At 36.8% G+C, this 72,089-nt stretch overlaps 1 protein-coding gene, 2 long non-coding RNA genes and 2 pseudogenes across 3 annotated transcripts; 2 read left to right on the forward strand and 3 right to left on the reverse strand.

Moving 5' to 3' along the window:
- Positions 1–12,021: 12,021 nt before the first annotated feature.
- LOC132178137 (putative clathrin assembly protein At4g32285) lies at positions 12,022–13,302 on the reverse strand (annotated as a pseudogene).
- A 1,415-nt stretch (positions 13,303–14,717) lies between these two features.
- On the forward strand, positions 14,718–17,115 carry LOC148586380 (uncharacterized). The gene is made up of 3 exons (XR_015911976.1): positions 14,718–14,740; positions 14,869–15,004; positions 17,026–17,115. It is a non-coding gene; the product is annotated as an uncharacterized LOC148586380 (long non-coding RNA).
- Positions 17,116–18,001: 886 nt separating this feature from the next.
- LOC148586381 (uncharacterized) lies at positions 18,002–20,321 on the reverse strand. The gene is made up of 3 exons (XR_015911996.1): positions 20,004–20,321; positions 18,524–18,642; positions 18,002–18,438 (listed from the first exon to the last, which is right to left on the reverse strand). It is a non-coding gene; the product is annotated as an uncharacterized LOC148586381 (long non-coding RNA).
- Positions 20,322–33,761: 13,440 nt separating this feature from the next.
- Positions 33,762–51,832, forward strand: POD1 (POLLEN DEFECTIVE IN GUIDANCE-like protein). The gene is made up of 11 exons (XM_059591042.2): positions 33,762–34,670; positions 34,768–34,919; positions 35,160–35,263; positions 43,887–43,975; positions 44,086–44,159; positions 44,680–44,830; positions 44,934–45,101; positions 46,916–47,013; positions 47,123–47,245; positions 49,729–49,797; positions 51,125–51,832. Exons 1-11 carry the CDS (start codon positions 33,977–33,979, stop codon positions 51,329–51,331), a joined length of 1,929 nt encoding a protein of 642 aa, XP_059447025.2. The 5' UTR covers positions 33,762–33,976; the 3' UTR covers positions 51,332–51,832.
- Positions 51,833–55,276: 3,444 nt separating this feature from the next.
- LOC132178139 (putative disease resistance RPP13-like protein 1) lies at positions 55,277–58,517 on the reverse strand (annotated as a pseudogene).
- Between the last annotated feature and the right edge of the window lie 13,572 nt (positions 58,518–72,089).

A 72,089-nucleotide genomic window follows, 5' to 3' on the forward strand; every position in this document is an offset into this window, starting at 1 on the left:
ATCCCAAGTAATTTTCCAAAGGAATAATTTCTGCCTAATAGTAAGCTTAAGCTCCACAAAGACTTCCATTGGATGGGGGACAAAAGAGTGGAAGCAGAGGAAGTTCTAGGATTGCTAATGAGTTTGTAAGCGCACTTGGTTGTGAAAAGGCCATTAGCGGAGGGAGTCCAGATGAATTCTTTAGATGAAGAAAGAGTGATTCTGATTTTCTATATTTCCCTAACACTAATAGAATCAAAAAGATGGTTTAATAGAGGGATATTCCAGGAGGGAGCAGAAGAGGGATGGTCAAAAGAAAAGAGTTCAGAGACTAGGAGATTGGGGAGAGGGAATGAAAGAAGGAAGGGTGGGAATCCATGGGGAGCTCCAGATAGGGAGAGAGGATGAGCTATGGATGAGCTTGAGTCTACATTGCAAAGGAGTTTCCAACCAAGCTTGGAAATGAGGGCTAAGTTGACTTCTCTCATCTTTTTGATGCCTAAACCTCCCAAATCCTTAGGGAGACAGATGGAGTCCAAAGCCTTGAGGGAGAGGTTTTTGGATTTGTTTGGAGGGAAACCGCACCAAAAGTTTTTGAAGCAGAAAGTGCTCATGGCATATGAGGGAAGGGCAGTAGCCACTGATTTGAAGATAACTAATCTTCTAGCTTGGGAAAGGGTTTTGGCTCTCTAGCCATCAATCCTGCTAAGCACCTTATCATGGATAAATTGTAAATCACCACTCTTTGAGTTTCCCATCAGAATATAGAGGCCAAGGTAAAGGGATTTAGAAGGATTGATAATGTAGGGGAGGATGTTTGAGATGGAAGAGATAGTAGAGGGGTTAGTGTTTTTGTTGGAACGAATAGAGGATTTAGAGACATTAATGGACTAGCCAGACCATCTGCAATACTTCTCTAAACAGGAGTTGATGCAGCAAGCTTTAGAGAAATTAGCTTTACCAAAAATGAGCAAATCATCAGCAAACAACAGATGATGGATAACAGAGCTATTTCTGGAAATTTGGAGGCCTTTGATAGAACCAACTCTTTCCTCTCCGTACATAAGTCTAGATAAGACCTCTGAACCAAGAATAAAGAGGAAAGTGGAGAGAGGGTCACCTTGTCTCAAACCTCTCTAAGGGGAGAAACATCCATACATGCTTCCATTCAAGAGAATAAAGAAGGAAGTAAAAGAGATACAAACTCTAATTTAGTTTATCCAAACAGAGCTGAAGCCTAGTTTTTCCATGATAGCAAGAAGATAACTCCATTCCATTCTATCATAGGCCTTCTCCATAGTCTGGATCATCCGTTGACACTCCCTCGTTAGCATTTTACCACATTTTTGGCTTATGTGTTAAAGTAAACAATTGGTGGCCCAAAACTGTGTGAGCATATAGCATGTTTTATGAATGTAAGTGTCATGTTTATTTACCAAACGTAAAAAAAAAAATAAAAAAAAAAAAAAATAAAGAGTAACTCTTTTACTAACAAATGAGTACTAACATGATGTGGAGCTTATTCATTGGTATCCGTAACATTTTTCTTTATTTATTGTTTTGATTCTCTCCAATGAATAAGCTCCACATCATGTTAGTACCCATATATTAGTAAAAGAGTTAGCACTCCAACATTTCTCTAATTTATTAAATCAACATTTCTCTACAGAAGCACAAAGATAAAATAAAAAATAAAAGAAAAAAAGGATACCTTCAGCCCTCCAAAGCAATGCCAACCCACCACTTCTGCCTACAGGATCAACAACAAACAATCCTGGGAATCCAACCTTCCCGCGTAACTATTCCATTTTATTCAGTTTATTTTTTGTCTCCATAAGAAACAAAAAGTTGGGTTTCTTATCTTTTACCAGTTGGGAAAGGTCACGAACTGCACAAGGGTTCCCAAGCCCCTCATAATGCCAACTTAAGAGCCTCATGAATTCTAGTGGGGTTGCATAGCAGCCTCCACCAAAGTATTGACCTCCAGATCTTGGTCCTTCTAATCCTGGCGTCCTTTCTTGGACTTGTCCACTACCATATCCTCATCCTCCTCTGAAGTTCGCTTCCACTTACTCAGTTCAAAGGTCCATTTCATCTGCAAAGGGTCCATCCCTTTCTTTACCCGAGCTTGCATTTTTCATGTTCTCTTGTTGGTTCCTGCATATGTCCCCTCCTTGGCAGTAAGGTTATTTCCTGTGGTTGTTTTTCCTAGAGGAGTCTGGTGTTGGCTATTTCCCTTGGGTCCATTATTAGCGCCTTCAACCCCATCAAGATTGGGCCCATTATCCTCTGCTCTAGTTCCCGGGTCATCCATTTTAGTAACCCAAATAATTAACTAAGCTTAGGTAGCTTAGTTAGAGGGTTAATTTGGATTTTGGGTCACTAGGAACAGTTGGAGGGGCATTTTGGGAATTTCAAAATTTTTAACCGAACGTATGCCTAGGGACCACCGGACGTATGCTGCCAATAGTACAAGGACATACGCTTGGCGACCAATGTACGCTGCCAGTAGTATGAGGACGTACGCTTGGGGACCAACAGACGTACACTGCCAATAGTACGAGGACGTACACATGGGGACCACCAGACGTATGCTGACTTTTGGTTTGACCATTGGTTAATGCCCGAACGTATGATGCAACCTATGGACCGCTGGGTAAACAGTACTGTAAGTGTGCCCCTATTGTACCGTACATACGCTACTTTTCAGAACAACCTTGCAACGCTCACAACTTTTCTCACCTATAAATACCCCACCCCTACATGCCCATTACTCCTCATTCTCACCCCTAAACACTCTAGGATCCTTGTGTAAGTCTCTTTGTGATTTTTGTGAGTCTTGAAGAAGGAAAGGTGATTCTTGGAAGTTTTGGCTTCAAGGAGAAAACCTTCTATGCTTAGCTTGTTCCTTAGTTGTTATGCTCTTTAAGTGCTTTTCATGGTTAGCTTAGTTGGTAGTTTTGAGCTCCCAGTTATGTTGTTGCCCTTAATTTGGTTTCAGCATGGGTTAGCGTTTAATTCTTGTTAGGCATATTTCATTTTTCTTGGAGATTGTTTTGAGATAGGAGGTCCTAGGAATCCTTTTGTAGCTTTAGAACCAGTTTGGGAGGATAGGAGGACGGTTGAACCAAATGAGGTTCTACTTGAAACTTTTTGGTGGATGTACGACCAGAAGTGTTCCAGGGAACGCCACTTTGGCCAATCGTCCGATAGTCTCTATTTTCATGTTCTAAGTTCATTTTAGTTAGATTTAGAACTAATGATGGGTCTTTTCTCAATATTCGAGGTTATGGAGCCTCAAAGAAATTTTATGAAGGAGCCTTACGACCTGGGTGAGTACAAACTCACATGGATACTTGTTGTTACTTTTCCCGCATTACATGATTATTTTATATATATCAAACATGCATATTTTGCAACTCTCATGAAATACATTTTTGAACTATTGTAAATTCTCTTTTGTGAAAACGTATGTTGATTAATAAGATAATGATGTGGCTTGTAAAACTATGCATGTAAAAGACGAATAAGATTAAATGCATCATATGACAAGGTACACTGGTATGTGCGGGATAACGGCCATGGGCTTAGTATACAAGTTAACTTTGTGGTCAAGTGTGTGTGTGTGTAGGCCTTGGATCCAGTGGTATTCGTGACTAGTGCAACCATTGCCAAATGGTTGGTCATTATAGGACGTACATCACTAGTAGCGTGGGCCACCAGAGGTCGGACTCGGTCGGGCTGGTAGTGGTGGACTGTAGCGTACAATAGTAAGGCACCGACATTGTATTACAGGTCCCTCAAGACAGTGCCAACCCTGCTAAGAAGGGGTAATATCTCGGGCAGACCATACTGTTGAACTATGACATGATTCTCATATTACAGCATATATTGTGTCTATATGGCATTCTTGATAAACTGTGATTTCATACTGTTGCATGTGCTTTAAAAACAACTGAGTTCACCATTTAATGATGGGTACGTCATGTGCATTTATACTCACTAAGTTGTCGGACTTACTATTGTGAGTTTTAAATGTTGCTCGCAAGTGCACGAGTCGTTTGCAATATAGCTTTTGCAAGTGCAAGGTGTTGTGCAAATTTATTTAACTCGCAAGTGCACGAATCGATTGTAGTTTAATGGATTGTAAGTACGAGGTCGATCCCATAGAGAATTGGATTTTTTGAAAAGCAACTTAAATTTAAACTAATTAAATCCTAATCTAGTTCCAAAAGGGTTTTGAATTTTGGTTTTAAAAATTAAAAGACAAACATAAACTAATTAAAATAAAATAAGAGATAAAATACTAAGGTTTGGGAATTCACGCTCATCGAATCACAACAACATACTTCCATGTTTATCAATATTAATCTAAAGTTCTCACAATTAAAATCTTAGATATGTTTTACTATGCTTCAACAGTTAATTAAAATCATCTCATGTATCCATTCATTGCACAAATTACAAGAGGAATCCAATATCAATTAAATCATCAGATGTATCCGTAAATCACAAAAAATATCAAATCTTAATTGAAATACCAAATGTATCTGTAGAACAAATCACAAGGGATATCCAATTATTTAGGCAAATAAAATCAAGCAATCAATTATGGGAAATTATTTTAAATCATCAAGTGTATCCTTGAATTACAAAAGATATCCAAGAATCACTCCACACATTGAAAAGAAGTAAAACAATTAAAATATTAAACCTAATAAAATCAGATATATAAAGACTTACATGAAAGTATTGATGTTCTTCATCGGAGAGGCTTCATCCCCAACCTTAGTTGAAAATTTAGCTCCACTAAACCTAGATAATTCGGAGGTCTGTCTCCTAGTCAAAATAGAAGTTTGAAATCGGAATAGGATTCGTCCAGATTTGTGTCCTTTAATTTCGGGGCGGTTTTGGCATAGTAACCTTCCAAATTAATAAAATCCTATTTCACAACGAATTGTAGTATTTTGAGTTAGCTTTCCAATGCTGTTTGAATCACTTCAATCTGATATTTGAGCTGAAAGTTATGGTCAAAAGACTGAGACATGTACATAATCTGAATTTGAATCTAATCCGAAATCTTATCCAATCTAAACTTTAATCCAATGTGATCTTTAATCCGATTTAACCTTTTCTTGGATTTGGTTAGACTTAACCACATCATCTAGGTCTTCTCAAAGTACGTTTTTTTGTTTTTTTTCAAACTATGCATTTTTTCCTTTAAAGTTGTAGTTTTTCTTTATTGACCTACAAAACATTAAAAACACAAAACTAACACAAAATATTAAATAACGACACAGCTAAATGATTAAGTAATGTAAATAAAGGGGGTACAAATATGCAATATTTGGTACTAATCAAACACCCTCAAACTTACATTGTGCTAGTCTCTTAGCAAAACAAAATGAAAAATAAAATGAATGCAAGAAACATAAATCCTCTTTCGTGGGAGAGACGATTGCATTTAGCATATGCAACAAGCCTTTTAAACCCCTAGGCATCCCTAGTGGACGAGTGAAGCCTCGTGAGGGCTTAATAGGAATGATACCCACAAACATTGTAGCACTATGTTGTTAACAAGAAAAAAGTTTCACATAAACCATGGTTCTTATTCATGAGCAAACTTAAAAAAAAAACAAACATCATCATCACAGTCAAAAGAAAATCCAAAATCAAATAACTCATAATTGGACAATTGAGATCTCGTATGTTCTGAAAAGTGTAAAGTGTAATTAGCATACAATCAAGAAGCTTTCAGTTTAAACTCAAGACAAGTTCCATAAAATTTGCAAGAATCCCCGATAAATGAAACAACCAAGGCAAGATATGCAATTTTTTTTTTCTCTTTTTTTTTTTTTTTTTTACAGGCTCTTCAATGTCTAACTCCCTTAAGCTTTCTAATTGACCCATGTAACAAGTGTTAGGCCAATGACTCCCAAGCCATGTGGCTTAAGGGCACTAGATGTAGAACATCCCTAAGGGCTTATTAACTGAAGTAAAAAAGGCTACGAAGTCAGATTAGCCATATCATAAATCAACACTGAACTTCACACCTTTTGACACAAACACTCAATGCTTAATGAGGCAAGATGTCCAGATACTCAGCGAAAAATTCAACATGATCTTTCTTTTCTTTTTCCTTATCTTTTTATTTATTTTTTTCTTCTTTTTTTTTTTTAGACCTTGCAAGCCAATGGTTATTCATCAATAGGTCATCTAACAAATCTCAAAGAGAACAAGCTTAAGCTCAAATATCTTACCTCACAGAAAACATGCTAATGTGCTCATAAAAATTTATCTCAAAACAAGTGAAATATCTTTTACCCAAAAATAAGTCAAGGGACTCAGACTTCAAATGACATAACGATGTGTTCAACCCTTTAAACAAGCTAATGCAATGCAAATCACAGTTACAGTTTAACTCAAACTTCACAACAACATAGCACAATTTTTTTTTCAATTTTTTTAACACAAAATGACAAATATAAATAAACAAATAAGAACAAAAATAAACTATAAGAACAAAAATAAACAGACAAAGTATTTTTCTATACCCCCAAACTTGAATTACACATTGCCCTCAATGTGTAGAATAGAAATACATTACCAGAAGTAAGGAAATCTGAGTGTGAATAAGGCCAGGGCATCCCCCAAACTTAAACAACAAAACACCTGTCAACAAAACTAACAACAATATTTTTTTTTCACTGAAACAAAACATCAAAAGATCAATTGCTATTAGAAACAAAAACAAATAAAAAGAAATGCAATATAATGAAAAATGAAAGAAAGAATTTGTGAAATGAAGTGCAGAAAATAAACTGGAGGAGAAAACTTTATAGCGCTTCCCCCTTTCATGTGGATGTCCAACCAATTCCTTCCACCCCTTCTTCTTCAAAACTTAATACCCCTCTCCAAGGATATTTCGTCATCTTATGTAGAATTTCTTACTTCGAAGGATCTTCTTAGGAAAGTGGTTCCTAGATTTGCGTGCTTGTGTGCACAAGTCCTTGAGTATCTTGACATTAGATGGCTCTTTGAGACATTCAGGCGATGAAGCTTTGGGCTCTTGATGTGTCTCAAGAGGGACAATGATGCAGGCAGGAGCTTCAGTACTCACTTCAATGTCAGTGGGCAGATTAGTATCCATTGGGGGCTCACTATTCTCATGATGCTCAACTTGCTCAAGGTGCTCAACTTGCTCCTCTTTCTCTTGCTCCTCTTTGTTATCCACAATTTCCTCACTCTCTAGTGTGATGGTGACTTGGGCATGTTCATGATAAGAATTTCCAGATCATCCTCATCAATCATGTAGTGCCTTTCAGCCATCAGCTGACTTTGAAGCTCTTCTTCCTCTATTATGTTGAAGTCAGCAACTAGATGACCGATCTGTCCTTCTATCTTGGTCATGGCCTGCTTAAGTTCTTGTATGTCTTGTATGGCTTGGGAGTTGGAATTCCTGAGCTCTCGTATAGCTTGATTATTGCTCTTTATGGCGAAGTTGGTCCTCCAGCAACTTATTCTTTGTCTTCAGCTCAGATATCATCATGCGGGTATGATCATTGACAGGGTCATCAACCCAGTCAAAAAACGAGCAATGTGTTCCAGTTCCATCTTTAAATTTAGGGCACCCAAAGTAGCGCCGACCTGGGTTATCTTTACTCGATGAGGTTCGAACCGGACATGGCACTCCGCAGAATCATACACGCGTCTCCTGGTGACTATGGCCAGAGGCAGTTGATGAATGGTCTGACATCTGCAACAACAGAACCACAAGTATGACAAAATGTATGGGTTTTCAATTAAATGTCGTCTATTATGTATGGTTCAATTAAATGTTATCTATTGAAATTAGCTAGTGGGACTTTTATAGTTAATTTCAGTATTAACAACAAATGAAGAGGTTGTTTTATATTAAATACTCTTCATCTGTAAGCCTGTGTATTTGATATATAGATGAAGTATTTGCCCATCATTAATACATAAACAAAGACATGAGAAAGAGACGAAGAGGACTTTCCCAGAATTTTGTTCCTATATGATCACTTCTTTTTAAAACGGATTCCTGCTTCCAATGCAGCTTGTGCAAAAATTAACATTTTGTCTCAGCTTTAGCCCACATTTCAACAATCTTTAACGAGTGGATAAGCAGTCCTTAATAGCCAACCATAAGAAAATGAGTTCTTAAGGATAGTCATAGAAAACCAAATCAGTTTATCCCAATCCACCTTAGGTAACTTCACTCTAATAGTCTGTAAAAAAGACTTTGGAAAGTACCCAATGCAAGTGGTAAAAGTTAGTTCTACCAGAAGCTATATCAGAAATTTGGCAGAATTAACCACACAGTTCATGATTCAATACCATGCTTTGCAAATAAAATATATATATATATATCACCATGCCTAATTCTTTAAATTCTCTAAACCCCTCCAGCTGCCCCATTTTTTGTCCGATGGTTAATACATATGTTCCACAAAATACAGACAATTACAAAAATTTGGGATAAATTGAAGAGAAGAAAGCAAGTGAAATCTGAGGCTGCAAGTGAAATTTGAAATGTGATGGAGGGGATGCCCCTCATTGTGAAAAGACAATAATTCCTTTAACCCAGCCTAGCCTGCACTATGAGCAAAGAGTAATCATGGCTTTCCCTTGCCACCAACCGGTTTACCCCATTTAAGAAAAGACAAGCCTATTTTATCACATGAAAGGATCCAACACATTCAGTAACAACACATCATCTACCACTCAGAAATCCTCATGTGCAAAGGTATGGTTCAGAAACAAATCATCTAGCAGAAAGCTTATCAATAAAATGTAAAAAAAGAAATGCCCAAATACCAAACAAACAAACATATACGCTCATGTGCAGAGGCATAAAACAGAGTTAAAAAAGACACAAGTAAGGAAAAAACAAACGCTCATGGGTCTGGATCTAAAATATGTTATATCTCAAGAAAATCACCTGAGTTCGGACTCTAGTGAGTGGAGCCGTGGTGGAGGGCCTTCGCCGTTGCTAGGTCACGGAGGAAGAAGCAGCTGGAGCGGACGTTGGTCACTGAAGAAGAAAGACGGAGTTGAGGGACAATTGAAATAAAGAAAAAATCAAGAAATATGCCTTTGAGTCCTTGCAAGGGCATTTTTGAAAAAGGGGAGGAAGAGTGTTTTGGCACTGGTTTTCAAGTTATGTTACTGAATGACCATCAATACTTGCAAGACTTTTGGCAAAGATGTCACATAATATGAACAGTATAATGCCAACTCCGTTTGCCAAAGAACCGTTTGTCAAACGGAGCCTGGGTCTTTGACCACAACTTGGAAATTAATTCAAAAGAAAATATTTTCATATAGGCTATATGCGGGAAAGAAATATAGGATATATTTATCAAATTATAACATACTACACCACTAAGCCAACCAAGTCACTTGAGATAAAACCTTTAAATACATAGATTTTATACTTTAAAGTTGTTTTTATATATTGAACTAAGATAAATCAATCGTACCAATGGCCCTTCACAACTGTGAACTTGTTTATCAAGGCTAGACCTAAGAATTACTCTAGCCAAAAATCAAGTTCGTTACAGTATGTTTATTCGGATCTGTTATTTTGTATGATCTTTGTGATGCCTAATTTGTTTTTTAGCCTTATTTGTTATTATATATTGCGTATGATGTTTAATTTGTTATCATGATCATTTTATCAAATATATTTTTGCTCCCGTAAAATAATTTTTTTTTTTCAGAAAAATAAATTTGATCTTCTTAGCGCATGAGTCATTCTTCCTAGCACATAGGTCTATCTTCTTGGCACAAAATTTATACGCGAGGAGAGCCCATATGCGCCAGAAAATAAGTGCCATAAAAAATTGCAGGAGGACGCTAAAGTAGGTGGGATTTATTTTTATTTATTTATGTAGTGCCACCTCAGTACCTCTATTCATCGAAGGTTTGGGGAGTGGGTCTCTACTTCCCACCTCCCCTATTAACAAGGTGTATAAATTATGTGCCTGGATATTAACTTTCTGGACACTCTGTTCGTGGCAATTAGTAATCACTAGGAATTAAAATCCCAGATTGTATTTTCTGGCATTAGCTACCACCTGACATTTATTTTATGCTAGAATGATTAATCTTTTGGTAGTGAAAGTTGCACAGATTTTGGAAATGGTGTATTCCACCTAAACTAATGTTAGCTTAAAATTATTGAACAGCTTAGAGAGTACTATATAAAATATGTTTTGTCTTTTAATTTCTTGCAGATTGGCTAGTAGCTAGGACGGCAAAAAGAATTAGTGAGTTGGTTGGTTTTTAACGATGGAAGAGGTTAGAAGATGAAAAACGCTATGTCAACTCCAAAAACTTGTTTATCATAATTATGCGAAATTAATATTATAAAGTAATAAACAATTCAATCACCCAAAATATATAAAGCAATAAAGAGGCAGACACAGATATTTTGGTTACGAAGAATAAACCTTTTAGAAACCGATCTAGAAGTAAAACATCTCCGGAACAGCCAAACTAGGAAATCACTATTAATAGATTATCCAGAGATTACAGATACTATGAACACTTACAACCCTTTGCATGACCTTGGCTCTATAAGATCAACAAGCCTACAACTCGTCTCCTTACTCACAATCTTCTTCAATGTGATTTTCCTTTACCGGACTCTTCCGATAGACTTTTCAACTGTAGATTTATCAAAGGAATAACTAAAACTCTAAGAGATTCAATTTAACGCTCACCATATATGATCTCTCTTAGCACAGCCTCTGACGAACTCTCTGGGGTGAAAATTCGTGCATCTTTCTTCTATAATGATGTATATATACCCCCGACAAAACCCTAGACCTAACTCACTTAAAATCACGTTTTTTGGCCTAAAACTTACGGGGTGTTCGGACAGGTTAATGGGTTGTCCGAGCAGGGCTTTACGGAGCAGAAGCAGAGTTTCTGGAAATGCGGTCCGGACCCGGGGAAGGCCTGTCTGGACAGGGCATGCAATGGCTGAAACAGCATTTTGGAAATGCTGTCTAGCCTTGATCAACAGCTCCAATCGATGGGCGTTTATGGTCCGATTGAGCTGAAATTTTGCGGGGACGTTCATAACACATGAATATACATTATGAACGGTAGAGATTGGATTCTAAACATTCTATATCAGTGTTTGAGCCTATAAATAGTAACCTCTGCATTTTGGAACTGAATTAATTAAACCAACATAAGAACTAACAGAAAATTTCAAAGTAATGCCCAATAGAACTATGTCACAGCCTAGTATGGTAAATTAACACTAACTCAAAAGCTTAAGATTCTTCAAGGTTTTTAAGAAAAATACCTAATGCTTTGTGATAACTGTTTAGGGTTGGTTTCGTAATTGGTGATCATCTCATCATCCAATGTACTTTTGCCTGAAGCCCTAAGGTTGCGATTGACCGGGTGAATGATCAATTTGGGTATATAAGCAGGAGGTAATTAGTAGACACTTTCTGAACGTAACATAAAAAGTTTATTTCATGAAATTACAAATGAAATGAAACAGAAATTTTCTCACAACGATGTATTTTCCCTTACATGACAATAGCCCAAATTGCATTGCATTGTATATATACCATGCTTTATGAATGTAATTGTCATGTTTATACTATATACTAAAGGAAGAAAAAAAAAATGATAATAAATAAATAAATAAAATAAAATAAAAAGGTCAGGGGATCGAGGCGCTAAATCTCTTCATGGCAGTCTTGAAGGAAAAATTTGCTGAAAGTTTAACATTCAGTAGTTGAAAATAAAGTAACATTCCACGGCCTGTTTTCTATCAATTTGATGGCAAATTCATCACATACGTACATCAATAAATCATTCTCAATCACCTCCAATGACATTCGTCCAACTATAAACTTTTGGCAATTAACTTCATGCATGATGCGTCCATGGGCATGGATGGACATAGATATTCATATTCGCAAATGATCCATGATAACTTGCCATGGCCATGTTATTAGGCTGATAGAAAGGATTGTATATCTGTAACTTCTACGCATTCGTCTCGTCTCCTTGTCCATTGTTCCTACTACAATCAACATGCAAGCGATTCTCTCGCTCAGAGAAGTTTCCTGATGGAGGGAATGGCGGTAGGCTAACAGAAGCTTCTAAAAGAGCCTCCCAGTCGTCCCAGCAGCCAACATTTTCATCGTCTTCAAACTTAATCAATGGCTCCATCTCATCACAAGGTCTAACCAAAGCAGCGCCTTCAGAGTTTCCCATATCCATTGGCACCAGCTGTCTCTCACCGTCGTCGTCTACCATTAAAGTTGACTCCGACGATGGCGACCGAGACCGAGCCGCGGCGGGGGACGACAACGACGGACTCATCTGCCACATTCCGCTGAGGAAAGTCTCGAGAGCTCGGATTTGTATGTTCGGAATCCGGTCAACAAAGGGGTACTCGTAAGACCCACAAAGCCCCATTCCTTTGCACCATTCGTAAAACTCGCTCAGCAGGCTTGCCTGGACGGCAGCTTTCTTGTACACGCCAAATGCCGATATACAACTCCCGTACGGCATTTGGAGAAGATTGTCTAAAACAACAACAATCTCTTTTCGGAACATTGTGTAACACATGAAACTGTCTCGGATAACATGTTTCATAGTCGAGCGAACAATGAAGCTTCGTTCTGCCAACCCAGTCGGCCGGCAATCCATTACGCAATCGATGAGGCTCTGGAGCTGCGGCAAAACTTCAAGCATCCGTCCAACTTCCTTCATCTTATCGCGTAGAGTAGTACTTCGAGGCAGTTGATCTTCTTCTTCGCATGATTCTTGTCCCAGCTTGGTGTCTAAAACGAAGCAATTGAGAGCTTGGTCGAGGAGTTGAGCGTAGGATCAAATAAAAGCGGTGTAGTCTCCAGAGGCCGCCGAGGACGAAGAATCGTCGGTGAATTGACATGGGTGGAGAGTGAGCAAGCCGTTGGATCGAGTCCAAAGGAGCTCCGATCTAAACGGGCTGTCGTCGGGGACGGACCTGAGCAGCCTGTGCAGGAGAAGTAAACACTCGAGGGCAACACGCCAGCAGCGAGTCTTGCCGAAACGGCGAGTGAAGCTGAGTGAAAAGGCTTGCAGGGAAGATGGAGAAAGGGAGAAGATCTTCAAGAGCTCATGGATGTACTTTTCGGGCAAAGGTAAGTCGTTCGGAGCCGTTGCTTTTATTGTGATGAGATCAACGTCGCAGAAGCCACTCACTGTAGCAATCTTAGCGTAACTCACGGAGATGTGCTCTCTTATAGAAGTGAGGAATCGCCGGACTCGCCTCTGCATGTTGCGTGAGCGCGAGAGAGAGAAAGACAGCACAGATATATATATATAGAGAGAGAGAGAGAGATTGGTGCTCTCTTATAGCAGTGAGGAATCGCCGGACTCGCCTCTGCATGTTGCGTGAGCGCGAGAGAGAGAAAGACAGAACAGATATATATATATATATATATATATATAGAGAGAGAGAGAGAGAGAGAGAGAGAGAGATTGGTGCTCTCTTATAGCAGTGAGGAATCGCCGGACTCGCCTCTGCATGTTGCGTGAGCGCGAGAGAGAGAAAGACAGCACAGATATATATATATATATAGAGAGAGAGAGAGAGAGATTGGTGCTCTCTTATAGCAGTGAGGAATCGCCGGACTCGCCTCTGCATGTTGCGTGAGCGCGAGAGAGAGAAAGACAGCACAGATATATATATATAGAGAGAGAGAGAGATTGGTTCGCAAATGGAGGGACGGCTAGTAGTTCTTGTTTAAGAATGGGAAGCCTAGAAAATATCGATTTGTACTTGCAATTGATGGAAACTGACAACCTACGGCTCTTTGGTAGCATCAAACCTTCGAGGAGAAAATTTGTTTGTATTAACCAAAAGGATGCTGGATAACTCTTTTGCCTAGGGGTTAGGGAAGGACTTATGTGCTACTATTTAGTGCAAGAAAAATGTTAAAGGCACAACACAAACCCAACTCAAAACCAACTTCTCTCCTACATGGCATTTTTTTTAATAAAAAATAAAAGTTTGAATTTTTAAAAAATTCACATCCTCTTTTCCCCTTTCAGATCCAAAAATCCTCTCAGTTTTTCGCTCCCCTCCCGCGCTCAGTTTCTCGCAAGGTCCCGTCTCTATCTCTCTCACTCCGGCGACGTCTTCGGCCACCGAGTACTGCAAGAAGCACGTCGAGGCCCCCAAAGCAGCCGCCGCATCCGAAGAACGCTCCACCTCCTCCTCCGATGACCTCAAGGCCTAGGACGCCGAGTTCGTCAAGGTCGACCAGGCCACCCTCTTCGATCTCATCCTGGTGTGTCTTCTTCCTTATAAACTCAAATCCCCCTGTTAGATCTTTTTATTATTGATTTTTTTTTCTTCTGATTAGGGTTTTGGTTTTTTTTTCTCTACTTCCGTGTCTTTGATGTGTTTTTGTTTGGTTGGATGCCGAGAAAGCTGGCAGTTTTGGGTTTTGGTGGTTTTATTGTTTTTTAGTTATATGTTTGATTGGGTAGTGAATATTTGTTTTTGGTGGTATTCAGGGTCAATTATTCCTACTGATGCAACACCTAGAAAGCACCACACCTCATTTCATACGTTGTATCAAGCCCAATAACCTTCAGTCTCCCAAATTGTATGAGCAAGGACTTGTGCTGCCGCAGTTAAGATGTTGTGGAGTCCTAGAAGTAGTACGAATATCAAGATCTGGCTTTCCCACCAGAAGTTTGCCAGAAGGTAAAGAAAGATAATATTTTATCTTCAGTAACAGCTTTAAAAATTCTTATATATTTCCTAATTGATTACGATTTTTTTTTTTTTTTTCCTTTGGCTTGGTGGATATCTGATGTTAAATCTCACATCAGATATGGTTTTCTTCTGCTGGAGAATGTCGCATATCAGGATCCACTTAGTGTTTTAGTTGCAATTCTTCATCAGTTCAATATCTTGCCTGAAATGTATCAAGTTGGCTACACAAAGTTGTTCTTCCGAACTGGACAGGTACTTTATATATTTGGTATTGGTTTTTGGCTAAATTATTAGTTGGTGCATGGCATTTATCCATGAGGTAGTTCATGGAAGATACATGGACATGGATTCTTAATACTATTCAAGAAGTCCTCCCTCCCATTGGAATGGGAAAATGAATTTGGACAAGAAGTTGCACATGTACTATAAGTGAATGTAATTGATCAACCACATTTCTTGTCGTTGCTCTGTAGGGCTGTGATTGAGCCAATCCGAGATACAATTTGGGTCAAGTACTAGAATTTGTTGTTGGTGAGTAGCTTTGTCACCATGTTGAGTAGGAGTTCACAAGAAGATACCACATTGTTAAGTAGATTAAAAATGAGGCATGACAGTCTCTGTATAAGGGTTATGTGCAGCCCATAGTGCACCATAATTGTGGAGACAAGCTTGTCTAATGTGTGAGTACTCCATAATTGGGTGTATTGGTGTTTGCGCTTGCGCTTGCGCTTGTGATTTTATTTTATTTCTTTCTTCAGTAAGACTTAAAAGAACATGAGTAGAAGTAGCGAATAAAAATGTGTTAAATAGGGAGGTAACAGAAAGTGTGATTTTAGATAGATTAGAATGGCTGCAAAGAGTACTTCTAGCCTACCTTGCTTAATTTGAGGATATAGATAGTCAACCCCAATTTAATTAGGGCTTAGTTGAGTTGAGTTAAGGGGTTGAGAGTTTAGTCCTTATTGGTGGTAATGGCTTCTCTCCTTGTTTGTGTATGTAGATAAGCTTGTAATTTGCATGCTCGCTTTATTTTAATATTGTTTGATATCTAGGGTGTGCAAACAAATATGTGTTTTAGTTCAACTCAAAACATGTTGGAAAAGCTTGGGTGCTTGTGCTTGCATCAGCTTGATGATATCTGAGTCTGAGCTCTAGTTCATTTTGAGCTTGATCTTGGACTTGGGCTTGAAGCGCATCCTCATTGGCCTCACCCACCTTGTCAACTTCCTTCCATTTCTTCACCAGTACAAATATCAACTTCAATTCTGTCATTACCTCCTGTTGTTAGATCATTTAAGACAAATTTACTAAAGTGGAGGGTAGAAAATGGAGATTAGGAACACATATAGATAGATAAGAGACATCAATCTTGATGAACTTCACAGCTGTAGTGTGGATCACCATTTCTATGAACTAGCTAGGTCCAAATTAAAGGAGACACCAAAGTGTTACAAATTCTATCATCATCTCCTCAATCAAGAAAGGAAAATTATAATCCAAAAAAACCCTTAATGATAAGGTGTGGTATTTGCATAAAAGAGAGAAGCTTCTTTCGTGGGTTGAGATCTGGAGATGATGGGGAAAGCATACAGACCCTTGCCTTTTTTTTTTTTCCCTTAAATCAAAAATGTTTAGAAGGGTAATTAAATTCTTCATAATCTATATACTCTTGTTCATGATCCAAATTCAGCTCACTGCCAAACCTATATGAGCGTGTTTATGAGGGCCTTTTCCATGAGGCTAAAGGAGCTGACGTTTCCTTACTTGGACTTGGCTTTTCTATTATACAACTTAGGGTAAATGACATTTTTCTCCCACAAGCTACGATCCTTGTATCACTTTTCTGAACTTGAGACACTTTCTCCCATAAAAGAAGGGACATCCAAGACATAAATGGAAAACTATGTTAGGAAGATAGTTGAAGATCCCTGATTACTGTAGATCACGTTTAGCCAAAATTACAGTGCAATAGCCCTATTAATTGTGTGATGTTTTCCTGTTCTCATCCAAAGATAATATCCCTGTCTTTTAAATGTCTTTTGAAATATCAATCACATAGAATTTATCTATGATTTTGTAAGTTGAATTGAATGGACATGATAGAGCAGTAAATCCAGAGCTTGCTACTGTTCATTTAGATTTGAAACTTGCTTCCTACCACATTTCTGGTTTCTGCTTCATATGCCCAATCAAATTCAGTAACTAGGTTAGTTTTGATTCACGTGCCAATACTGTCTGTCCTCATTGGTAATAAATTTACTTACTTTTTGCAGAACCTGCGAGATTTGTGGTGGCACTGCACTCAATGTTGCTGGTGAGCAGAGAAATGAGGCAAGCAATGCTACTGCTGCAGCCTCGTCAGCAGTAGCAGCTCCTGTGATACTAGTGGAGACTCGAACCGTCTGGCATTGCCGCCGCATAATGCATTTTCTTCTGGCCTGCATGGTCCTTGGCTTTGTCATCTCTTGGCTTTTTCACTTTAAAATACTCTCATGAGTCACTGAGATTATACAAGAAAATGTTGTAATATATCTTGATATGAGCTTCCTTCCTCACGCGTGTGGGTACCTTCATTTATGAGCCAGATGTAGAATTTTGTAGGTGCTTCATTTATATTGCTATGTATATGCTCCTTATCTCAATTATAACATACACAGCAGACTTGTTATTACACGAATCTTGCTGGAATGCATTGTACCTACTCATCGCTGCTTTTACTGCTTAATACAAAAGGACTGCTTAATGTAAAATACGCCATTTTGTTACAACCTAATTCTCAAGGACATACACACTGTTTTTCAGCAAGATAAAATTTTAAGTTAATACTTGAGACAACTCTAACCTTTCCCGCATATGCAAAACAAACATAAAACAGAGAACTAGAAATAATAGATACATTAGATGCCACATTAAGATACACAATAATTATGAAGAGGAAAAAAATATAGACACTAAAACAACAATAACCCAACTAAAACCCACTGTCCCAAATTCACTATTTTTCCTAAAGCTACATTCAGTTTCCAAATATAAAGAAACAAATCCTCAAAGAACCAAACATCACAGACGTATAGTGACAAAAGATCAATCAGACCAAAAACCAATACTTGAATAACTAAATCTAGCTTCAATTATAACACTGACACCATCATTTGCACGTTATAACTACAAATTAACAAACACTTTCACTATCTAAAACAACTAGCAACCCATAAATCCAACTTCCCCCAAAAATAAATGAACAAAAAATCAAAGAACCCTATAAAAACTTTCATAAACAGTAAGAAATATACAATAAACATAAATGACAAAGCTCTTCCACGTTGCTCCCAACACAATCCTTTTAAAGAGTTACATGACAATTTCTCAAAAAGACAAAGTCACATGGCAACTTCACAAAAAGACAGTTACATGCCAATTCCCTAAAAAAAATGCCAACATCAAAGGCATAAACTATATTAAATTTTACATGATCTTGGACATAATGACATGTATCAGAATGCTACAAAGTTAAAAGATGCCGATCATCCTTGGTTCTTCAACTTTTTCATTCCCACCGATCATCTCTGTTTCTTCAAATTTTTCATCTCCATCCAACTCTTCATTCGAACTTTCATCCCCATCCAACTCTTCATCCGAACAAGTGATCCTTAAGACATTTGGTTCTTCAACTTCTTCATCCACATCTATCAAAAAGGGATACAAAGTTAAAAAGCCATCTTGGTGTGTCAAAGCAAAATTATAACCCAAACAAAAGATGAAAAGTCAAACCTATTTGAAGGCAATCTTGCTCCAAAAAATCTTCATCATTTGGAATACGTGTACACAAAGATTCAACTTCACCCCCCTTGTCCATTTAGGCAGCTATGATGAGTAACTTTTTCGCTTACCTAATATATAATTCAAAATATTATTGTATAAGCAGTGTGAACTATAAAAAGCATACAAATAGTAAGAACTTAAATAGGTTTGAAAAGAAAAAAAGAAAATGAACTTCATTCCAAGACTTCTCTTGAGAGAGGCGACGATAAAGTGGCAGTTGACAGAATTTGATGAGCAAGTAGAAAAACCTTGGTAGTTGACAGAATTGCTATAGGCACTTTTAGGGACATTATATCAATCTCTAATAACTCATTAATTTATGTTGCTTATCTGTTAAAGAATTGTACTTTCACAGTGACAGGTGCGATTATAACAATCAAAATCAGCAAAGTATGTTCTTTGGTATTTCTTGGCTTTCCATTCACTCACTGTCACAGACACTGCAATCAAAAAAGACCCTATAAAGGCCCATTTCTGGCACTCAAAAGGTTGAACTATCTGCAGGTACTGAATGTTGATGGTGTACATTTTTCTTCTTACTTTATGTTCAATATCAACAAACATCACACGTAGAATTCTGACTGACCAAACAGTAAGATAAATTACAAGAGAAGCACACATTTAACAGACAATAAGAATCAGCAATGCAGCAACAAATACATATAAATGCAGACATCACAAAATTATCATTTAGTTCAAAATTACAAGAGAAAGTTTCAACCAAAAAAAAAAAAAAAAAAAAACAGAATAGAAAGAAAAACCCAGGACAAAACAGCAATTAAAAACATTAACCAATTGTGGCATATTCAGAAGGGAAGGCAGAAGTGAGAAACTCCTCATCTTCAATGAAAATCTGCAAATTCTTGGACTTCATTAAAAACCCTACTGATTGCTCATTAAATTCCAGCATGAAGCCCAACTTTATCAACTCAGAAAGTGCACTAGTATGATCGTTGTTATCCCATAACAAACCCTAGGAAATTGCTTCAGAAAAATATGTGGCATATTCAATGATATTCTTATAACCACTTGACCTGTCCAACTTTGGTGCCAAAAACTTTGAAGCCTCTCTATCCCAAAGAATCATTCAGGTTCCTATGGGTTTCACAAGTTTCCCAGAAGAAAGAGATAAGCTATAATTTACAGTTATGGGATCAACAATCTCAAGGAAAGTAATATTCAGAAGCCCTTTGATCACCTCATGCCTCCTTTCCGCTTCCATTTTCATTGTAAGGCCAGCTAGAAAACCAAGGATGAGCCTAACAAGCCCTCCCTTAAAAGAAGTAAAAAATCCATACCCAATAATATTCAAAAAACAGAAATCTAAACCCTAAATACACATAAATCTAATACACTATTCTAGCAACCACTACACATAAATAAAAAAGCCCTAGATTTTGAATGCGGATGAGAGAGAGGGATTACTTACCACCGGAGGAGGAGAGAGAGCCTTCGGCTTCGCCGGAGTGAGAGAGAGACAGGAGCTTCGCCGGTGAGAGAGACAATCGACGGAACCTTGCGACGGACGGATAGCTTCGCCGGTGCCGAAGAACTCGCCGGAGGAGAGAGAGGGTGAGCGCGGGAGGGAGAGCGATGGAGTGAGAGAGGATTTCTGGTGGCCGAAGAACTCGCCGGAGGAGAGAGAGGGTGAGCACGGGAGGGAGAGCGAGGGACTGAGAAAGGATTTCCGGTGGCTGATGAACTCGCCGGAGGAGAGAGGGTGAGCGCGGGAGGGAGAGCGAGGGACTGAGAGAGACTTTAGATTTCTGAAAATTTGATTTTTACGAACTTTTGATTTGGTTTAAAAAAAATATAATAAAAAATAAATAAATGCCATGTAGGAGAGAAGTTGGTTTTAAGTTGGGTTTGTGTTGTGCCTATATCAAACCTCTTAGTGCAATTATGAGAAGCAATTCTTTAACTTATTCTAATAAATAACATGTCTACATTTTTTTTAAATTTGGAATTCCTAAGTGACGAATTTATTGGAATGATAATCCAATAAATGACGGTTAAGAATATTAAAAAAAAATATATGAGAAATGAGATTTGATACTAATTAAACTAGGTTAAAGAAAATTTATGTCCAAAATAAAATAGTAAATATTAGACTTCAATTTCATCTTTTGTTTCTTAACCCATGTTGCGAGTCTCTATATATTAATCCTTAGATCAATTATTATTAAAAATAATAATTTTAAAAAACATATTTAGCATTACTAAAAAAAATGTAAGAAAATAAAACAGCACAAAGGGGGAGGAAAAGTGGAAGAGTTGTTTGAACTAATAATCTGTGCTTCATGAGATATGATCTCTAGTCGATTGAACTACTTATTAAAAATGTAAAAAAAAAAAAAAAAAAAAAGTGTCTTTTACAAAGTCAATCATATATTCTTAATTATTTTATTAGTTATAAACTCAGATATATATATATATATATATATATATATCAGTGTGTAAATAATTTTATAAATAAAAGTTACAGTAACTGTAAACTGATAGCTCTGCTCGTATACATTATGTTAGGGTGCAAAGGCGGGCGGTTTTTAACCGCCCGCTAACTGCTAACCGTTATAACCGCCAACCGCCTAACCGCATAACCGCCTAACCGCATTAACCGCTAACCGCCTAACAGCTATAACCGCCTAGCGGTTAGCGGTTAGCGGTTATTGGGTCTACTAACCGTAACCGCTAACCGCTAACCGCCTTTTTATATAATATATTTTTATAATTATAATTATAAAAATATTTATACATATAACATAATCACTTGATCATTAAATCACAATTTTTTTAAAAAATAATTAAATCACAATTTGAGTATTAATATATTATCACTATAATTTATATGATTATATCATATAATCACTTGATCATTAAATCACAATTTTTTTTAAAAAATAATTAAATCACAATTTAAGTATTAATTTATTATCATTATAATTTATTTGATTATATCACATGAGATTGATCATTAAATCATTTGATTATATAATAACAAATTATACATATATAATATAACATAACTCATAAGTATACCAATTCATACTAATACAACAATTAAATATCTAGAGACTTATTTTCAATGTATGTTATAAACTTATAAGTCTACATATGTATATGAATAATATAAATGTATAATATCAATACTTAATTATATGATTCAATGATAATCCAAATACTTTATTCAAGACTTCAAGTGAATCATATTATTAATGTACAATGATGATATGATTCGTATAATATCAAATTAAGTAATTGACATTGGATTAAACAATGACCAATGTGTTACTTATAAACACAATTTAAGTATTAATGTATTATCATTATAATTTTAGTAATTTATATATTATCACTATAATTGATATGATTATATCACATGATGACTTGATCATTAAATCATATGATTATATAATAATAAATAATACATATATAATATGACATAACTCATAAGTTATAAGTTTACAAGTTAATCATATGATTCATGTACAATGATAATCACAATTGATTCAATTGAATTAAACAATATATTACTTATAACTACAAGTCTACAATTTAATTAAAGCATTATTAGATACTTTAGGAATTTAGGATTTAGGAGTTTGAACATTACCATTTACCATTAGATATTAAGTTCAATTCAAAGAAAAAAGATTATAAGTAAATATGATAAGAATTTAAATAATTAATCATATGAATCATATGGTATAATTTAATGAGACTATATAATTATATAATATCAAATTAAGTAATTGACATTAGATTTAACAATGTGTTACTTATAATCACAATTGAAGTATAAATGTATTTGTATCATTTAATGTTTTATTTGAACTTATTTTATATGCTTTCTGTTGAACTTTTTTTATATGTTGTGACAGTTGTCTGAATTCTGAACTTTTTTTTGTATGTTGTGTTGAATTTTTATTTTTATTTTATTTTATTTTTTGTTTAAAAAAAAGTTAACCGATTATGATTTAATATTTAAGAAAATTTTTTTAAAAGTACAAGTAAATGTAAATTTTGGGTCAAATATTTTTGATTTTTCAATATGGGCTCTTTTTATAGCAATTGGGCCCAAGAAGATATTAAAAATACAAGAAAAAAAAATGAGGGTAAAAAAAAGCCCCAAAAAATAAGCCCAAAAAGCCCTAAAGAAAGCAAAAAAAAAAAGCCCAATTTTAAAAAAGCGGTTAGCGGGCGGTTATCTATTTCACTAACCGCTAACCGCTAACCGGTAAGCGGTTAGCGGTTGCGGTTAGTGAAATCTACTAACCGCTAAGGCGGTTACGGTTAGCGGTTATTGCCACTAACCGCTAACCGTAACCGCCTTTGCAACCCTACATTATGTGGTTGTCTCAAACGAATAAGGTTAGAGATCATCAATGTTTGGTTACCAGTATATGGGAGCGGCTAGCTCCACCCTTCAATGGGAGTCTCCCGTTTCCTTCTATTTTTCAATGGGAGGATGCCACGTGTACAAAATAAGACCTAAAGGCTAAAATGCATTAGTTAACAATCTTAAGAGAGATCGATAGATAATCTCCTTCCTCCTCTAAAAGTCACAGAGTGGCTTCCTATTTCTTAAAGCAAAGATGCACGGTAGACCATAATAGATATAAGTAGTTCGAGGAATCCTAGTCCCTAGTACCTCCCAAATCAACTCAAGAGTCAAATAATATTAATCTTTGCTTGATTTTATTAATGAATTTGAACTCTTTAAATAAAGACTCCAAACGCATGTATAGTCACTACAAAAAAATTGCTATTTTCTGACGTGGTAAACAGTACAAGAGTTTTGCCACGTCAACATTTTCTAACATGGCAAAAAATGCCAGGTTAGAAATTTTTGATGCACTAGATTTGCACCATGAAACACAGATCTGCACGGCAGTGTGAGGGAGCTGTTGTGCAGAGGATTAATTCCAAAAAAATAATAATAATTCAATTGAAAATTAATTTAAATTAATAAATTTTTTAATTGAAAAAAAAAAATTCTAGAAAAATTTTTTTAAAAAAAATTAATTTTTTATTTAATTTTTCAATTTTTTGACGCACGTCAGGTTAGTTCTCCCACGTCAGAAAATTTTTTGACGTGTGAGATAGTAGAACATTAGAAAATTCTGACGTTCTACCCACTGACGCGTCAGGAAAAAAATTTTCCTGTCACCTATGTTTCTGACAATCTACACACATCAGAAACGACATGTTAGAAAAAAATTTTGAAAAAAATTTGTTTTTTTTTTTGTAGTGAGTAGAGATATAAAAAAAAAAAAAATAAAAATAAAAACTAATAGAAATAAACTACTTTTTAATGATAATATATTATATTTAATGATAACATATTATCTCTAAAATTTAAATTCTAAATCTAATTCTAAAGCTATCAATAAAAATAACTTATTATCTCTAAGCATTTTAATCCTAAAATAACTTTACTACTTGACTCGTAACACTCTATTCCCCATAAATTGACGTCGTCCTCAAGGTACTAAACTTCTTTTTCTGATAGCTGCTAACGTGGATGTCATCACTTGAAGAAGACAAAATAAGCAAACCACAAGCTTGAACTTAAGCCGACAATCAGATGGCATTTTTTTTTTAATTTAATTTAATTTTATACAAGTACATTGAAAGAAAGAAAAAAGAAAAATTACAAGAAACAAACGGAGTCTTTCCCACTAACAATGGGGATTGACAGGATCGGGGGGAGTAAAAGGGAAAGCTGCCTGAGTAAAATCTAGTTGCGGCCCAACATGCCACAAAGTGAGCAAAAGTTTGCACTTCAATTAACATTCCTATCTTCCCAAGAGGAAGCAACAGGGATAGTATCTAGAGTATCAGAAATGATGGGAGAGATCCTCCAATCTTGAGAGAGTTCTGGATGTTGAAGAGGTAGGATCACGACCTCAAAATCAACTTCAAGAATAAAGTGATTGAGATGTAGAGAAGACACTAAAGAAACTGCAAGAAGGGCTGCCAAAGCTTCACCCACATTTGGGAGATAGGGGGGACTGATTTGTGAAACCATGTGGAAAATCTGGCCATTATGGTCACGACAGACCGCCACTTGCACAGATAGGTAATCCTAGATGGCGGTATCAAAATTGATCTTGAACCAGTTAAGCGAAGGAGAGATCCATTTTTCCATGAGAGCTTGGGATTTTGATTGCCAAGCATGACAATGCTCAAGAGTGATTTTATTAATATAATCAAACACACGGCAGGCATTGAAGGCGAGGCCATCATGAAATGCTTTGTTTCTGTAAAACCATAATATATCACATGCTATTGAGACAAAAATTTGAAACTTGTGGTGGTCGACCTAAGGGATGCCAAGCGAGCAACCTGGAGAGATAATACTATTAATCCAATCCACTATAGAAGAGAAGTTAACATTTGAGGAGTCCAGAGGCCAGAAAGAGTTACACCAAGCTACTCAAGCAAAAACACAGTTGAAGAACAGATGAAGCATGGAATCAGACGCCACTTTGCAGAAAGGACAAGAAAGATCAGAAGTGGAAGAGAATAATTGTCCCAATCGCTCCTTAGTTGGAAGGATATTCCAAGCAATCTCCCACAAAAACAGTTTAAGCCTGTCATTAAGATTTAAACTCCATATGGATTTCCAAAACTGATTTGGGATAGAGGGGAAGGAAGAAATGGAAGAAGTAGAGTTGATAAAACGGTAGGCTGAGGAAGGGGTGAAATGCCTAGATGTAGAGGCAGTCCAAATGTAAATAGGCTTAAGATCTGTGGAGATGCGAATATTAAGAATCTATTAAGCTGAGGGATGATCAAACAATGCATTGATAGAGGTAGTCTTCCATTGGAAGTTGAGAGGGTTAATTAAATCCCTAATTTGGAGAGATGGAATATTGCGATTGTTGGGAAATTTTGGCACAGGCTTGGAAGTGGAATGGTAGGGATCCAGTTCGAGGACCAAATGGGAGAAGAGGAGGTCCTTGAGACTTTTAGACAAGCTCCCGCTAGAATAAAATGTTTAATTTTTTGGATACCTTTCCAGAACCATGAAGCTAAAGAAGGATTGGGGGAGGTGAGAAAATTCCCATATTTGATGTATTTGTTTTGAAGCTGTTTGACCCAAAGGCAATTAGAGTTTGATAATAATTTTCAACCTAGCTTGGCAAAGAGAGCGAGATTAAAATCATACATCTGACGAAAACCTAGGCCACCCAATTCTCGCGGGAGGCATATGGAGCTCCAAGATTTCAAAGAGAGGTTTTTGGATTTATCTTTTGGGAGTCCCCACCAAAATTTTTTGAACTTTCTATCAAGGGAAGAGCTGAGAGAGACTGGGAGCAGAAAAGTGCTCATTGCGTAAGATGGAATCGTCACTACAGAAATTGAGTAGTATTTTGACTAGGGGTTTTTGACGTGTCACAAACTGAAACGTTAAAAAAAAAAAATTTGATGTTTTACTTTTGGAATGTCAAAAAATTTTGACGTGCTAAAAATGCCATGTCAAAAAAAAAATTTTGACGTGCTGAAATTCAGCATGTTAGAAATTTTTGACGTGGCAAAACTCCTGAGAGATTTTTTGACGTGTTACTCCGTTTGACATGTCAAAACCCCTTTTTTTATCAATTTAAATATTTTCTGTATTATTTACGTATTAACCTGATATCCAAATCAATATATCCAATATCCAATATCAATATATCCAATATCCATTCCAAGCTGTGTTTTGTCTTTAGTAAACCACACCAACATCCGTAGTAGTAATATAGAGAAAACTTTTAGAAGGTTAAGTTGTTTATCTTCTTTTTTTGTATTATTTTTTTTAACGAACTTTGCATTAGAAACAGAAAAGCAATACAACCCTCATGGGGGGAAAGAAAACATCAGGTCTTGCTGGACCATTACAGGAGGGAGGGAGAAAAGGAGAGAAAAAAATTGGAATGCAGCCAGAGAAAAAAATGGGAATGCAGCTCGAGTAAACTCTTGCCGCGGTCCAATATGCTATATGATGGGCGCAGAAGTTAGCAGCTCTAATAATTTTCCTGGCCTCTCAAGAAGAGGAGGCTGGAAAAATGGAAAGGGAGTCTGCAATGACTTTTTTCTATGTGCCAATCTTGAGTAATGGCAGGAACTTGCAAAGCAGCGATTACAATTTTGGAATCACCTTCTAAGGTGAAGTTTTTGAGCTAGAGAGACAGCTAGAAGAGCTGCTAGAGCTTCACCATAAATGGGATCACAAGGAGGGCTGATTTGAGAACTAGCTTTGATGATCTTCCCTGTGTGATCCCTGGAAACTGGTGCTTGAGCAGAAAAGTGCTCTCTGATAGCTGCACTGAAGTTGATCTTGTAAGCACCTTTGATAGGGGGAACCCAGGATTCAAACACCGGCTCTTGAGAGGATTTCCAAGCAGCTGAATGAGCTAAGGCATTCTTTTTGATGGACTCAGCCAGCTTTGTAATATCAGGAATGGAGCCTTCATGTAAAGCTTTGTCTCTGCTAAACCAAAGCAGATCATAGAGAACAGCAATAATATATTTGAAATAGGTGAGACTCTGATTTAGGAATACCAAAGGTGAGGTGAGGAAGAACAATACCTTTGATCCAGCTTGGGAGACTAAGAGAATCCCAAGCTAAAGAGTCCAGAGGCCAAAAAGAATGCCTACAGGCCACTCTAGCAAAGATGCAATGGAAAAAAAGATGGTGAAGAGAGTCAACTTTAGAATTACAAAGGGGGCAAAGAGAATTTGAAGGGGAAATATGAAGGATGGAACTAAGCCTAGCTTTTGTGGGGACAATGTCCTAGGCAATCTTCCATAGAAATAATTTTAGCCCGACATTTAATTTGAGTTTCCAAAGAAGTTTCCAAATATTTGACTCAAGAGGGGAGGAGCTAGAAGAAACTTTGTGGCTGCTAATCAAACGATAAGCAGAACTAGAAGAAAATAATCCATTAGAAGAAGGGGTCCAGAGGAACTTTGAGCAAGGAGAAGGATTAATGATGATTTTTTGGATTTCCCTAACACTTTGGGAGTCAAATAAGGAAAGAAGGAAAGGAAAATTTCAGGAGCTGTTAAGATTTATGAGGTCAGAGACTAACAGGTTAGGGAGAGAGGAAAGATGAGGAGCTGGAGAGGGAATGAAATTTGGCTAAGTGGGAACCCATAGAATTCCAGGTAGACAGAGAAGAATGTTTATGAATTCTATGACAAGCACCTAAAGCAATAATAGCCTGAGAGGAAAGGATACCTTTCCATAGCCAGGAAGGAGCAGAATGGGGAGGGGAAAAGAGAAAAGAACCAGAAGAGAGATACTTACCTCGGAGTAGTGCCACCCACATAGAATCTGAATTTCTAGCCAAGCTTAGAGATGAGAGCTAGATTCACATTCTTCATTTTTCTGAAACCAAGACCACCATGATCTTTTCGAATAGAAAGAGAATCCCAAGATTTGAGGGAAAGGTTTCTGGTTTTAGAGGAAGGAAATCCCCATTAAATTTTTTTGAAAATTTGATCCAATTTGAAACAAATGCTAAAGGGGAGCAGAAAGGAACTCATGGCATAAGAAGGGATAGCAGCAGCCACTAACTTGATAAGAACCAACCTGCCAGCTTGAGAAAGGGTTTTTGCTCTCCAGCCTTCAACCTTGATCTGAACTTGGTCAATAATACTTTGGAAAGGAGCACGTTTGGAATTGCCAAGGCGAATTGGAAGGCCAAGGTATGTGGAGGCAGAAGGGGTGAGATTGTAAGGGAGGATATTAAGGACAGTGGTAGAGATGGTATGGGCAATATTTTTGCTAAATCTAATGGAAGATTTAAGGGCATTGATTGACTGACCAGACTAGATGCAATATTTGTCAAGACAGGACTTGATGCTGCTAGCTTCCCTGAGAAAGGCTTTCCCAAAAATCAAGAGATTATCAGCAAAAAGCAGACGATGAATTTGAGAGTTTGTTCTAGCTATCTTAAGCCCTTTGATGTGACCAAGCCTTTCTTCTTTAAACGTTAGTCTAGAAAACACTTCAGAACCTAGAATGAACAAAAAAGGGGAAAGAGGATCCCTGTAATGCCCCCAAAATTAGCCTTGGCTAACTTGGCAAGGTTACTGGCAATTGCCTTAGTTAAGCCAACTTGTGGCTAAATGAGGAATCACCATTTTAAGCATTTCAGAGTAATGCATCAGAATGTGAAATACAATCTGAGAAGAACTATAAATCATTATGGGACAAGTATATTCCTTGAAATTCAAGACATGAAGCAACTAATAATAATGTAAAACAAACCTGATAGCAACATGAAGATTCTAAAGTAAGGTCCGTAGTGGTAACTGTGCCACTCCTGGGTTCTAGTGACAAACTTCTTAAAAGGGTATAACAGCATAAGTCTAACGACTTAGTAAGTAAACCTCACAATTAGGTATGATTGAGCCCATTTAAGCAGAAATAAACATGCAGTTTTAGTAATCATTTGAAAAGATGTGTTGTCCCCGTTAATACACCATAAAAGTATTGTTTGGTTAATAAAGAGGGTGGTGTACTCCCGGCGGCAATCGCCTAAGTATTTTAATGCGGGAAAAATTAATGTTTTATAGGTCATAACTTTCATGTATGGTCTACTCGAGATATTACCCATTTTCAGTAGGGTTGACGCTGTCTCGAGGGACCTATAGTACAATACTAGTGCCCCAGCCATTACACGGTCTACCGTACATAATATTAGTGGCACGACCGAGTCTGACCTCAAGTGGCTCACACCACTAATGATGTCCATTGATAAGTGCCAAATATTGCATATTTGGACCCCTTTATTTACATTAGTTAATCCTTTAGCTGTGTCGTTATTTAATATTTTGTGATAGTTTTGTGTTTTTAATGTTTTGTAGGTCATTAAAGAAAAACTACAACTTTAAAGGGAAAAATGAAAAGTTTGGAAGAAAGAATACTTTGAGAAGACCTAGATGATGTGGTTAAGTCTAACCAAATCCAAGAAAAAGGTTAAATCAGATTAAATCGGATAAAAGATCAGATTGGATAAGATTTCGGATCGGATTCAAATTCAGATTCTGCACACATCTCAGTATTTTGATCATAACTTTCTTCTCAAATACCGAATTGAAGTGATTCAAATGGCATTAGAAAGCTGACTCAAAATACTACAATTTGTTATGAAATAGAATTTTCCTAATTCGGACGGTTTCTATGCCAAAAGCGCCCCGCAATTAAAGGACACAAATCTGGACAAATCCTATTTTGATTTCAGACTTCTATTTTGACTGGGAGACAGACCTCCGAATTATCTAGGTTTAATAAGGTTTTTAGGACTTTCCTAAGCCTATAAATAGACTTCTTTGCATTCAAGAAAGGAGACACAATCCTGGAGAGCAAAATTCTTTTGTTTAGTTTTTCTTTAGGTTTAGGTTTAGGTTTAGATTTTATTTTTATGTGGAGCTAAATTCCCAACTAAGGTTAGGGATGAAGCCTCTCCGATGAAGAACAACATCACTTTTATGTAAGCTTTTATTATTATGATTTTATTGGGTTTTATATTTCAATTGTTTTACTTCTAATCAATTGTATGGAGTGATTCTTGGATATCTCTTGTGATTCAATGATACATGTGATGATTTGAGATAATTTCATATAATTGATTGCTTGGCTTTTAACTCATAAAAATTGGATATCCCTTGTGATTTGTTCTACGGATACATCTGGTGTTTCAATTGAATTTGGATTCCTTTTGTGATTTGGTCAATGAATGGATACATGAGATGGTTTTGATTAATTCTTTGAAGTATGGTAAAACATATCTATGATTTAAATTGTGAGAACTTCGGATTAATATTGATGAACATAAAGTATGTTGTTATGATTTGGTGAGTGTGAATTCCCAAACCTTAGTACCTTTATCCTTAGATTTACTTATTTTATTTAGTTTATGTTTATCCTTTAATTTTCAAAACTCAAAATTCAAAAACCCTTTGGAACTAGATTAGGATTTAATTAGTTTAGATATAAATTGCTATTTCAAAAATACAATTCTCTGTAGGATCGACCTCGCACTTGCAATCCATTATATTACAATCGATTCGTGCACTTGCGAGTTAAATAAATTTGCACAACAAGTGGACTACACCATATCATTTAGGGATTTGTTCGCACCAGTTGCGACAAACTCCCCTTCGTGCATAGTGTTGCCACCAACCAATGCCACCCACTTTGATTTGAAGCCACACGTCATCCAACTTCTACCCTCCTTCCATGGCCTTGAACTTGAAAATCCTTACAGTCATGTAAAAAAATTCATGGACATCTGTGCCACCTTTAAATTTTAGAATTTCTCTGAAGAGTCTGTCCACCTTAGACTTTTCCCTTTCTCCCTGCATGATATAGCCAAGGCATGGCTGGATTCCAACACACCCGGATCAATTACATCATGGGAAAGCTTGTTGAGCAAGTTTTACAACAAGTTTTTCCTGATGTCGACAGTGAATGAGAGCTGAAAGGAGATTAGCTCTTTCACTCAGGAGGAAAACGAGAAACTTTCTGAGAGTTAGGAGCGTTAAAGGATCTGCTGATTAAGTGCTCTCCTCATGGATATGACAAGTGGAGACTCGTTTAGTTCTTCTACCAAGGATTGTCCCAATCCAACCGTAGCATGATCAAGTCGATGAACGGGGTGGCATTTTTGAGTCTGACAGGGGATGAAGCGTATAAGGCATTAGACAAGTTGTTTGACAACTCATAGCAATGGGATTTTTCGAGTTGTTAGGATTGGTTCACTCGTGCTCCCAAGAAAGGAGGCATCTATGAAAATAAGGAAGACACTGATTTGAGGATAAAGATAGATGACCTCACCAAGAAGGTCGACGAGCTCGTGGGCCAGTCCGTCAATGCTGCCAACACGTTCTATGTTGATAGTTGTTCCTTTATGGTAGTCCTATGCACTTAGCACAGAATTGTCCGTCTTCACTGGCTTTTGCCGAGTGCTCGATGGAACAAGTGAACGCTTTAAACGACTTTAGGAAGCCAACAAGCAGACCTTATTCAGAGACCTACAATCCAGGGTGGCGAAACCACCCTAATTTCTCATGGAAGCATAGCCAACCAATGAATTAGGGAGGGGCCCCTAATCATGCCCAAAATCAATAACCTCCTGGATTCTTTCCACTAGCTCAAAATCATGGTCGCTCGGCTCACCCAGCGCAACCTCCTGCATCTTCATCACAATCATCGCTGGAAGAAACAATGAAAGCATTCATACAATCAAACAGCCAGACTATACAAGAGCTCAAAACTATACTATGGTCAACAGCCAAGCCATAAATGAGGTGAAGAATGCTACCTTGGTTAACACCCAAGCAATTGCAATGATGGAAAGTCATATTGGATAAAGAGCCAATCACTTGGATGAAAGGGAAAAGGGAAAGTTCCCTAGTCAGCCCGTACCCAACCCAAAAGAACAATATATGGTTAGAAATTCTTCAAATCTTGCGCACGGGCAAGAGCAGTTGCAATCGATTGTCACACTGAGGTCAGGGAGACAAGTGGAAAATCAAGTGGTTCTGCCTGAAGAGAACCCTGCTATGCCACTAGGGCAAAAGAGTGGCAACAAGAAGAAGAGAGACGCTGAGCCATCTAAAGCCACACCAACTATTGAGGACCCTCCTAGGTCATTTGTGCCTAAAGCACCTTACCCTGAAAGGTTGCAAGCACCTGAGAAAAGCGGGAAGTTCGAGGACATTCTGGAGGTATACAAGCAAGTCCAAATTAATATCCCATTTTTGGATGCCATCCAGCAAGTACGGTCATATTCCAAGTTCTTGAAGGACTTGATAACTGTCAAGAGGAAGACGAATGTCCTAAAGAAGGCATTCCTAACCGAGTAGGTTAGCTCAATCCTGCAATGCAAGTTACCCATCAAGTACAAGGACCCTAGGTGTCCTACTATTACTTGCATGATAGGAGTTAGCCGTATTGAGAGGGCATTCTTGGATCTCAGAGCAAGTGTGAATCTTTTGCCCTACTTAGTCTACTTACAGTGGGGGTTAGGGGAGTTGAAGCCCACATCAATGACACTCCAATTGGCTGACAAGGGGTTTACCTTGAAGGTGTTCAAAATCTCATTCTCTCTCTAGAATCTCTCTCTTTCGTGGTTTAGAGTTGATGGGGGGTGTAGAAGTAAGGAATGAATGCTGAAGGGCAGAGGAAGGGGTTGTATTTAAAGGTGGAGGGGCATGCAACATGCTAGAAAATGTGGATAATAGGTTAAAATTGCTTTTTCAATTGGCATCGAATGTTCAATACTATGCTTGAACGTTATGTGTACTATTACCCAACGGTTTTAGGGTTGCACATCGAATGCTCATGCTAGGGTTAAGATTGAATGTTTGATGGTTTATGCTCGAATGTTCGGTCAGAAGTTAAAAGTTGGATATTTTTGTTCGTTTTGTTCGAAAAATTTTAAATCAATTGCAAGTAGTGGGTGCATTATGAAAGTGAATAATGCAACGATTGTTTTTCAAATGGTTGTATTTCTTTTTGGGTTTTAAAATTTTGTGGCATCACAAATGATTAGTGGTTATTGCCTCTAAATGCAACTGCAATTGCCTTAAGCGGTTACCAAATTTTAGTAACCACAATCGCAACATATTAAGTGATTAGTGGTTTAAAAATGACTGCCGGTTAGCAGTTATTGACACCCAAAACCACATAGCATAACCGCTTTTTAATTATGAGCTTTTTGAGCCTATTTTGTTATTTTGTGCCTATATTGAACATATTTTTAAAGCCTATTTTAAATGGTATTAAACACACAAACAATTGTTTTGGCATATATATATATATCTATATATATAAGGGTAGGCCATTAATACGTATACATCTAAAATCACTAACCTTTGCTACCCTAGTCTCCTCACATGTTTTATGAACAAATGTCACCTTATTAGACCGATTTGTAACTAATTTTTGTCTTTCAAAAGATGCATTTTTCACCAACTAAATGACAAGTCATTTTTAGAGATTGTTCCTGCAAGCCAGTTTATAAAAAGTTTCTGTTAAAGTTAGTCTGATGTTTAATTATTATCCTATTTTTTTAATATTAAATGATCAAATTTAATTTTTTTAATTTAAAATTAAGATTGGATTTTTAAGAATTAAATTCAGACTGTTTAGAAAAAACAAGAAAGAGTAGCGTAGAAATCGGGCCTACAATCAAATCAAATGGAGTGAAGTCCGGTGGACTCCAATCAGCGTAAGAACAAAGAAGAATATTATTGCGCCAATTCAGTGTCCCAATTCGCAAGCCAAAAAATCCGGAAACGCTTCGATTTCCATGTATGTTTATTGTTTCCAAAATCCTCTGAGTCCTCTTTTTCTCCTTTTAATTTTCATTTCTTTTTGGGGGTGGTGGCTTGCTGGCCATGGCCTTGAGATCCGACGGTAGAAAGCTTTCGTTCGAGATTCTCAGCCAAAGCAGTTCGCTCGTAGAAGACGAAGCCCTCCTCTACCGCTCCGACTCAGATCCCGTCCAAAGCCACGTCGCCGAATCCAAAACCACTGAGAAGCCGAAATGCAAGAAACGGAGACACAGAAAAGGCTCCAAGAGAAAGAAAACGATCGAGTCCGCCATTACCGAGGATACGATCGCCGAGCGAATGGTCGATCCCGATTCCGTTTTCAATCACTCTGAAAGCACAAACACGTTTGCCGGAAGCAGCGACGCGTTTTCGATCTTGGGAAACGGAGAGAGGGACTTTACGAATTGTAGGAATGAATTGGAATCCAAGTGCATGAGCTATACCGTTGTGTGCGAGGAGACTAGGGTAGCGGAGGAGAGCGGAGGGAGCGTGTGTACGGTGACCGAGGTGACGGAGCCGGAGGTCCAGAAGGTTCGCGGCGAGGGGTTCAATTTCGGGGAGCTGAGGCAGAGGAGTGTGAGTGGGACCGGCGATGACGCAGCGGCATCGCGCGTTGAGGATAATGAGAGCGAGAAGGGCGTCGAGGTGAGCTCGGCCGCGAAGCAACGGGGCGAGCCGAATGGGAGTGTGGTTGCCAACACGTTAGAGACTGCGGAGTCCTTGGATTGGAAGCGGCTCATGGCCGAAGATCCCAATCGTGAGTCGAATCGATCTTTGGTCAATGCAATATACATGACTAATAAATTGCTTTTCGACATTCATTCTTTTTTTGTGGTGGTGTTTCTTGCTATCAGTTGGGTTTTCGGTGGAGACATCGCCATTCAAGTACTTCATGGAAGAAATGCACAACGGCAATTCATTACGGAGCACCACAACTCTGGGTAATGAGAAAGAACGAGAGAGAGTTTACGATACTATCTTCCGCCTGCCTTGGAGATGTGAATTGGTAATTTCTTTGCTGTGCTTTCGTGAACTTCAAGAAAACTTAAATTTAATGCGTCGGTATGACGAACTTGTTGGTCATTGTCAATGAAAAACAAAAGTTTATCAAAATGCACTTGCAGTTTTGAAGAAGGGAAATGATCAGAATTAAGGGTTTCACTAACTGGTCAAGCAGTTTAACTAGGTTATGCATAATTCTTGTGAATTGTGATAGAGATTCTGAAATATCACGAAATTTTCACAGCTTATAGATGTTGGCTTCTTTGTCTGCCTCGATTCATTTCTATCAATGTTAACTGTCATGCCAACAAGGATTGTGATGACCTTATGGAGGCTTCTATGTACAAGGTTAGTTATCTTTTTTGAATTTCATGCAATAAAGCATTTGATATGGATGTATATTGCATTTTCGGTTATTGGCTAATGATTTGTAAATTGCGAGTCATTTTGGAGTCCAGGAAAAAAATTGAGTAATTCTTTGCTTTTCTATTTCCTTTCTCTCTCTCTCTTGTCAGCTTGTTCTGACACTCATAATTTGTGTGTTGGTCATTCCTGCAACAGTGTTATCGTAGTTCTTCTTTTAGGTTGTTCTAATAAGGGTTATTTGAGTAGTTTCTTTGTTGAAGCCAAGGTATTTGAGCTTTTGGCAGTTGAGGTGTCTTTTGTATTACGAATCGTTGAAATGAGTGGGGGTATTTCTCGAGCGGTTCTTCTAGGTAAGGTTAGTGTAGGGTGGCTGTTGGGTATTGTGGAGGCTCTTATATGGGGAGGGGAGGGATGAATTCGTGAAATCCTCCAGAGTTGGGGGAGTAGAGCTTTTGTTGCTCAAAGACATATCAATCGCCATGGCTGATATCTGGCTCTTGCGGAAAATGGAGGGGGAGGCCAGAGGGCCTTCATTATCATATTGAAAGGGTGCAAAAGAAGTGTTGGAGAAACTATGCTATCAAGTTTTGAAAGGTACTCTCCTTCCAATTGTCCCTCGGTGATGGTTTTAGAGTTATGCCTTCTTGTGTAAGCCTCTTAGTGGTCTTCCTTTGAGTAGTGTAGGTGGTAGCACAATGACAACAGAGGATAAGGCCCGACGGAGGTTGTCAGAAAAAGAATGTATATGGAGGTTTTGGAAGGGTTGAGGCAGTCTCCTGTAATTCTCACAGCATGTGGGGGCAGTTCGGGTAGTTTAGATATTATAGAAAGGAGCGGACATGGTGTTAGCGAGTGGGGGCAGAAATGGGGTGGTGTTAGGGTAATCCAGGTTTCGCGCCAACTTTTCAGGTCTAAAGCTCCTTGAGACGTTTTGGTTGATAATTTGGACCTTCGCTCAATCAGAGACATGTTGCTCCTTGTCAAAGTAGAAATCAAACGTTGTTTTGATAGGTTGGAGGTGGTGCAGGGCTTTCATGGGTTTGGGAGGGGAGTAGGCTATGTGAATGGTGAAAATGTGGAGTCAAAGTCCAAACCCAATGAGAGGACCCCTACCAATCAGTTTGATGCATTGGGTCTGAATATTCCAGGCCCATCTATAGTGGTCCAGCCCAAAGTTGTGTGTGTCATAGGCTCAAGCCCGAGTTGTGTTGGCAACAAAAGCTTTTGGTAAGGATTGATCCAAGAGCTCGGGCGTGGGGCTTCGTCTTTGGTCTCATGTGCTGGAGCATGCTTGACACCTCTTTCTTCTCAGCCTGCATGTTTTTTTTTTGGATCTGAAGCCCGATCCAAATATCTACAGGTCTAAATTTGAGTAATCCAACGCCACCTTCTTGGTTGGACCATTTCAATAGGGAGTGAGTTAAAGCCTATGGTTCAAGCTCTCAACCCCGGCCCAAATCTATTGTTATGTGGAGAATCAGATTGAGGGTGGGGGTGCAGACTCGTGGGCTTGAATGCAGTAGTGGTTTTGGGTCAACCTTCTGCTTGGCACATGGGCTTTTCAACAACTTCATCGTCTCCTCTTGCATCCAATGCCGCCAGTTTTTGGAGAAGATTGGGAGTGGAGTTTTGGAGATTCGGGGGGTGTAGGTTCTAAGTGCCCTGCAGGTGGCCTTTGTCTGTGGTGTCACCCTCTGTCGCCCTGCCGCTATCATTTATTCAGATCACGTCGATGGTGGCCTTGGAGCATGAATTTTGGAGTTTAGCGCGTGGGTGGATGAGCCACTAGAAATGGGTTTTCAAGTAAACATGCATCATCAAGGAGGTGGTTGTTGCTCTTTGCTTTTCTGCGGCAGAGGTCACGGGTGTTCTTTAGGTTCTGGAGTGAGCTTTTAACATCAGAGAAGGGATTAGGGTTTCCGTGAATGGATTAAATTTTGAGGCTATCTTTTCTCCACTTGTGAAGAGCTTGGGTGAGGGTAGTAGCGTGAGATAGGATCTAGAGTGTGAAGGCTACCCTTTTGGAAGGAAATGGCATTGGAACAAGCTTGTTTAGTTGTTGTGGGGATGAAGGGCCTTCTTCCAAATTAGGGCTTTATTTTGGGGATGAGCCTAGGGACAATGAGTGTTTAATTGACACCCCCCCACCGCCCCCCCCCAACCCCCCCCCCCCCCCCCCCCCCCCCCCGCGGCCCAAACCTCCTTGCTGTGGTTGACGAGCCAGATATGCCTGAATCAATTTCTTCAAACTGGGTGGTTTAGAAAATGAAGAGTTTCTATAACATTATGGAGCTGTCATGTAAGGGTTTTGAGCATGAGTTAATGGCTTTATTCATTGCTATTTTAAAGCATCTCGTCATCATAATGGTTTGGCTAATTCTCCTAACTCTCTAAGTTAGGGAACAGAGGGCAGTGTGAACTAAAGAGATTATTAGCTTGTTCCATCAACTATGACTTTAAAGGAGGCTATTCTAGCAGAGTTAAAGGTAATGGGAGGGGTCCAACTTGTTCTTTATGAAGCCTAAGATTATATCCTAGAATGTGAGGGCTGAATGCGATGGATAAAAGGTTTTTGATCAATGTATAATGGAGGATATTCCTCTTTAGGCAAGAACTTCACTTGGTCTAATAACTGGGATCCTCCATCATGGTTTAGGTTTGACAGGTTTATTCTCTCTCTTGATTGGGAATCCTAATTCCTAGATGTCGTTCAGAGGAGGCTCCCCATAATTCTTTCGGATCACTTTCCTATTTTGCTTGATTATGGCATTGTTAGTAGGAACACTCGGTATTTTTAGTTAGAGAATGTGTCTAAAATTCAAGGGCTTTTTGTAAAAGGTGAATCAGTGTTGGATGCTTTGCAACTTTCAAGGATCCCCTAGTTTTATTTTGGCATGTAAAAGTGTTTAAAATCAACTTGAAAAAAATGGAATGAAGAGGTATTAGGCAAATGTTGTGAAGCAGAAAAAGGTTCTCTTGGTTTTTTTTTTTTTTTTTTGACATGAGATCTTATTGTAGAAGAAAGATCCTTGTTTGATGTTGAAAGGTTGAGAAAGGCTGAAATCATTGGTGACTTGGAGAGGACTACTCTTTACGAAGAAGTGAGCTGGAGGTAGAAATCAAGTGCTCTTTAGTTGATAGAGGGAGATAAGCATGCAAAATTTTTCCATCGGGTGGCTAATTCGAACAAAAGAAACAACACCGTTGATTCCATAGCTAATTCGATCAATGATTATTGTTGTGCTCTACAAATTGGACTTAGAGGTGTATGACCATGTTAATTGAGGTTTCTTGTTGGATCTGTTGAGTAGGTGTGTTTATGGGGAGAAATGACTCGAATAGATAGCTATTGTATTTGTATGGTGTGTTTCTCTGCTTTGATCAATGGATCTCCCGCCTGTTTCTTTAATAACTCTCGACTCTCGGGGTCTGAGACATGTGATCCTTTATCCCCTCTGTTGTTTGTTGTTCCCATGGAGGTTTCGAGCAGATTGTTGTCCATGATTGTGGACATGGGGCGCTTATCATGTTTTTTTGGTGGTGTTGAGGAATAATGACGAGCTCCTTGTGTCTTATCTTTAATTTGCGGATGATACTTTGGTCTTTTGTGTGGCAAATCTAGATCATCTCTGTCATTTGCATTGTCTCTTTTGTTTTGAAGTTGGCTGAGGGTTTAAAGATAATGATTAACTTCTCTAAATCAAAGTTAGCCCTTGTTGGCAAAGTGAGAGATGTTGGTGGCTTTGCTTGTGTCCTTGGTTATTGGGTGTCCTCTTTGCCTATAAAGTATTTGGGTCCTTTAAATTACTTAAAAAAAAATGAAGTATTTGTATCCTCTTTTGGGAGCTTCATATAAGGCTAAATCGATATGGGATGGTATTATTGAGAAGATGGAACGTCGTTCGACGGGTTGGAAGCGGCTCTATATGTATGATTGTAGGTTGACATTGATTAAAAGCACTCTCTCTAATTTACCTACTTAGTACTAGTTCTTTTTCCCCATCCTTGTCAGTGTTGCTAATCATATTACGAAACTTAAGTGGGATTTTTTAGGGGTTGGAGTCGGTGACGAGTTTAAATTCTATCTAGTAAGTTGGCATAAGATTTGTATATTGTTTCCTCAGGTTGTTTGGGGGTTAGGAACATGATTTTATTTAGCCGAGCTCTCTTGGGGAAATGATTATGGCGTTTTGCCATGGAGAAGGCGGCTTTGTGGAGATCTGCAATGGAAGTTAAATATGAAAACATGTGGGGAAGGTAGTGTTCCAAAGAGGTTGTTGGGTCCTTCGAGGTTGGTGTATGGAAAAACATTAGGAGGGGGTTGGTGGTTTCTTTAGATTTGTCAAATATGAGGTGGAAGTTGGCATGATCTATGGTGTGGGACTAGACTTTGAAGGTAGCTTTTTTGGAGTTAGTAGTATTGCTTTCTATAAGGAGGCTTCTGTGGCAGATTATGTGCAATTTTCTGATGATACTCTTTAGTGGTAGTGGAATATTTCTTTTACTAGTGCATGATTGGGGGAGGTGGGGTTGGTCACTTCGTTCTTTATTCTTTTGTCTCTTTCAGGTTGAGACGAGGTTGCAAGGATAAAATCTATTGGATTTCTTCCAAAAGCTACTTATTCGAGGTTAGATCTTTTTATCATGCCCTTTGACCCGACTGGTTCTCCATTTCTTTGGAAGAGCATTTGGAGAAATAAGGCTCATTTGAAAGTGGTGTTCTTCGTGTGGCTGGTGTTGCATGTGCAAGAGCAGCAAGGAGACCATAGACCATCTTCTTCTTTATTGTGAAGTGGCTAGAGCATTATAGGTATCTATTTACCGTTCTTTTGGAATAGAATGGGTCATGCCCCAAATGGTGGTGGAGTTGTTGGCTAGTTGGAGAGGCCAATTTGAAAGTTGTTGCAATTTAGAAACCTAGAGGTTGGCTCCTCTATGCTAAATGTTGTGTATTAGGAGAGGGTGTAATGCTTGAATTTTGAAGATTGTGAGAGATTGGTGTTAGAGTTAAAAGCTATTGATCTTTTCCCGGTGAAGGACTCTTTCGAGTCCGGGTACGGTGAGTATGAGTCGCGGGTTATGGTGGATTGTTTGGAGTCGGAGTCGCCAGATCCTGCTTATCCTGTTACAGTTTCTATCCCGGCGGCGGATCATTCGAAGAAGAAGAAGAAGAAGAATAAGACGTTGCTAGGTCTTTTACGTTCTGTTTTGGGCCGGGTCCTAGCTGGGTTAGTTAAAGGGCTTTTATTTGGGCTGGGTGTTCGTGAGTTTGGGTCTTTCCTTAAGCCCAAACATACTGGGTACTTCAAGACAGTTTTGCGCAGGGGTATGAAGCGTCGTGTTAAATGTTTGCCCAAGCCTCAACAGCGTGGATCTGCCTCGCCAGGAGAGTTCGATTTTCCAGCCGATCGTAGTGAGGCGTGCGTATCTGAGGTTTTTGCGCCGTACGCCGGTGGTCTCGCCGGGGTGTCCAGCGATGATTCCGAGCTTGCGTTGGTGGGGTTGTCGATGGCGGAGGTGCATCAGGAGTCAACTCTACAGGTTTGTGCGTCGGGGTCTGTGTCTCGTGAATCGGCGACGGTCCCTGTTTTTCCGACGGAGGCTGCTCTGCTGCCGGAGAATACCCAGAAATGGTTGTTGACTCCGGTGAGTACCCATGTCTCTCCTTTGCCTTCGGTGGTGGTTTCTGCTCCTCCGGTGGGAGCTGGTGCTGTTCCGGTGAAGGAGGTTGAACCCGTTAAGACTGCTCCGGCGAAAGGGTTGCTACGTCGGGGGTTTTTAGGGTCTAGAAATGTCTCTTCTTCCTCTCTGCCTGGGATGAAGGAGGCTTCATCATCGGTAATGGGCTCTAAGTTTGTAGTCGAAGATTCTCAGACCTGTTCTTTTTCGGAAAAGCATGCGGCTGAGCTGGGTTTGAGATTAAGCGAACCTTTTCCTCGAATGTCAGAGAGTGGTGCCCCGATTTATTCCTCTGTTTCCAAATCTCAAATAGGGTATGCCCGGAGGGTGAAGGAGAAGCTTGCTAAGCAGTTGCAGAAGAACAAGGAGCTGTTTGTCGAGGATGTAGCAGAACCCTCCGAGAAGGGGGTGGGGAATGATTCGGAGGTGGCTATAGATGCGATGAATTTCGCCTCTAGTGTGGGACTATCTAATGGTGAAGGAGGTGATGAGAAAAGTCTTTTGTATCTCTTTTCGAATATTGAAGCGGAGCGGGAGCCCTTTACCCCTAAGGCAAAAGGAAAGCTGGAAATCAAGAATTTAGAATGCTCCATCAATTATGAGGCTAGAGAGAGACTTTCTCCTAAGCGGTACTATCGTCGTCGGGGTTGTGTTGGGACTAAAAATGCATTCTCCTTTCCTCCAGAGGTGCATTAGGGGTTTGGTAATTTTTTAGGGCTGGTGGTAGGTTTGTGGGCTTCAGTCTTTGGGTTTCTTGGGTGCTTTGCTTTGGTTTTTCGTTTGGTTGTGGTTCTAGTTGGGTTGGGTTTATTTGGGGTTTATGTTTTGGGTTTTTTTGGGCTACCTATGTATACTCTCTTGTGTACTTAGAGGCGCTTTGCGCTTTTTTTGATATATACAATTTACTTATAAAAAAAAAAAGAGTTAAAAGCTATTATCAAATTTCTTTATGTTTGTGTGGCAGCTTACAACAATTATTGTTTTTCTAGTGTTTTAGAATTTACGGATTCGTGTTCTTCTCCCTAATGGGGGGCTCTCTCTTGTATACTTATGTACTTAGATTGCACCCCTTTACGCTTTCTAATAAAATGAATTACTTATAAAAAATAATTGAGTAATACAAATGAACTGAAGTAGGTGACACCTGTACCTATCTATGTTTGTACTTGATGGATTGTACATGTAACGTTGGGTGTCAGCTTCTCAAGCAATGCTTGGTATATAGGCCATTAGGTAAATTTTGCAGATTCTATATACATGACACAGGAAAATGTGACTTCTTTGCTCGCATTCCAAATGTTTGAATGTTCCTTGATTTGGGTGGATCAATTTGTGTTCTGTTTGTGTCCTTTATTTTCTAAGTTCATTTAATTTTTTTGTTCTGTTCTTGTTGGTGTGCTAGTAGTTTGTGTTTCTTTCTATATGTCCAAATCCATCTTGAAATAACACAAGGATCATGTAATATTCCCAAACACAATAAAACAAATAATAATAAGCGAACACAAAGTCGAATGTGCACATCACAATCATAAGACAACATATTGTTTACGAAGTGGAGAACCCAATAAACACATCAATGAAGAAAACCACTACGGAACAGCCAAACTCAGGAAATCACTATGTGAGAGATCTACATTACAGATACAAGGAAAACTTACAACCCGATGTAAACTCCTAGACTCTGTAAGGCAACAGACCAACTGGCATGATTCCAAGCTCGACAATTTTCACGTAGTGCATTTTCTCACCGTCTCCATCGATAAGTTTTTAAACAATAACACAAAGTAGTAATACAACGAAGCAAGAGCACAGTTGAAGCAAGACATAGAAAATCAATAACACCTCTAGAATCCAATCTAGGTAGAATATAACCAGCTTGCTTAGCCTTCAAAATGAGCACAAGTTGCTATTTATACCTTTCCTTGAACAGTATAATAAATCCTTTAGATTTGTTCAATTGTGGAAAATTTTGTTAGGATGGTTTCATTACGAAAACGTAGATCTTGGATTTTGTCCTGACGGTTTCCTAATGAGATGATAACGAAACTTAAATATGAGATTTCATACGGACGATTGCAGAAAAGTTATGACGGAATGCCAGGATTTCATCGCTATCCAACAGTTTCATCATGCGTACGTTATGATGACGAAAAGATACAATAGCTATATTGACAATTTTGTCTTGGATCCTGGGGTCATCAGGACGAAACCTTACAAAAGGTTGGATCTCAAATCTTCCCATTTTCTTTGTGACGGAAACATGATGAGTTGGTGGCGAAAAGGGACAGTAGCTTCAAATTCATTTTGTCATGACGGGTTGTTAACGTTGTCATGACAAAAACATACAGAAAGTATCCCAAGCTTTCAAATAAAAAACGTTAGTACTTCGTCATGACGGTTTCAAGAAGAAATTACACAAAATGTAAAACTTAAAAGGCAAATTTCCACAAGACTTAAAGGATTTCAAGAAAAAAAAAACAACCATTGAATTTTGACACCCCAAATAGGGCTAATATCTAAAACCTAACACATCTGTTGAAGTACCAAAGGGTATGTTCGATAATAGTTTTTGAAAAGTATTTTTTGTTTTGGTTTGAAAGTGTTTTAATGTGAAATGTGAGAAGTGTTTTTTAATGGAGTCCACATTTGAAAAGTTGTGTTGTGAATTGTTTTTAATTGTTTTAAGGAAAGTGTGTTTTTGTTTTTGGTTTCGAAAGTAGACAAATGTTTTGTGTTTTGAATTGGTTGTTAATAGTTTTGATAGTTGAGAGGACCTATTGTTTAGCAGTTTAGGTGTCTGCTGAGATTGGAAAGTATAGGACTATTACCAAACAACTAAGAACGTGAATATATTTCTACCCATTGTGGCATACATTGTTGAATAACTTGTGATGTTTATGAAATAACCTAACCATGCTTTTGGCAGGCAGTTCAAGATGCGGTCTGCAGCAGAACTGTCTGATTTTGGCTGTTTTCTTATAATGGCTTGTGGAGTCACTCTTTTACAGCGAACAGGTTTTGTAAGGATATAGAGCACATGTTACTTCTATTATATTCTTGTGCTAATTAATGTCTCACTAATTCTTATTTTTGTAACATGCTTTTTCCCCCTTTCGTTGCCTCAGACATCAGCTTAATATATCACATGATCCGTGGTCAAGGAACAATCAAATTATATGTGGTCTACAATGTGCTAGAGGTGAGTAAATAGAATTTATGAGCACGGGATGTTGGATTTTTATTCTTAGAAACTTGTTGGATTATCGGCTGCTGCTTGGATGGAAGATGAATATTTGTATCTCTTGTAAATGGAAATTTGCATAAAAAAGCATGCATAAAGAACAACAAAGACATAATAATAAAATTTCTCCCTATTCAGAAACAGAAAGAAATGCCTTTTTTTTTTCCTATTAGAAAATTACACTTGCATCCAATGAGTTTTGAATCCCTCCATTCCATTCTTATCATGGGAGGAGGTGTCATTTGATCAAATTGAATGGAGCAGCAATTGCTCTCACCTGCTCAAATTATGAAACAAATTGAGAGATTTCTTTGTTGTTGTTTTTTCTTTTCTTTTCTTTTGCGTTTGTGTGTTTTTTCTTCATATCAGTGAACAAGAGCAGTTGCTGCTCTAATATCTTTTCTTTAACTTGTACTATTTTGGCTGCATTCACTGTGGCTAAAGTTTACATAAAACTGATTCTTGCACTGTTTTACAGATATTTGATAAACTATGCCAAAATTTTAATGGAGATGTATTGCAAACTTTGTTTAACTCGGCGGAAGGGCTAGCAAGTTGTCCACCCGAAAGCATGACATTCTGGTTGTGGAGATTCATTTTTGACCTAGCTTTAGCCATGGCTGCTTCAAATATCCTTAGTTTGTCAATGATTATTTCTTTTATCTGCATTATGGAGATTTACATTCCTGCTGTGCTATTTATCTTCCTATTTGGCTCCTTGACTATTCATACTTGTTCATTCTTTCATCTTGTTAGCTCAGGCAATTACTTTGTCAACCGTTATTGTTGCTCACAACAATGCCTTGCTTGCTTTGTTGGTGTCCAATAACTTTTCTGAGATAAAAAGCAACGTGTTTAAGCGTTTTAGTAAGGATAACATTCATAGTCTCGTATACTTTGGTGAGTTAGCCTCCTCGTAACTTTCTGTCAGTCTATCTAAAATGACTTATAAGTTTGTTCTCTTTGTCTGTTCGAAAACGATCAAGTATAGAAAATAATTTGCTCTGTTGGATCTTATGATCTTTTCCATGCATTAGATGTCTGCTGGCTTCAGAAGAGAAAATTGGCTCTCTTTGTTAACATGCCTGTATTTACTTCGTTCTTCTCCTAGTTTTTGATAAGTAAAGATAATTTTGGTTATCAAATATCAGAGGGGTTAACTTAGGTATGCAGGCTATATACTAAATATCCTCCCAAAATAACAGTTAAGAATACAATGAATCCAAAAGATCCCGTAAAACTCTGTGGAAAATCTCCATCTAATGACATCCAGGAAAACAGGGATTGGACAAAAACCAGACTTGATAATATCAATAGAAGGCTCCTGCCTCTCAAAAGTCTGCCCATTTCTTTCCTGTCATATAGGCCATATGAACATTATGGCACCACATTCCAAACTTTGTTGCTGTATGAATGAGGCCTGTTTTGCCATCATTGAAGCTGTGCAAGCACCGACTCAGGCAGGACCAAAAATCTGTAGCAACTGAGCAATGAAGCATCAAATGACCTATGGTCTTGCCATTCTTACTCGGACAATACCAGTCCACTATAATCTTCTTCCCCTTTATGTGATTATCAACAAAGAAAGCTACTTTACAAGTTGCCTTCACATGACACTAGCTTCCAAAGGAAAATCTGAACTAACCTCCCCCTTCAAGGCTCATAATATGAGTGAACACAAAAAGTACCATCACTACTCAACTAATACATTTTATCATCTGCTCCCAATACATGCCCTAGCTGAATACAGAAAATCAAAGAGAGTTTACCTGATTCTAAGGAACTTATAGCATAACAAATTCTGGAACCAGATGTTATGTGTAATTAAAATGTATATGTGGTTTCTGCTAACACATTTAGCTAATTTGTCTAGGTACAAACAGTTATGGGCCTTGAAGTATGGAGAAAATTTTAAAGACTTTGGGGAACTTTTCAATCTAGAAACTTTATCTTTTATCACTTTTGTTCAGTAACACACACTGTTGGCCTCGCTATGTTTTGGCAGCTTTGAGTCTAGGTTGTAACCAGTGCCTTTTAACTTAGTCTACCCATGAAAAATTTTATTGTGTTCAAAGTGATGTGAAAACCTATATATAATTGCGTAGTGGCTGACATCCATTAAATTTCCTTTGATCACTGCTGTCAACTCAATTTGGAAGCATGAAGGATGCTATGTAATATCTGGAGGGATTATGGTTCTCATTTTATTGAGGTTTTTAAGCTCAGCCATACATGTTTGTTTCCTACATGGCAAGTGTTTCCGAATTCCTTCATCTTTTGGGTCACATAGAGCTTGTTCCTATTAGCCATAATGTAAAGTTCAAAGAGTAACTTTGCAGTAGGATATCTTTTATATTAGCATACGAACTTGTGAACATGACATGAATATATTTACCTGGATATGTGCCAAAATTAAGTCTCATCAATGTATGAAACTTCAAAGTTTAGGCATAGGATCTCACATATTTTCTTTGACATTATTGTGACAATTCTAAGTTTAATCTTTGTTGCCTTCTGCATGGAAAGAAGCAAATGTAATTCCATATTGTGTTCCTTGTGGGAAATTTCCATTTTATTTCAATCATTGCTGTTGCTCTGTGATCTAGAGGTTGATGGGAATCCTATTTCTGTTTTGATGTTTCTTCACTAATGATCTGATTCTGTGGTTTAATTTCATCTTAGAAACTTTTTTTTTTTCCATTGTTCCCAACCAGATTCTGTAGAGAGATTTCACATTTCAGCATTTATGTTATTCGTCTTAGCTCAAAATATTCTGGAGGCTGAAGGTCCCTGGCTTGAAAGTTTTATTTTTGTAAGTTGACTTGAAAATTTGTTAGTACACCATTCTTCATTGGAGATAGCTGACTTGAACAATTTTCTTGCTATTTGTCTTGCTAATTTATTTTATTTGGATATGGCAGAATGCTCTCATGGTTTACATCTGTGAAATGGCTATTGATATCATAAAGCATTCGTTCATTGGCAAATTCAATGACATAAAGCCTATTGCATATTCTGAATTCCTTGAAGACCTATGTAAGCAGGTATATTTCCACCTGATGTGGGAATGAGTTCTCTCTCTCTCTCTCTCTCTCTCTAGCTACAAGTTAACCAGTTATCATTCTAGCAGATATTGTATGCCATCCATGGATACCATCATCCCCGCTAAAAATATATTGAATCTAACACTTCAAATGTTTAAAATGAGATAAATTTAATGACCTAATTTGATTGAATATAAATGTTTAGTTGGCATGCACTTGTGGACCATCTCCTCTGTTGGTTGCTTTAGTAAAGAGAATTGTCAGTTAACATCGTGAGAAAATACTTCACCATGGTTTGTAAACACTTAGATGTGAGATTTATGGATTTGTGCTCCTATCATAGCATGGAAGAAGAAGGTTCTCAGGTCTTTTGTTTTCAGAGTGATAAAGTGAAATTTGTCACTAATAAAAAAAAAAAAGGGTGAAATTTGTCACCAAAATGTTAAAAACTCTGCTATACACATTGGTATCACACTATCACTGCTATGGCTTGCTGCTTGATGATATGGATCGCCTAGATGGTTGACTTGTCTAGAAAAACTAGGTGTATGTTTGGTGAGTGTTTTGAAAAGTGTTTTAATGTGTTTTGATTTGAATAGAGTAGGGGAGAAAAAGCGGTTACGGTTAGCGGTTATTGGCTAAAACCGCTAACCATAACCGCTTAGGCGTTTAGTAAAATTTACTAACCGTCTCCGCTAACCACCTAGGTAGTTAACCGGCGGTTAGCGGTTAGTAGAGTTACTCTGCTAACCGCTTTTTAAAAGAAAAAATTAAAAAAAAAAAACAAAACAAAACAAAACAATGTCATTTCTATGGTAATACGATAATATCATAATACATACGATATCGTTTCAAGATTTTTATACATTTTTATATATATTTAAAATTTTAAGCACAAAAATGATATGGTTTCATGTATATATATAGGTGGTTAGCGGTTTTGAAAAAAACCTAAAACTACTAACCATAACCGTCTGGGTGGTTAGCAGTTTTTTCTAACCGCTTTTGGTGAGTGCGGTTAGCGTTTAGCAGGCAGTTAATAAGTGTTTTACCCCTAGAAAAGAGTTTTCAGTGAGGTCCATATTTGAAAAGAGTTATTTGTGGGGTCCACAAAAGAAAATTGTTTGGTAAACTATTTAGTATTTAGGGTTTTTTTAAAAAAAACACTAAATATGTTTATTTTGGAGAAAACAAGTGCTTTATTTTTATTAGATGGGGAGGTTGATTTCTTACATTTAAAAAATAGAGAGGTGGCCGCGAACCACCTCCAGCATTGTTGGCCTCATCGGCAGTATACAAAAGAAAACACTTCACTAGAAGTAGCAAAAAAAAGAAAGAAAAGGAAATCTCTATAATTAATTGTCAGAGGAGACACATAAGCAACTATCCACATATACAAAGACGCCTCAAATATTTCTTAAAGAACATAAATTCTAGAAACATGCCTTTTATATTGAGGTCATTTTGCCTAAACCAAAAACAGAGAATACAAAGAATGTGTTTGTGTTTAGAACATGTTAATTTCAGCAATGATGCTGTTTATTTTGTGACTTGGAGAACAAAAAAGACCATATCTTAAAAACAAACAAAATGGGCCAATCTGGAGTAATGCTGTTTTCATGTGACTTTGAGAACGAAAAAGATCATGTCTTAAAAACAGGACAAAATAGGCCCATTTTTTTGTAGTCTCTGAAGCAAGGGACACTGCTTCAATGCAATAGAGACAAGTCTACATACATAAGTCTCCCAAAACATTGGAGATGACACTATGGGACATGGTTGGATAGATATGTATTTGTGTTTGTATGTCCACATATGTATGTAAGTGTGCATACATATTTTGGACATTAAGTTGAATCCATTTGTGTGATATTATATAAAAAATAAGCCTATAAGGACATTCAAATACCTCAGCTATATCCATCACATTGCTGTACACAAAAACCTTTGCTGTTTTTTTACTTCATTGGATTTTAGAAATAGCCCAGATATTGAAGTGTTCATCTAAACTTTTTATTGTAAGTGTATTTTCACCTCTTTATGAGTAGTGTTTAATTGTCAAAAGCAAGCAACAGATATAATGTATGCTGATGGATTCACCGCATGTTGAATTCATGTCTAACAATTGTTAGAGAAGTGTCAAGGAAGAGTCCCAACATTATGAAAATATTTGAAATTGTTTACACTGATGAGAAGAGTTGGGAATCATGTTAGAGGAGTATTAATGTATCGCAGCTATCTGAAACTATCATGGCTTCTCTAAAGATTGGTGGTGCGTTAAAACTTGATCTGATGAATTTATCTTTGTGAATTTGTGCATGTGCGTGTGTGCAGAAGAATGCCCGATATCTCCTAACAAGTTTAATATTGAATGAATCTTGATCCTTGACATTTATGTTGAGGATCATTGCAACAATGAACCGAATGTACTTTTTAAAATTTTTCTATGGATTCTGACATTTTCACTTTTTTCTTCATGCTAGACTTTGAATATACAAACTGAGGGTGCAAAGAAAAATCTCACATTTGTTCCCCTGGCACCAGCTTGTGTGGTAAGAATAAATTAATACATACATGTTCACTTGGTATTTCATGTTTTAATGTAGGGTAAATCATACTTTACTCCCATAACTTCAACACAGTGCAACTCGGGCTCAATTTTGAAGTTTCGGTATCAGTTTGTCCCTCCCCTCCAAATCGGCTATTAAGCTAAAGGGAAAAATATGTGAAATAATTAGATTGCCCCTCTATTTGGAAGGAGCCCTTAATGAAACCTTATAAATCCCATTCTCAAGAGCCCCTTATGTCGATGTTTTCATAAAAGATAGAATATTTTTTCATGTAAACAAATGTCAAATAAACATGTTAAGGGTATTTAGTCATTTCACATGCTTTTTTGTCCAGATGGATGGGTCAAACTGACACTGAAACATCAAAATAGGATATAAGTTGCACTGATTGAAGGGCATAAGGTAAGTGATACAATGGTGATAGTTTGTGGGGAAAAAATATGATTTAATTTTAGGTTAAGTTATGGGTGTAGATTTTGGCCAACTCTTTAGAGATTAGTCGGGTGCTCAAAGAGTTTTGGACTATCTATAGAACTGATACTTTCCTTTATATAGATTTAGGAAAGAGTCTTTGAAGTGCTATGTTGTCCTCTCACCAGAAGGTGGCACTTTATTTTCCAATAGGAAAATGCTAGTATATATGTTGTCCTCTCACGCCTGATCCCATGATTCAGGATGTGATCATATTAAGTTATATGGAAATGTACAGGAGCCAATCACTATATGCTAGCCTTGTGCTGAAAAACAATGTAGAGGACTGCTCTTTTCTTTTTGTCGGCAAATTTAGGAGGCCAATATGGACTTTCTTGTTCTTACAGTTGATCATTTTTCTGCTTCTAAGGTTGGACACGTTAGTGTGAACTAGGATTCTTGGGTATTGAAATGTAGGTGGGTTCCAATGTGATTCCTAGATTTTGAAAAGTTCCTATTTTTGTCCTTGAAAAATTGATTGTGAGCATGTAATCCTTCCTCCGAACGTTCATAAAAATGGATGACAAAGTTCGTCTTAGCTAGTGTCACATTATCAGTTTCCGTGATGGCATGGTCATAAAAATGGATGACATAGGCCGTCTTAGCTAATGTCACATTATCAGTTTCCGTGATGGCATGCATTGTCATCAATTTGGAATGAAGGATTACTTTACTGAACATTTTAAAATTTTCAAGGACAAACTTGTAACTTTTCTTAAAAAAAATCTAGGGATCAAAGTGAACCAACCCTATATTTCATGGATTAGAAAATGTAGTTTAACCTTATTATTGTTATTGTTTCGTTAATCTTGTTTTGATTTTTTTAATTTGGTTTTAGGTTATCCGGGTGCTGACTCCGGTCTATGCTGCTCATCTTCCATATAATCCTTTTCCATGGAGGGTTTTTTGGATTATCCTCTTGTCTGCGATGACCTTTGTTATGCTCACAAGCCTGAAGGTGATGATTGGCATGGGCCTTAAAAAACACGCCAATTGGTATGTGAAAAGATGCCGAAAGAGAAATCACCATCTACACTACGATTAATTTGGCAAAAACAAAAACAAAAAAAACAAAGGAAAAGCAACTGTGTATGAGAAGAGCTAATGCCAGCTGGATGTTGAAGCATTAGGAGAGCTAGTACCAGAGCAGCTCGTAGATATTGTAGTGAGCCATGCATGGTTCAGGGTCAGTCGTACATAGGTTTAATATTTTCTTTTTCCCCCTACACAGCTGCAAGCAGCTTCATAAACAAACAAAGAGAATTTTAACTTTAGTAGCAGAACTTGGGAAACATGAATTAAAATACGGCTTATTTCACCAGTCAGCTTTGGTAGTTCTTGATTGGTTATCAATCAAAAGGAGGAATTTTCCTTGAGAATTATCATACCCGATGATTTTGGATTTCAAAGAACGAACAATGAGATGAACTAAATTTGCTTCACGATTTCACTGTCTATGCTTCACTTTCTATCATTGTAAACTTTCTTGGCTCATCTACACAATGATTTGCAGAAGCTACAAATAAAAGATATTAAATTTTGATTATTTCTATTCAAATAAAATCTTGCAAGTATCCTAAATTTGGCCAAAGCTGTCCTTGGATGGTGGCTGGGGGTAACATATGAAGTTGTGTGGGTGCCCATGGATCCATTTTTTGTTTTCACATTAGCAGTTGTCTGATACATTAAATGACATGGTTTTAAATTCTGTATTTTAATATAGTAGACTGTACCAATCAAAAAAAAAATTGGTAAATATATCAGTTACTGTGTCAAATGGCTGAAATAGTCATTCGGATGTTACGAATTTATGGCTGTCATAGATTTGGTTGAAATCTTGTAGTGCAAAACTGTTAAAATACTCAGCAGCACAAAAAAGAGGAAGAATTGAATGTGGTTTTTTGCAGGATTGCCAATGTCCGCAAGGAGCAGCAACGATGTTTTTTTCTACACTACTATCAAGGAAAAGTACAATGTGCAACACCCGAAAGAATAATAATAAATAACAAAATTATAAGATTTAAGAAAGGTTCCTTATGCCTCAGCCGTACTCATGTATGCTATATTGTGCACTAGGCCTGACATATGTTTTGCAATAGGCATGGTCAGCATGTATCAATCAAATCTTTGACCTTCACATTGGGTAGCAGTTGTTGTGAAATTTTAATTATACTTGTAGGTGCACGAATCGTTTTGCAATATAAGAATGCAAGTGCAAGGTCAAACCCATAGGAAATTTTATTTATGAAAAACAATTATATCTAAATCAATTAAATCATAACCTAGTTCCAAAAAAGATTTGATTTTTGAATTGCAAATAAAAGAAACAAAAACTAAACAAGATAAAATTAACCAAAAGATAAGAGTACTAAGGTTTTGGAATTCGCACTCACCAAATCATAGCAACACCAACATATTTCATGTTCATAAATATTAATCCGAAGTTTTCACAAATAAAATCCTTTGTATGTTCTACTATGCTTCAAAAATTAATTAAATCATTCATTGAATCCGTTCTTTGCACAAATCACAAAAGATATCCAGTTTAAATTAAATCATCGGATGTATCCGTAAATCACAAAATATATCCAATTTAAACCAAATCATCAAATGTATTCGTAGAACAAAACACAATGAATATCCAATATTTTGATAAATAAAACCCAAGCAATCAATTAAATTAAACTATCTCAAATGTATCGGTAAATCACAAGAGATATCCAAGAATCATCCCACTAATTAAATTAAAATATTAAAACTCAATAAAATTATATAATATTAACTTACATGAAAACAATGTTGCTCTTCATCGGTGAGGCTTCATCCTCAACCTTAGTTGAGAAATTAGCCACACATGACTATGGAAAATGAAACCTAAACATAAAGGAAAAAACTAAACTAAAGTGGAGAAAATGATTAGTACTCTCTATTTCTAGTCATCGATATAAGTTCAATTTTTTTCATAATGATTAGTACTCTCGCCTTGAATTTCCATTAAGAAAAATTCCATAGATTTTCCGGCCTCCATGTTTTGTTTTTGAGTCCACGTTGTATAAGAATGACATTCAAATGCTACTCGTGATAATGAATCATGTAGCATTACTCAAATTTTTGCTTTGAAATTAACAATAAAATCACAAGGGCGGCATAATTCAATGGCCCCAAAAAAATACAATAGAATGTTAGCTTGAAGCATCTTACCATATACTAATTAATTGTTTAACCTTTTTATTTTTTATTATTTGTTAATATTACTAGTATTAAATTGTTGGAGTGAACACCAATTTCAAACACACAACAGAATTATTCTAGCCTTTTTTTGTGCAAATTAAATAGTCAAACTACGATAAAAAAAAAAAAAAAAAAAAAAAACTCATCCACAATGTGGTGAAAAAATAATTAAGCAAGACACCAAGATTTTTACGTGGAAAACCCTTTAATGCGAAGGGAAAAATCACGTAACCTAGTCCAGTTAAATTTTCCACTACCAACAATAATGAGTTTACAATGTCTTTGTCTAAAACAATATCTAGAGATTATCATTACATTAAGAATACGTGCATTATGCATGAGCAACCATTAAGATCGAACCATAAACGGATATTCAATCTCTGACGAAAGTGGTTACGTGAATTTTGTTTTTTGTTTTTTTACTTTTCTTCTCTCCTGACGAGAAAGGAGAAAAGGAGAACCATAAACGAGCCATAAAGAATTATGAAGAACAGAATTCTTGCAGCTAAAATGTTGAAAAGCATGCTTGCGCACATCAAAGACAGGATCATCTTTAATTCAATTCTCAAGCTCATTTTCTGTTCATGTTACCAGGGAGAGATTCTGGATATTGCCGAGCAACTCTTTAAACCCATGAGAAACACGTTCTGTTGGGAAAAAAGGAAGAAAGGGAAAATTGGTAAGAGTGAAGGAAACAACTGAAAGTAGTCAGCTCATCAGGTTTCAAAATATTCAATATGTTTAAGCCCATTGGGGAAGAATCATGGAATCATTTGTTTCAAAATAATTAAACAAATTAATTGTACTTGGTCATAGAAGAATGACATTTTTTTAATCTGTCATTCTTTAGAAAAATAGTTTTAGAGAGGGTGAAAGATTTCACACCTGAACTCTTCATGAGACTCAGTAGTGAGATGATGCTCTTTCCTCGAGATCTTTATTGTAATCCTAGCCACAGGCCTTGAAGAGATGGTAGTTACCTTCTATGAATAAGCCAAAATGCTTGTTTCCAGAATTTCAGGATCATTGAAAAAATGACTTAATTATTCAATGAGAGTCCTTCAAAATACATTGTGAACAATCAAATCATAAGATAGAATAACATCTTTATCTCTGAAGTAAAGATGAAGCACTTTAATCAGATCAATATCTGAAAAGTACCTTTAGGTAAGATGCACCATATGCATCAGCCATTTTATATACGTCGTTGTAATCACCAACAATTAAAGTATATTGGACACCATCATCAGCAGCTGGGTTAGCACAACCATCTGGTTCTTGTTGCAATTGTTCCAAACCATCCACAGTATCTAATAATAATCAAATCAAAACAGAATTATTAAATGATTTTTGATTGGTTAAATTGGAAATTCGTGTACAAATTAAAAACAGAATTATTAATCGAAAATTATAGAAGAATAATAAACAAAAAGAGGAAAGTACCCTTTCCCTTAACACAGTAGTTTGGCGCTTTTGGATCAATTCAATGCAGAATTCAGTTGAGTTTTCGAGCATGAGGGACAGCAATAGCAAAATCAAGGAGGGCTTGAATGTCGGATTTTATGTCGGCAATAATAATCACGGGAAAGCAGTGTGTTTCATCAAAGATAGCTGTCAAGCAAAATTAGAAAAAAAAAAGATAGGTGTCAAGCAAAATTAAAATAGAAATGATAAATTATATTGATAATTATTAGCTTGTTGAAAAGAAAAAGTACGTGGCCATAAAAGTTGATATTATAGAAGAACTTGGAGACTTAACTCATTCAATCAAGTATCCATCAATATATTTGTGTGGGGCGTGAGCAACCTTCTGCCACTCTTCTCCTTTGTTTCTTTTCCACTATTTTTCCAACAAAGGACAATTGGAGATATTTAGAGCAGTAAGGGATGCAGGTAGCCCGTCTTTCGGCATGCACTCGAGCTTAGGGCAATTCCACATCTTCAATTCTTCAAGAGTAGTAAGGTGTTGAAGCCCCTTCTTGTCCAAATATTTCAAATTTTCAAAGCCTTCGATGTGAAGACGGGTCAGAGTGGTAGGCAACAACCCTTCATCTGGAAAGGACTCCACATCTTCAGATTTGCCAATGACTTCAAATATTTTAACAGATGGGAGGTTTCGCAAATCCCATCTCATCCGCCTAGCAAAGAGTTTCTCACAATTGGAGATGTAAATTATATTCAGATTCGAAGGCAAGCGCCCTTCAGGAAATGACTCAACTTCTGGACAATATTCTATATACAATTCCTCAAGAGAGGGAAAAAATATGTGCATCTTGTCAGGTAGTGAACTAAGACTCTTACATTTCGTGATTCGGAAAACTTCAAGGCTAGGGGCACGCAATCCTCCTTTTAGAAAACATGTCAATTTAGGGCATTCATGAATTTCAAGATTTCTAAGATTAGGAAAAGCTCCATCTTCCTTTCCAACATCGAAAGAAAACCATTTCTCCCAATTCAACATATTCTTGAAGATTATAACTTTCAAGGCTTGAAATGGCTTTATTGAAGAAGATTCACTGCCGTAAAACTCACAACCTAATGTAACAACTCTGTCCAACCCAGCGATAGAGAGGTCCTGTAGAGAGGGTAGTTGCCCAAGTGGTGGCAAGCTACAACAAAATTTACAGTCTTCTAGATGAAGAGATGCTATATTAGAGAATGAAGGATGCCCTACCCAGTTTGGAAAACTTTTACCACCATAGCCATTGATAACGAGGCTTTTCAAATTTGAAAGGGGTTGGAGACTCTCAAATACAATTAAATTATTTTCTAAAGTATTATTACCAACTTTCCACTCCAACACCAACTCCTTAAGGTACTTCCTATCCCTTAAGTACTTTACGTCCTTACCATCCATAGGAGATCCAATATTTTGCAAGTCCAAAATAGAAAGTGATCTCTCCCTAAGATTTGTAAGCTTCCCTAGCTCTTCAATGCCAAATCTGCTATGTTTGCCAACGATAAATTTATTTAATGTCTGAAGACATTTTAATTAGTCTACCCATATGTCTTGGCATCTCCTTCATGCTCAGAGTTTCAGTAATATCAAGATGACGTAAGTTAATGAGTTTATGCATATTTCTTGGCAAGGCAACAAGATTCCAACAATTTGATAAATTCAATATTTGCAAATTGCAGAGATTACATATAGAATTAGGCAACCTTTTAATACAAATATTGTAAGAAAGGTCTAAATAACGTAGATGTATAAGTTTACCAATTGAATATGGCAACTTAGTTATGTCTGTGAGGTGAGATAGAGTGAGCACCCGTAGGCTTTTTATCATTGGTAATAAAAATTGTTTTCTAGACCTGTACAAAGAGCTGTCAAAATTGAATTTTAGGACAGTGCGCAATCTCTTACTCTCGTGAAAGGTGGCAGCAAACTTCTTAATATCAATATTTTTGCAAGAATGCGAGAAATGACGAGTCTTGCTTAGAATTTCACTAGAATAGTCGTCTTCATGGCTTAAGGTGAATTGTTTCGATATAAACTTTGCCAAATCGCTGACAAGATCATGCATTATATATTTCTCGTGTTTTGATCGTTGGAATAGTGATCTTGATACAAGAGCAGAGAAGTAATCATCACCAACTTCTTCCATTGTTTTGTTTTTGGGTTGCAGCAAGAAACCTTCTGCCATCCATAATAAGACTAATGTGTCTTTTTCGAAAGCATAATCCTTTTGAAATATGGAGCAGTATGCAAAGTATCGCTTTAGATTTGACGAAAGATGTTTATAACTTAATCTTAGAGCATGAATGATGCCAGTCTTCTCAATTAGCAAATCCCATAATTCACTTCTCAATACCTTATCCCATTCAACAACGTCTAATTTAGACCACAAGAGAGCTCCAATGGCCTTGATTGCTAAAGGTAGGCCTTTGCACTTTTCTACAATTTGTCTGCCTATTTCTTCTAGTTCTGGATATGCATCAATGTTGCCATCAACTAATGCATATTTTACAAATAGTGACTAACAATCTTTTTTTGATAACTCCATTATATGATGAGTTGCACTAGCGTGCATGACTCTTACAACCTCAGAATTGCGTGTTGTTACAATGACTTTGCTTCCTTGTGCCTTAAATTTAAAAGCATTACTAGTACTTAAGAACTCCCATTTGGCATAAATATTATCCCAAACATCATCTAAAACAAGTAAGAATTTCTTTCCTGTCAACGTCTCCTTGAGCTTCATTTGAAGTTGATTTAGATCCAATTTATGAGTACTTTTTGGAGTTTCTTCCTCTAGAATTGTTTTCATTACCAAGAACACGTCAAATGGATGTGAAACACAAACCCATGTTCTATGGTCAAAATGTTCCTTTAACCTTTTGTCATTGTAAACAAGCTGAGCAAGGGTGGTTTTGCCAATTCCCCCCATGGCGACTATGGCGATCACGCCTATCTCATTCCCGCTCACGTCATCAGAGAGCAACAAGTTAATTATTGCCTCCTTATCATAATCCCTACCACAAATACTAGATTCTTCAATCAAAGAAGTCGTGGGCAATCTTTCTAATGGTTGCCCTCCAACACATGCTCTCAGACCTAAAACGTCTATTTGTTTTGCTTGATCCTCTAATCTATCAATTGCATCTTTTATCTCTCTTTCTATCGTATTGACAAAATGAGAGGTAGAGATGGAGTGTCGTACCTTACTTGCAATGGTTCCAAATTCGGAATCCGACTTGCATTTATATTGCAGGGCTTTTGTATTTGTCTCGTCCAAGATGTCCTCTGCATCAAATATAACACCTTTCAGCTCATCAAGCCACCTTTTCACATTAGGCTCTGTAAATTGCCTATCCTCCGCATCTTCAACCACTGCATTCACGGTCAACAATGCTGTGTTCAACTTCTTTAGGAGTCATTCGGTGAGCTTTCGTCCCCGAAAGAAGTCATCAAACTCATGAGATGCCATTCTTTCAAACAACACTTGGAGGAAGGGAGAAAAAACTATGCTCGCAGCTGCAAGTACAAGTTCAGCAGCCATGTTATCTTGTTTGCAAATCAAAGGAAACCAAGGAAGGTAATTGAAAAGATCGAGTAGAGCAAATGAGATTGGAAGTTGTACGTGTTTTAATTTGCTTTGACACCAAAGAATTGAACGTCTATGTTATATAGGAAACGGCCTAGTGGAGTGATGGAACTAGATGAGAGATGGACGCATAAAACCAACAGTACAAATGAGAGACAATAAGCATCTTCTTGCTTTTGAATATGATTCGTCCAAATCTTTCTTTCTTTCCACACCATGTGAAAGAGTCAAGGTAATCAATGAAAAAGGAAAGCCGAAAACAGATTTCTTTCATCTTTCATTATTTGAGAAAGAAAACTTTAACGGCGTTGCTTGTAGTTACCTTAATTATTACAAAATAGTTGTCCGGCCTTCTTAAGTAATGGTAGGCAAATGTTGTGGGAAAGGAAGTTTTTGAGCTGAATTTGATTATATAGTTTTTGTCCTATTAACTATTAGGCCTTTTTTCCATATTAAATAACATTATGCTTACTTTGTTCGGTTTGGGTTTGCGATTTTAAAAAAATGCGATTTGAAAAAACAAAGCAATTTAAAAATTGCGATTTTAAAATATGTAATTTGAAAATGTGATTTTTAAAAATGAAATTAAGCGTTTGGTAAAATAACGCTTTATGTTTAAAATTGTAGTTTATCTTTTAAAATTGTGCATTTTTTTAAAAACGCACTCCCTTGCCTGCAATCTCAAATAGCAGACTTTTTTACGTTTTCAAATCATAAATTTTTAAAAACAATCCATTTTCTAGTTTCTATGATTGAGTCTTGAAAAACGCTTAACGACTCCAAAACTCCAATTAATGCGGAATTAAAAATATTTGAATATAAGCAAGCAATCACCAAAGTATAAACAATCACACACAAGGATTTTGATGACGAAGAAGAAACCTTTTTGAAAACAATCTAAAAGTAAAATCTCTCCAAGAAGGCTAAACCCAGGAAATCACTATCAAAAGGTTATCCAGAGATTACAGACACTAGGAACACTTACAACCCTATGCACGCCCTTGACTCTATAAGATCGACAAGCCTCCAACTCGTCTCCTTATTCACAATCTTCTTTAACGTGATTCTCCTTTACTGAATCCTTCCGATAGACTTCTCAATGAAGCGCACAATGAAACTAACAAAATCCTCTAAGAGGAATAATCAGGCTCACACAAATTTTCTCTCTAAAGCCTCTCATGAAACCTAGGGTAGAATTCCGTGCATCTCTCTCTCTCTCTCTCTCTCTCTCTCTCTCTCTATAAAGATGTATATATATCCCCCGACAAAATCCTAAACCTAACACACTTAAAAATCACGTTTTGGGGCGTAAAACTTATAGGGTGTCCAGACAGGTTAATAGGCTGTCCGAACAAAGCCTTGCAGAACAGAAACTAAGTTTCTTGAACTGCTGTCTGGACATGGGGAAGGCCTGTCTGGACAGGCCATGCAGTGGGTGAAACCTGCATTTTGGAAATGCTGTCCAGCCTTGATCAACAGCTCTGATCGATCGGTGTTTGTGGTCCGATTGAGATGAAACTTTGTAAAGATGTTCATGACATGTGAATCCTCATTGTGAACAGTGGAGATTGGATTCTAAGCATTCTATACCAGTGTTTGAGCCTGTGGACAACAACCTCTGTATTTTGGAACCGAATTAAGCCAACAAGATACTAACAAACTTTCCCTTTGGCAATTCGGTGACAAAACCAATTTGCCGAGACATCACATCATCTCCCCCCATATTTACTCCCCCTTTTTGTCACAGAATGACAAAAGGTCTTCATATTTCCTGAAACACTCACAAAATACATCAAGGCATATGTGGAACAGGAATACAGAAATAACACTCATGATCACAGATAATAGTACATGCATGAAGTAATGCAAGATCATGAAAAAACATCAGCAAAAACTCTTCCCCCCCCCCCCCCCCCCAATGTGTGACTCAATATCAACAAGGGAAAAAATGTTTCAAGCAGGAGTATTCATAAGAAGAGTATATCCAATAAATGATCAAAAATTGCAGATTAGGATAAACTCTTGTTGAATGTGCCAAAAAAAATACCCAAAGCATGCAAGAATATCAAAAGATGAATATACAAAATCATTGTTGCAACTAATGTCATGCCATTATGTACCATCACTATTTATGCTATATGTGTTGTGTGTGATAAGCCACAGTCAAGAGTCAAGCAATGGACAAACATATATTGACAAAGAAGGCACATTAAAACTTTCAAACCATATCAAAAAAATTCATGTCTTGTTAGGTTAGAAGTAAAACCTTACTAGGGCCTAGTCACCCTCATTCAATATTCTCCCCCCTAGTCTTATCACAAGGCTCAAAACTACATCCGGAATTTTAATTATGGATGAACCAAGCGCAAAAAATTGACACAGTGAAAATTCTCTTTTTGGAATATTTTGGCATTTTGCACATTTCACTTTAGATTTTCTCTTTGAGAATGTGTCTTTCATAAAAATTAAAATACAAGACATAAGGGTTTGAACAGGAATTTATAGGTTCTAGGTTCAACCAGCATTTGGTCAATTTTAACCTACAAAAAAATCCATCCTATGCATATGGTTTGTCCAACACAACAAATTTGTCATGGATTGACATTCCTTTTTGAAGCTTAAGTGTATAGAGATAGCATAAATGAAATGTATCACAATAACACATACTTGAATGAATCAATGATAGTTCATTATAAAGATAATGAACTCAAGCATGATAAGTGTATTCCATAGGTACAAAAATTAAGAGGATTTCCAATTAAGCAATTAAAGAGCATTTAAAGCATATATCCATCTTAAAATTTCAAACATCTTTGCAACACTTCCTTTCTCAAAAATTTATTAACACAAATAATCCACAAAGAAGGGCAGTAAAGAAAAACAACATAGTTGAATTGAGATTACGACAGGCACTACATGAATGTTCTTTAGCATTAAACTTTCATCACATCTTTTAGGTCCTACTACAAAATAATGATTTGGTTTAATAACTACTTCTAGGTCTTCTCAAGACATTACACATTCATGAACACTTGATTAGCAAGTGAACAAAAATCTTGGTGGTCTGCACACAACATCTCATCAATAAGCCTTTCAAAGATCATAACGTATGAATTTTTTGAAAAGTCCTTTATGAATATGCCTCATAACCAGAATCTCAAAACAAACATGTATACACTCTTCACACAAAAGTGTAACAAAAAAAACAAAAAAATTGCAATGCATAAACTAGATAGCAAAAAAATAAAAAGTAAAAATGCAAAGCAAAGAAAAACAACATGCTTTAGGATTTAAAAAAATAAGCAAACCAACAAATCCTAGGCATGTTATTGACTCACCTAAATTATTGTGAGATCACTGCCACTCCCCCTCAATGGAACCCACTCTTGTACAATCTTAGGACAAGATTTATGACACACATGGGGTCTCAATTTAAAACAATTTGGTCGAATATGACCAACTTTGCCACAATGATGACAGGTTGGAACAAACCTTTGAAAATGTTGTCTTTTATGGGAAGGGATATATTTAGACTTTGATCTAGGTAAACACGACTCTATTTCACATTTTTCTTTCTTAGGGGCAATTGGGTTTTTCCAAAGTCTTTGGGATTTAAACTGAAAACAGTATGGTCTGATGTGACCAATAATCCCACAATGGTGGCATGTAGAAACAAACTTAACTAGAGTTTGTTTCTTAGGAGAAGTCTTGGATTTGGGCTTCACACAATTATTCAAACACGAAGTTTTGCTCTTATCCAAACAAACTATATTAACCTTGACTTCTTTAACATTCACAGGCTTAACAAACAAGGTCTCACTACAAAATAATAGAGGTTTAGTGATGGTTTTTTGGTGATGGTTTAGGGCAAAAAACCGTCATTACAAAAGTAGTGACGGTTTCAAATGGTCGCTAAACAAGGGTAAGGAAATGGGAAAATGTGTCGGTTTAGGCAAAACCGACACTAATTGATGAGAAGCAACAAGCACCATTAAAGGATCCATTGCATGTTCCAGTTGGGCCTATTACTAGAGCAAGATCCAAGAAGGTCAAAGAAGTACTTAATGGGCTGATTCAAGAGATTTGGGCTGATTCTAAAATAGGGCATTCCAAGCTTGGCCCAAAGGGAGATGAAGGCGTAATAAATTTGATCAAAGCTATTGATGGAGCTGATTGCGCATAATTTCCTTAGCAATGGCATGAATTAATGGTTGATTATGGCTGATTGACTTTCCAATTACATACCAATTAATTGGATGATTCACTTGCCAAATTACATGCCAATTAATTAGTTGATTGACTTAAATCAACCTTAATTTTAGGCTTTTATTAGTTAGCCATTTTTTTACTTTATTTAGTTTCCAATGTTGGAAACCAATTTAATTTCCTTTCCATACTAGGCAGGTACTCTTATTTTCAGCCATGCTCTATAAATAGCATGCACCCATTGTAATGAGAACATCATGAATGAAAATTAGAAAAAATGTGACGCTTTCGTCTTCTATTGGTTCTTCAAAGAACTTGTGAACTTATCAAGGATTATTCCTTGTGGCGTTCAAATATATATACCTTCGGTTTGCGTTTCATTTATAAACGTTGGGTCGATGGTTGTTTCCTTATACCTTTGGTTCGCGTTTCATTTATAAACGTTGGGTCGAGGGTTGTTTCATTATACCTTTGGTTCGCGTTTCATTTGTAAACGTTGGGTTGGGGTTTTCTATCCAAAAATCTGAATTTTAGCTTTCTTGGATCCGTATTTCAATATTGTTGTTGGATCTCAAAGCGTGTCGATTGAGGTTCGCGTCACTAATTAGTGATGTTTTTAAAAAAACTACCACTAATTTATTAAATTCCGAAATAAATAAATATATATATATATATATATATATATATATATATATTATTTTTTCCACTTATTTATTGATTTCTTTTTTTCATTTTTTACATTTAATTTTAATTTAATTTAATTTATTTATTTCATTTTAATGTCAATCAGATCCAGATCTCCTTCTTCTTCTTCTTCTTCTCCCTCTCTTTTCTCGATCTCTCTGTTGACGCCGACATCGATCTCTCTGTACGTTGGGCTTCTTCTTCATGTGATTTTGGCTCTTGCGGCTTGCAATCCAAAAATGGCACGCACAGAATCAATCATGGATTCCAAGGTGGTAGCACAAAACTTCATTTCTAGAATGGGCTTAGATTCACAAACATCCAGTGTCCTCTTGATTGCTTTGGCTTCGGAAAAATGTTGAGGAACCACCAAATGAACGGCCGCCTATAGAAACATGCAAGAAAAAAAAGGTGATCACTAGATTCAGTTAGAAAAAAAAAAAAAAAAAAAAAAAAAAAAAAAGAAGAAGAAGAAGAAGGAAGAAACGTGAAATGGGATGATAGTGTGTTAAACTTTTAAACCCAAAAAAAGAGATTCAAATTAGAAAGGAGGATTGAATATGTGTTCAAAATTCAAAATTTGAAATTGGTGATAGTTGAACAGTAAATCAACACTATTATTAGTATTAGTTTTTGCTCAACCAACACTAAATTAAAAAATGGTGTCGGTTGAACAGTAGACCGACACTATTATTAGTGTCGGTTACTGTTCAACCGACACCATTTTTAATTTGGTGTCAGTTGAACAAAAGCCAACACCTTATAATGTCAGTTTCTTAAACCGACACTATCTAAACCGTCACTAAAAGCAGTTTTTTTTTTTGTAGTGTCTTTATTTCAGATTTAGAAGCATGTGAAGTAGAGCTACCAACATTATCAACAATTAAACTATGCTTGTTATCAACACAGAAAAAGCTTTTCTGATTATCACTAGAGGATTTTTGTTAGAGTTCTTTAGAAGCTTTCAAAACATTCTCAAGTAATATATTCTTTTCAACAAGCATAGACATGTCTGAATTTAAAGAATCAATCAAGGCATGTGATTCAGACAATTTGATCATCGAGGATTCTTTTTCCCGTTCTATAGTTTTAAAATTTTTACAAATATTTTTTTATTTGCAGGACAGTTGACTATACTCATCAGATATAATCTTGTACACATTGAGAAGAATAATTAAATTTAAATATAATTCAATTAATATATAAAGATAAGATAATTATCGTTTTAAACCTCAAAATCTATTAAGTGGACCTCTATATTCTATACGATAAAGTATGGGCGTTGCCTTTGGAAAAGAGAAACGACAATGGAAAAGAGCACAATGGATATATTCTCAAATGAATTTATAGTCGACAGGATCCTCTTTCCTTTCATAAAGGGTAAAAGTCGGCAAGGAGTTTTCAAATCGTGGCAAACAAAACCAGCTCATGAACCTCGTGCACAATGGATCAATTATAGTGGAGAGCATCCTATTTCCTTTTATAAATAGGGATTTACTATGTAGCACTACAAAAATTTAAGCCTTCAATGATATTTGAATAATGACATTTTTAGAAAATGTCACTGAATTGCAACTTTTTAACTGTTCAAATCTCACTATTCATAAAATAGTGATGTTTGAAGAGTAACACTATTCATACGCGCATCACTCTTCTCGCACGAATAGTAACACGTGGGCCACTTGTGAGGCTGAGGGTGGCCTTTCGGGCCACCACAGAGTAGATTGGGGGTGGCCCCCAGCCTCAGGGTTGGCCCATGAGCCATCCTAGAGGTGAACGAGGGTGGCGCAGCCACCTTTGGGTGGCGCGCGGGTCACCCATGAGGCCAGGGCTGGCCCGAAAGTCCACCCAAAACAAATCAAGGGTGGCCCGCAAGCCACCCCAACCCCCAACGAACCCGACTGCAGGCACCCTTCTATTTTTTTTTTCTATTTAAATTTTATTTGAAAAAATTTATATATATATATATTATAAATCATTTTTGGTAAAAATTATAATTTTTTAAAGGGTAGTGACGTTTGAATAGTGTAAAACGGCACCTTTTAGAAGGTGTAATGCAATATTTATTGTATTATTTGAGGAGTGCGTTTTTTAAAAGATAAACTATGATTTTAAAGATAAAGCGTTATTTTACCAAACGCTTAATTGCGTTTTTAAAATTCACATTTTAAAATTACATATTTTAGAATGTTCAAATGGCACATTCTAACTGAAAATGGCACCAAATGATGATGCTTTCACTGTTCAAACAACACTAGCCCAAATTCTAGTCTCTGCACTTTTTGTCATTTTGAAAAAGTCACTAACTTCATAATGACATTTTTGGGCCAAAAACGTTATTATATGTGAGTCATTAAAGGCCAAAATTTTTTAGTGTAGCGTTATTCGCAGAACGTACAAAATATTTCAACAAAAAGATAAAGGGATGTCATCATGTGAGAAATGAGAAATGATTGATGATGCTCTGAAGGGGTAACTTAATTGATGGAAGAACATGTCTCATGAAGCGGAGGTCACTTGATCGAATTTTCCTCTCCTCTTTCCTTCCTCTTGTTTGAACATGGTAAAAAATACTTTATTTTTTACCGTACTTTTTTTTTTTTTTTTTTTTTTTCATAGTCTCATTTGATATGCAGAATGAGTATTTCATTAGAAAATATAATAGTTATTATCAGGAATGAAAGAGAGTTGATTGAAATTGTTTTTTTTTTTTGAAACCGGTACAATTCATTTCATCACGAAAACAACTAGAGTCAGAAAAACTCTATATACATCCAGATCTAACTGCTCTAAAAAAATAGTATTGTAAATACTATGGGGTACTTCCTCCATCCACACCTTGAGTGACAACACATTCGCACTAAGTAGAAATAATCAAAATTACTAAAAAATACCTACATTATTTTAAAAAAATTTCAAAGCTAAAATTAAATAAATAAATGGACATCAATACCGTGAATGTAGCAGAGGTGTGGGAGCGGGGGCTGTGGTCGCCAGCACCTCCGAAGCCAATTGGAGGTGGCCAGACCACCCTTGATGAGCATCAGGCTTAGGGGCACCTCAAAAGCAATAAGAGGTGACCAAGGCTACCACTAAATTCACCGGGGGTGGTCACACCAATACCCCCAAAATGCCTCAGAGGTCCACCATGAGGCACTCCGAAGGTGGCACCTCCGATTTCAATTTCATATGATCCCATGGGAAGAACTATTCCTAAGAATAGATTCACCAAATAAAAGAATTGGTATTCCGTAAAAATAATCATTCCATTTTGAAAGTCTATTCCATAAACAAAATGGGCCCTACATGTTAGGCAATCATTTCCTCGAGTGCCTTTTTTAGGGGTAAAAATAATGTTTTGGACAATTTATTTAACAAAATGTATGAAAATTAGAGGAATTTTTGAAATCCAGCGAATAATGTGAAAAAAAAAATTGTTTTAAATAGTTTACTAAAAAGTCTATAAACAACCAGAATTGAAAGGTAAACCATCAATGAGTTTTTTTCAATTGAAATAAATAAATAAATAAAAAAAAAAAAAAAGTATAACATTTAATGTCATGAGAAGTATCTCCCTCGACTAACAGCTTCCAAAAAACAGCATTTAATTGAGAGCCATTCAAGCTATTCTAGAGCCAATCATCATCACAATTAAGAAGATTAACATTGAAGTAAGAAGTTTTTATTCCAGGAATTAGATACCATAAGGAATCTGCCCCTTCTTTACTTCAGTTTCATATGATTCCTTGTCTTTATCATTCACTTTAAGCTTGGTTTGGTTCGCAGATTATCTAGTCCATTGAAAAAGGATAAGATACCACTGAGAATAAAAGAGTGTGGAATAGATTAGCTATTCCTATTCCTTTGTTTTTTTTTTTTTTTTTTTTTTGAAAGGGAAGCATTTCATACTCATTCATAGATAAAAAGTCGCAAGCAAAAAGCTCTTACAAACAGAGCAAAAAGCTCTGAAACCAATCATAGCCGAAGCTAAAATTACAGTTGTCACTAAAATACCAAATCAACCATTACAAAAACATCCACTAACCCATGACTAATCACCAGGTTTAATATCAGATCTACACCAAAACAGACACCCTCCAATGCATAGGTAGCGCTTATTCATCGGCCTTGAGAGCAAAGACCCCCAAGCTGATACTCATCATTCTCAACCCGAAAGCTAGGATATCGATCACATCCACAACCCAAAGGTCTGGACCAAAAACAGATACCCTACATATCATCAAAATACACTTGGGTAGAACAAAGAGAGAGGATAGAGCCTTATTACAAACAAAAACATGAATGAAAAAAACGTACAGGGAAAATAAAAGACAAAAACGAAAATACAACCAAATAAAAGGAACAAACAGAAGAAACGTATAGGGAAAAAACCAACGGAAATACAAGCAAAAACAGACAAAATAAGAAATACAACCAAAGGAAAATACAGGAGAAGCACACTATGGGGAAGACCGACAACTGGAAGGAAGCCGATCGCATGTTGACCTGAAACTGACGCGGAAGGTGGTGTTGAAAGCTCATCACGGGGAGACGCGAGAAAAGACTACTAGCGGACAGTGGGCGGCAAAGTGGGCACGAAGGAGATCGGCGGCGCTCTCCGAACCGGTGGGGAGAGTTTGAGTGAAACCCCATGGATGGCACCAACACAGAGTGCCAAACAAGCAAAAAACCAAACAAACAAACCTGAAATAAAAACATCTAAACCCAAGCAAACAAACAAGAAAAACAAGAAGCAAAAACGCAAGAAAAAGAACCAAAACAGGAAAGAAAAAAGCAGAAAACACCCAAACTCTAAAACAGAAGCCTCGTCGGAAGGAGGCCAGTCAGATCCAGCGAAAAAACGGAGGAGAAGGAAAGGTGACGAGACGACAATGCAGTGCTTGAGACTAAAAAAAAGCTGAGCTAAAAGGAGGAGAGGGACAGAAGAAACGGGACACAAGAAGGGAAAGGGGCTGAAGAGAAGGGGGAAGCACCGCACAAAGGCTAGGGAGCATCAAGTAAATTACCTAGCACGTAGGGTTGCAGGCAAGGGGAGGAGGGGAGGAGGTTAGGCAACAAAGGCCACCCCTCCTCCCCACCTGTGTGGCGCTCACTCAAACAGGGGCTAGGGTGTTTTTTATTTGGGAGAGATGATTATTACTGAATCAGATCCTATTCCTTTGTTTGGTTCAATATGTTGGTGAATGGAATCGTATTGTGATCAAATTTTCTAAAATACCCTTATAATACATATAAAATTTATATTATTACAGACTTTTTTTTTTTTTTTTTTGTTGAAACATGAACAACTATACAATATTGTTTTTTTTAAAACAAACTATACAATAATTGTTTATTGTATAGTGTACCTAGCCAGAATTTTGCACTCATCCCACTTGCTAGCTCAAAAGTACCTAAACCAGACAGAAACAAAAGACCATTAATTAATGCAAAAGCCAAATTTTCTATATATGATGGCTTTGCATTTTTCAGTGCAAGAGAAGTTGGCATAAAGGTCGATCTCGCAACAGGTTAAGTGGTAAGAGGAGCATTGAGAAATTTTGACTAGAAGAGAAAAGAGGTGATAAAACTCATGTCTCTTAGATAATAAGGTTTTCACCATGAAAATTGCTAAAATAATTAGAAAAGTGGTCCATCTTAGAAAGATTTGATGGAAACTGGATTGTTCTATTTATCAAGTGAATTAAATTTTCTTCTATAATAAATAAACAAAATCAGATCTCTTATAGATAATGTTTGTTGATCTCAGTTCAGTATCCATACAACGAGATTCTACTGATTTCAACATATGATTATACTTGGTTGATTGTAGACAACAATAGAAAACACAAGCACCCAAAAAAAAAAAATGCTAATTTTTTCATCTCTCATGCATTTTTTATGCAGTGTGACATCGTGAGATGCAAAGTAGTGTTGTAATGTTACAAACATGCTTTTAAATTTTGAGCTGTTACTTTACTATTCTTCCTATAATTTTACTGTTAAAATTATATTGACGAGTTTTTAAAGAAAAAAAATCAGACTAACGGTTTTATGACCATTTGGTTATTATCAAGTTTTATGATTTTTGTTATTCTCTTCAACCGTTATCACCGTTTGTCATTTACTCATATTCATTTCCTTTCGAAAAGATCAGCACTTACTTACTTCTATATATGAATATATCTTCTTCAATCCCGATAGTGAAAAAACATTTTATATATATATATATATATATATATATATATATATATATATATATATATATATATATATATATATATATCACTTCCTTGGCCAAAAACAAAAGTTCTATTCTTTAAAGTCACTCTTCTGCATATTGGTCTTTCTCCTTCCACTTGCCTTGCTAAGTTGTCAGAGAAACATGGCATTGTTTATCTTTGGAGACTCTCTCTTTGATGCTGGAAACAATGCCTTCATTAATAGCCATATGGCAGATTTTTGGCCTTGTGAGAAGAGCTAATTCAAACACCCCACTTGTCGTATTTTAATGGTCATTTAGTCTCAAATTTTATTGGATTGTTCTAGTAGCCTTTGTTATTGGAAGTACGTCCATAACGAAGGTAAACGTTATAGTCTAATCCTGGGAGGTACCGTGTTAAGAATCCGATCGCACCGAGTAATATACTCCGGGAGGCACGAATCAACCTTTAAGGGCAATGCTCTTACGTGATTTTATAGCATTGTGAGATATTTCCATACTTTACTTTTCATCTCTTGTAATTTATTTATTTTATTGTTAATTTTCATATTGTAATTAATTATTTTATATCAATGAAAATTTGTGCGCTATCCAAAATTTTTTCCTACAATCTTAAAGGTTGATTCATGCTGGTTGCACAAATATTTTTATCAAAATTATAACAATAACATTTAAACTTATGAGAAGTCAACTACTATAGGAGTTAATTTGTGGTATGCAATTTGTATACGAGAAAGATGAAATCAATTCTTGAATGGAAATTTTTTTTTTTTTTTTTTTTTTTCTGAAAATTCTGATAATTGATTTATTTATCAGAAGAAGAGCTTAATTTCATGTGCAGGTATTGAAAGTGAAAATATTTTGATTAAAATAGTTTTTTTTTATTTGACCCCAAATTTGTGTTATTTAATTTGTTCGTCAAATAATATTTTATTGATTGTGTCACGAATCTTGCAATAAAAATTGTTAAGCCTTTTATGGATTTTTAGAACATAGCACTTTATGTTATGTTATGCTAAGCTTGGCTGAAAAACATGTAAATTAATAATAATAATTGTGAGTAGTTACTCATGGTGTGATGGAGAAAAATACATAGGCATTACTAACTGTGTGCAAAGAATACAACTTTGTTAAAGATTCTTGCAGGTAAGCACATAGTAAGAGGAAGAGATGTGGTGCGTGTATTGAGTCGATCGGTTCTCACAACACCCAGTTGGGGTGTGGTGATGACAGCCTATTTTTGAAGATCTTGGAGTAAAGCTGTTGGCTTCGTTGTGAGTTTTAAACTTGGATTCATAGGTCTTATTTTTTTAAAGACATAATATATAATTTCATTTATTAAAAGAAAAATCAAGTGATGAAGGTGCTCCTTGATTGAATTGAAATTTATATTACATGAATATTGTAATTTGATAAATTATGATCCTCGGTTGATTATTCTATTTCAAAATTGAAATAGCATCTAGAATTTATATTAGTAATGGCATGCTAGATTAGCATAAATACTTTAAAGTATTTGGTAATTCTTCATATATATCATTTAGCTTTCGAATTTCTCTGACATGCTAGTTCATAATAAAATATATATATGATTATTGATGTTCTTATTGAGGCTTGCATTGCATATTTACTGTAGCTCTAGTTGAAAAAGATTTCTTTTACCATCTTGAAAGAAAACTGTCTATTGACAGAAAAGAAAGAAGAGTAAATGACATATCATACTTAAAGAAAGATGAGCTCATGGAAGTCATTTCTTAAAGAACTTGTGTGCTATTATTGAAAATTTATTTTCTTGTGACTATTTGGTTTATTCCATTAATATTTGGCATGATAGATTTATACATGTAAATCTTGGGTACATCAAGGGAATGAAGAGAAACTAGAATATTGGAATAAATTATGAATGCTATGATTGTCAATTTTTAGGCTATCTACTGAGAAGTGCTAAAATATTCATATTTTCAGCCCTTAACTTGCATGTTTTAATCCTTTGGTTTTAGTTAATTAGGCCATTTTAATTTATTTTTATGTTTTTCACACTTTTGCAGGCTTTTGGAAGAAAATGAAGTAAAACCAAGTGATTTGGGCTCAAAAAGAGAAGATGGAGAAAATTGGAGCTCCATGACACTGTGATTGAGCGCAATACCATAAAGACAAAGCACAATCCAGGCCAGGAGCGATCGAGCGCATGCCAAAAGAAGGATCGATCGTAGACCTGCAATCGAGCGCACATGGGTTGCGATCGATCGCACCCGTGCGCAGAAGACATATCAAGTGGCGGCCAGAATGTTCCTCTTTCCATATTAGGTTTTTTCAACTCCCAATTGTAATAGGTTTTGAAACCCTACGAAAACCTTAGGTTTACTACTTTGCCAAGGACTTCTAAAGCCTATAAATAGACCCTTAAGCCTTTA

Source organism: Corylus avellana, chromosome 4, assembly GCF_965113065.1.
Source record: "Corylus avellana chromosome 4, dhCorAvel1.hap1.2, whole genome shotgun sequence".
In the NCBI taxonomy this organism is placed as follows: domain Eukaryota; kingdom Viridiplantae; phylum Streptophyta; class Magnoliopsida; order Fagales; family Betulaceae; genus Corylus; species Corylus avellana.

What these genes read in the sequence shown, in the direction of transcription:
- POD1 (XM_059591042.2), top strand. Translation starts at nt 33,977, where the DNA reads ATGGCCTTGAGATCCGACGGTAGAAAGCTTTCGTTCGAGATTCTCAGC. An exon ending in CATGGCCGAAGATCCCAATC is followed by an intron (nt 34,671 to 34,767) that starts GTGAGTCGAATC and finishes TCTTGCTATCAG; the next exon opens with TTGGGTTTTCGGTGGAGACA. An exon ending in TGGTCTACAATGTGCTAGAG is followed by an intron (nt 44,160 to 44,679) that starts GTGAGTAAATAG and finishes ACTGTTTTACAG; the next exon opens with ATATTTGATAAACTATGCCA.